The sequence below is a fragment of the Taudactylus pleione genome, unplaced genomic scaffold (assembly GCF_031769625.1).
Source record: "Taudactylus pleione unplaced genomic scaffold, aTauple2 ptg000354l, whole genome shotgun sequence".
Classification (NCBI taxonomy): domain Eukaryota; kingdom Metazoa; phylum Chordata; class Amphibia; order Anura; family Myobatrachidae; genus Taudactylus; species Taudactylus pleione.
In genome coordinates this window covers 290,772-351,660 of record NW_028284755.1, presented here as the reverse complement: position 1 = coordinate 351,660, position 60,889 = coordinate 290,772, and the positions used below count along the sequence as shown (strand labels likewise).

The 60,889-nt window shown below is 45.1% G+C and overlaps 1 protein-coding gene across 2 annotated transcripts; it reads right to left on the bottom strand.

Annotated features, from left to right (window-relative positions):
• Window positions 1-1,660: 1,660 nt before the first annotated feature.
• On the bottom strand, window positions 1,661-59,484 carry LOC148508575 (pantothenate kinase 1). Of its 2 annotated transcripts, none has more exons than XM_088444330.1 (7): window positions 59,089-59,484; window positions 33,590-33,942; window positions 27,399-27,652; window positions 24,595-24,771; window positions 23,517-23,640; window positions 15,202-15,327; window positions 1,661-5,054 (listed from the first exon to the last, which is right to left on the bottom strand). In XM_088444330.1, exons 1-7 carry the CDS (start codon window positions 59,309-59,311, stop codon window positions 4,998-5,000), a joined length of 1,314 nt encoding a protein of 437 aa, XP_088300456.1. In that variant the 5' UTR covers window positions 59,312-59,484; the 3' UTR covers window positions 1,661-4,997. The 2 variants fall into 2 exon arrangements, with proteins under 2 accessions (XP_088300456.1, XP_088300457.1); XM_088444331.1 differs by lacking the exon at window positions 59,089-59,484 and adding an exon at window positions 57,498-57,684.
• Between the last annotated feature and the right edge of the window lie 1,405 nt (window positions 59,485-60,889).

The window sequence follows — 60,889 nt, the reverse complement described above, 5'->3', positions numbered from 1 at the left end:
TTGGTTTTCACAAAGTTTGCTGCTTCAGTGTTTTTAGACCTTTTTGTTAGATGTTACTATGGTATACTGAAGTAAAATTACAAGCATTTCATAAGTGTCAAAGGCTTTTATTTACAATTACATCAAGTTTATGCAAAGAGTCAGGCCGTAACTAGGGTAGTGCTGCCGGTGCCATCGCACAGGGCACCACAGGTCACGGGGCACTGTTTGGGCCTGTCAAATTTGTTTATTATCATTCTTGCTTGTAGCTTCCTCTTATTTCATACCCAGCATCTCCTGGCCTCTCCTATCTCTTCCCTGGCCCTTCCCCCTGAAGCCCTGGCCCTTTTTTGATGCATTATGTCCCTTTGAAAAATGAGGGGGGCGTCAATGCTCTTTCTGGCACAGGACACCAAAAAGTCTAGTTACGGCTCTGCAAAGAGTCAATATTTGCCGTGTTGACCCTTCTTTTTCAAGACCTCTACAATTCGCCCTGGCATACTGTCACTCAACTTCTGGGCCACTTACTGAGTGATGGCTGCCCATTCCTGCCTAATCAATGCTTGGAGTTTGTCAGAATTTGTGGGTTTTTGACCACTCGCATCTTGAGGATTGACCACAAGTTCTCAATGGGATTAAGGTCTGGGGAGTTTCCTGGCCATTGACCCAACATTTAGATGTTTTGTTCCTCGAGCCACTTAGTTATCACTTTTGCCTTATGGCAAGGTGCTCCATCATGCTGGAAAAGGCATTGTTCGTCACCAAACTGTTCTTGGATAGTTGGGAGAAGTTGCTCTTGGAGGATATTTTGGTACCATTCTTTATTCATGCCTGTGTTCCTAGGCAAAATTGTGATTGATCCCACTCCCTTGGCTAAGAAGCAACCCCACACATGAATGCGACAGGATGCTTTACTGTTGGCATGACACAGGATGGCCTGGTGTCAAGAAGGGTAGCAAAGAAGCCACTTCTCTCCAGGAAAAACATCAGGGACAGACTGATATTCTTCAAATGGTACAGGGATTGGACTGCTGAGGACTGGGGTAAAGTTATTTTCTCTGATGTAAAGCATCCTGAGCCCATTCATGTGTGGGGTTGCTTCTCAGTCAATGGAGTGGGCTCATTCACAATTGTGCCTAAGAACACACTGATGAATAAAGAATGGAACCAAAACATCCTCCAAGAACAACTTCTCCCAACCATCCAAGAACAGTTTGGGTAAGAACAATGCCTTTTCCAGCATGATGGAGCACCTTGTCATAAGGCAAAAGTGATAACTAAGTGGTTTAAGGAACAAAACATCTACATTTTGGGTCCATGGCCAGGAAACTCCCCAGACCTTAATCCCATTGAGAACTTGTGGTCAATCCTCAAGAGGCGGGTGGACAAACAAAACCCCACAAATTCTGACAAACTCATTGATTATGCAAGAATGGGCGGCCATCAGTCAGTATGTGGCCCAGAAGTTGAGTGACAGCATGCCAGGGCGAATTGCAGAGGTCTTGAAAAAGAAGGATCAACACTGCAAATATTGACTCTTTGCATAAACTTGATGTCATTGTAAATAAAAGCCTTTGACACTTATGAAATACTTGTAATTTTACTTCAGTATATCATAGTAACATCTGACAAAAAGGTCTAAAAACACTGAAGCAGCAAAGTTTGTGGAAACCAATACTTGTGTCATTCTCAAAACTTTTGGCCTTGGCTGTACTAAGCCTTTGAGAGAAAAAAAGTGGAGATAAAGTACCAACCAATCAGCTCCTACTTTTTCAAATACAGCCTGTAAAATGGCGGTTAGGAGCTGATTGGTCAGTACTTTATTTCCATCCACTTTATCTCTCGCCAAGGCTTAGTACATCTCCCCCATAATCAGATGACATAATAATAAAGTGGAATACCACCATCAGATAACCCAGGTGCTAGGTGTTGCACACATTATGGTAACTGGAGATTTTTACGTTTTACTTTCTGGTGGATGTAACACATCAAGGAAGTAAATCCTACAGCTGTCATGTCCTCTGCTGGTGATACCAGGTTTATAAAGGAACCTCTGCCCTGCACGTACCACCTGGTGGGGACCAGATGCAGTAAATCTAAATACAGACAGTATTAAAACATTCATACAGGCGGGAGATGCCTCTATAAGAGCTTAATCATGCATGTTTGGAAATTAAAACGTAGATTATGTTTGTAGAGACATCCAAAAATCACACAAATAATTAACATAAGCACATATTTACAGGCATTTTACATGGATACTTTTATGTAAATCCAGTAGATATTTAAATACCGTTAAATTTCATTTAATGGATTGCTCTCATGTGACTGACAGAATGAACAAACCTGCCCATGATCGCTAGCTAATATTTCACATACTGTAGGAACCATGCAGTTTGGCTGTTAAATATACTGAGCGTTGTTATTGCTATAAAGCCTAAAGGATTACATATATATGAATTAGTAGGATACATGTCACATGTCGTAGGACAACAAATGTACTTAGCCAGTAACAAAAGAGAACAATTCTAAAAGTTATTCAAAAGATCTGCAAATTCCAAGTTTCATTGTACCATTGAACTTATCTGTTAACCAAGATGAAAAATACACACAATATCCGACAATAAGGTGCAGTGGATTAAAGCAGCAACGGTATTATGCTTTTTCCTATGGCTACCCAGCAGAAGTCCCTACTATAAATAAGCCTAAGGCATGCTCCCCGTAAAAGAGACTTGCACCAAAATACTTGGCTGAGAAAAGGAGGTTCCTAAAAAACAGAAGGTGTAGAAACCCTTATGGTATTTAGGTGTCCGTTACAACAAATGCATTCTAATACAGTACCCCTGTACCTTTTTACGTGTGTTCCAGTATTCAGCACAATATGTGATTTGTCAGCAATGTCAAAAATGTGAAATAATCTAGAATGAATTCATGCGGGAATGAACAGTTTCAAAAAAACAAAAACATTTATAATATATATTATATATATATATATATATATATATATATATAAAAAGCACCACATTTTCCCTGCACAGAACAGAAAATTAAGACTGCAGAGTAGCTGACAACGTGTAAATGTAGCATGGCGCAGTGCACAAGCATCTTCTGTGTGCGGGGAATTCCTGGTAGGGCAGGTTGAATGCAGGATAAAGTCATTATCATTTGCATGGTCTGAACCTAGAGCAGTGAATATTGAAGCCAGCTCTGTAAGTAGTGTATTTCCATGAGCTACAGGGGTTTTCATTGGCCAAATGTGCGCCCTCTGTTTGCCATTAACTGCACAGCTTTCCTAGAGTGGAGACAGGCCAGACACTTATGACTGCTCATTCGATGTATTAACTCAGATTTTTACTCAGGGAAATGGTAACTTATCAAAATGTGATCATGGGAAAACTACATAAATAATAGCTTAGATCTTGCAGATCGGGCAAACATAGAACATACAGCCCCTTTAACCCATGCTCCCTTAAGTTGCCCGAGTCATAAGGGGTTTGCACCATTAAAACATAAGTAGTCATTGCTTAGTAGTACCTGTTGTGCATTTGTCGCGTGCAAGTAACAATAGGGCTCGAAATCCCCAAACTTTAAAAGACAGCAATTTCTGGGCAGATTTAAGAATAACATTTAGTTTTGTGTGATATTCAGTATATTATAGTAATATACACAGTTCTACTTAACCGGGGGAATGAGTCCCTCCCAATCTGGGTGGAAGGCTTTAATGGTCCAGTTATTCTCTCCTCTGTGCCCCTAAGGCAGACTTCTTTCAAACACAGAGCAAAGTTGTCAAGGCCCCTCCCCCATGAGCTTCTCATTTGAAGAAGCAATAATCCATTTACTTTAGTGTTGAATACAATAATTAGTATGCAGGATATTGCGTATATATGTAGTGTTAGCTTCATAAAATAAATACAATTTGTTAGATCATTTGTTAGATCTGTTCATGGAGCCATGTCATCAGATTTTCAATGGTCTATCCACATTTATACTAGTACATAGATTGCGTTTTGCTTGGTTTGTTTTTAGGTTTTAAAAATGCTCCACAAGAGAAGTCCGTTATCAGCTAAAATGCCCAACGTAAATAAAATGCTCTTGTGTTATTATTGTGTGTTATGTGTCATCTGTATTCATCAGCTTCTTCTTATGATATTTACTTATCGTGGTGGGAAGAAGCTGGGGGATTACTAGGCAGGAGAGCCTGCACAGTAGCTGGACACAATTTAATGGGCTGTTCCACTGTTCCTTTTGCAGCAATAGCAATCTGAAACGGAGATCAGCGTAATGCCAAGCCTACAGGTGATCTGTAATTATTGTTGCACTCCTATGTCAGGCTCCAATGCACATACTCCTGCAAAGAAACCCCAAAGTCCCTCCAACAAAACTGGCTGATTATAGAATAGCCAGGTGCCTGAATTGTAAGCGTGGTGGGTGTATAAACACTAACTCAAAATGATCTGGGGAGGAAATCGATGATTAAGTGACTTTCATTAGATATTGATAATTAACTTCCAGGTTATAGGACTTCATGGGACAATACCCATAAAACTTGTGGAACTGTATTTTCAAGCAAGATGGCATCTGAACTCTTCAACCCAAACCATGTCATTGAAGCTTACATTTACTGATTAACCCCTCTTCAAACTATTTTAAATGCTACTAAAGCATAAATCGAGATCTCTAGGTTTAAAACAGCAGCATCCCTGCACAAGGACAGGTTAAAAAGACTATATATATATAAAAAAAAGAAAAGAAAATAAATACAAATAATTACTGCATTAAATTAGTTCTAAAATCACTACAGTACGTTTGGCCATGTTGCACAGTTTGTTTTTACAATAAAATATACATAGGTATATGTACAGTAACTCAGCGTCTGTTCAAAGGAACAAGTTCTTTACAAGACACAACATACAGGTGTGAAATGGCTTTGTATGCATCTCTTGGAAGCTTAGGAAGGGTCCTCTCTGACAACAGATATGAGGAGTGCAAATATATAACGCTTCTTCTGTCAATGATCATCATTCATCATGCATCTTCAGCAGCTCCAGGAAGGCTCCAACCGCTCCAAAGTAGCCCTAAAATAGAACATTTTTATCTATTTTAAATTTATATCAACATATGGTTGCCGTGTCTCATCAAACATCAGCTTAAAAGTATCTGATCTGTAGTCTATAAATAACATAACATAACATATGGATAATTAGTTTATCCAGATATTCTTGAACAATGCAGATAAGTGGGGTTCAGGAGCTCTCCAAAGATTTCACATTTAGACTGGGTACACATTTGACTATATATTGACTGATATATCGTTTTGAGGCAGATCGGAACGATATATATTAGGGACATCATCATCTAATGTGTACCTGCGGGTCGTATAGGATATCGTGTGATTGGCCGGGCTGCACGGCCAATTACACAATATCGTATACGGGGCAGTGTAGTGTACTGAAGGACAGAACGAAGTATCGTTCCGTTGTTCATTACATCAGGTAATGTGTACCGACAATCTTGCATGGTGTGGGATGAAGGTAAATCGCCCGACCATTGGCAAGACTGCCTGTCATCTAATGTCTACCCAGCCTTAGGACCGGATTCAGAGGTGCACGCTACCTGCACGCAAAGCCGATATATACACACAGTTGGACGATGTTGGAAGTACGGAGCATGCGTCTAAGTCACACTGCAAATGTGTCCTGACGGTTTCCGCACAAGGACGCAAGAGCCGTGGATTTCTGTGGGAGTTCCTGGGATGTAACAGGGAGGTGGCTAGCCAGATGCGAGTGTGTTGCCGGCAGCGACTAAAGGCGCAGTAGACCTGGCACAGGATGCCATGTTCACATGTAGAAATTGCACCAACCATAGGACATGTGCAAGCTGCGATGGTGCCTCTAGAGATGCACTCAGTCGGCTTAACGTCACTACAAGAGGGCATCTCAGTATGATCTTAATCGGCCACGGTATTAGTATAAAGATGCAGGTGCGGAAAAAGATGCGGCTGCGTCCAACTCAGAATCAGCCCTTTCATTTTCGAGTGTGCCAGCACGGCAAACTGTGGCAGCTTTGTTTCAATAGATGTGTATAAAGGGAATACTAATATATTAGTGTGAATATTTACTTTTGTAATAAAGTATTACCTGCAGAAATCCTGTCACATGTCCAAATTAGAGCAAATTAAATAAAGGGTAACATTTGCACTATGACACTATATAGGGCAGATTCGATTAGCCACAGGATTTACCACGTGACTGCAGCTCAGTCCTGCCCGATTCAATTACTGTCCATTGCCCACATGGTAAACCCAGAGTTTTCCTTGCAGCCTCAGGAGCTGGGAAATGGACTAATAATTGAATAGCTCTGAGCGTTAACTGCGGGAGCCGCAACCGCATGGGAGGTCTTGTGGTTAATTGAATCTGCCCCTATGTTGCAATGCGAGGCAAATGTCCTTACGAATTAAAAATGAACTAGGACACCTTCAATTCCCCTCCTTCCCCATGAATGTGCCCCCCACCAAAAATAAATTGTCAAGTGAATCTCTAAAGGTGTGTACACAATGGGCGATATTTTGGACGACAGAACGATAACGGTATTGTTGTTGCATGTTTGGGAATGAGGGCGGGTGCCCGGCACTGAACAATATCGTTCATGAACTAGGACACCTTCAATTCCCCTCCTTCCCCATGAATAAATGTGTCCCCCACCAAAAATAAATTGTGAAGTGAATCTCTAAAGGTGTGTACACAATGGGCGATATTTTGGACGACAGAACGATAACGATATTGTTGTTGCATGTTTGGGAATGAGGGAGGGTGCCCGGCACTGAACAATATCGTTCATTATATCGTTCAGTGTTTGTGCTCAGTGTTGTTAACGGCACTGAGCACACCCCTGCCGGGGATACACTAGACAATGTCACTCATGGAGCAAATCGTCTAGTGTGTGTATGCACCTTAACTGTGACTAGCCTGGATGGAGATTCTGCTTTCCCCTGCTGCATTACAGTCACCTGGCTTGGCATGATTAGACTCCTCCCTCAGCCAATTGTCTGGGAGCTTTAGATCACATGATGTTGGCGATGTGTTTGTGCACACAAGTTGCTCAGCTCGGCCTTGCAAATCACTGCATTCCCCCCAATTTACCAATCTTCCTCATTCTCTTGCTCACAGCACTTTTCCAGAGAATCTTTAGTCTTCATTCTAGCACCTTTCACCTGTTAAGACTCGTGCAGTTCCTCTCTCTGCTCTGGTGATTCTAGCACACTCAGCTGATGCAACAAACTGCTGAGATTCACCAGAACAGAGAGTGACACCACAGGCAGGATAGAGGAACTGCATGGGTTTTAACAGGTACAGGGTGCTAGAATGAATACTACATCTTAAGGCCCCCATACATCAGTAATCTGAAAACCACAATTGAACAATTTGAAGATTTATTGCCCGATCTTAGGATTTCCAATCGAGCAATCTGCGCCCATACATTACAGATCTTTTTCAGTGATTTACAGATCGATTGCAGCAAACACAGATCTGGCAATCTTGAAAGCTCCATCATTTTACTAGTAACGGTCTACAAATCTGCTGATCATGTCCGTACACTAGCAATCTACAGCCCCAATCGATCTGTGAAATCCAACATGTTGGACAATCTGATTTAACAATTCCAATCACTTTTTGGTTGGAATCTGCGATCTGTGAAGCCCATACATTTCAGATTTTTATACACAATCGATTGCAAATTGCACGATTGCTGCAATCCATCTCTGATGTATGGGGGCCTTTACATTACATGCCCTGAACTCTGTGGTATTTTGGAGACTCCATAAGGGCATCTCAAGTAGAACTAGATTTTCTTCAGTCCTTAATGAGTATCACAACTCCACTGGTACTGTCTTCCAGACTCTACATAGCACTTTACCTTCCCTTTATGTTTTTCCTTTGTAGTTACAGCCAGAAAGGTCCTTACAATACAGTATAAATCTGTCAAGTCACAAGGTCACACTATGTGAAACATGATTTAAAACTGTATCATATGGTCACAGTGAGGGAGCTCAATAAACATTTGCTAGGACACACTAAATTGCTCTGTTATCAGGGCCAGGGTTACACTTCTGACAGTGAGCTCCAGCCAATCAGCTTTCACTCCATGGGAAAAACACCTTTCTTTTGTAGCACCTGTATTGGTGTTTAGTAGTGGGCTGGGTGTCTGAACACCAGCATGAGGATGTGCCAAGGGATTATTCTGACTGCCATGGGACTGTGGGCCTGATTCAGAGCCGCTCGTTCGCTTTGAGCGATGTTCGCACATCTGCGCATGCGTATGGGTCGTAATGCGCATGCGCCAACTAGGGGTGTGCACCGGACACTTTTCGTGTTTTGTGTTTTGGTTTTGGATCTGGATCTTTCTTCGTGTTTTGGATCTGGATTGGTTTTGCCAAAACCACCCTTCCGTGTTTTGGGTTCTGGGTTTTGTGTTTTGGATCTGGATTTTTTCTTAAAAAATAAAAAAAACCCGCTAAAATCACATAAATGGGCCTTTTTTTGTTCCTACGCTATTAATAACCCCAATAACATTAATTTCCACTCATTTCCACTCTATTCTGAACACCTCACACCTCACAATATTGTTTTTAGGCCAAAAGGTTGTACCGAGGAAGCTGGATGACTATGCTAAGCGACACAAGGGGGCGGCACAAACACGTGGCCCATCTAGGAGTGGCACTGCAGTGGCAGACAGGAAGCCAATCAGCGTTATGGTGCCCATTTGCATGTAGCACGAACCCGGGAGATCCGTGCTACATGCATCTGTGTGATTGGCACAGAGCAATGACAGGTCCGTGAGACCCGTCTGTGCTGCTGTGGTAAAAAAAAAAAAAAAAAACCTGTGTAAAAAAAGAAAAAAATGGCGTGCACCCCCCCAAAAAAGAGCAACCAGCCCCGGGCATTAGTAACCCAGTGCTGGGTGTGCTTAAATACAGGGGACAAACGACGTAGGGGTCCCCTGTACTTAAGCACAACCAGCACCGGGCTAGTCAGAACCAGCGCTGGTTGCCAAAATACGGGGGACAAACGACGTAGGGGTCCCCTGTATTCTGCGCAACCAGCTCTGGGCTCTGATCCGGTCCTGGTTCTGGAAATATAGGGGACAAAAAATGAGTAGGGTTCCCCTGTATGTTCCAGAACCAGCACTGGACTTTTTCTAGCGGGGGGCTGATGCCACAGCCAGGGGAGCCCTTTCACCGGGCCCCCCAGCCGCAGCATCAACCCTGACCGCTAGTCAGCCCAGGCCGGGGATCCCTGGAGAGCTGGGGACCCCCCCAATAAAGGGGTCACCCTCTCCAGGGCACCCCAGGCCCAGGCTGATAGCCCGGGGCTATCCCCGCCACCCCTGGTGGCGGTGGGTGGCGGGTTGATTGTGTGGTGTGGTGTAAATAAAGAATATCAAACATTGTCTTTACAAGTAGAACTGCAAGTCCCAGCTAGCCTGCCCCGCATGCTGGTACTTGGAGAACCACAAGTACCAGCATGCAGGGCATTAAGGGCCCACTAGTACCTGTAGTTCACCTGTAAAAAAAATGTTTAAAAAAACACAGGACACACACACCGTGACAGTATAAGTTTATTAAACATACATACACACACACACACACACATGTACACATACTCACCTATGTAACCTGTAGCATCGGTCCACTTGTCCGGTAAAGTATCCCTAGGGGACCTGTGAAAAAAAACATACTCACCATCTCCTATGCGAGGTTCTGTCCTCTTCGTTCCAAAGTAGGCATCCCCGGACTTGGCAAAAAAAAAAAAACGAAAACGCGATCCACGAACTTAGTACCGTTCTATAGAACGGTACTTCCCGAATGAGAGCTTAGCGGCGGGGTATCACCATGGAAACCCCGCTGCTAAGCGTTCATTGGCTGAGAGAGGTCATCTCCCGTCTCTCAGCCAATGAACGGCTCCCTCCATTGTAGTCAATGGTGGGAACCGCAGGGTAAACTTTAATAACCTTGCGGCTCCCAGCATTGACTACAATGGAGGGAGCCGTTCATTGGCTGAGAGAGACGGGAGATGGCCTCTCTCAGCCAATGAACGCATAGCAGCGGGGTTTCCATGGTGATACCCCGCCGCTAAGCTCTCATTCGGGAAGTACTGTTCTATAGAACGGTACTAAGTTCGTGGATCGCGTTTTCGTTTTTTTTTTTTTGCCAAGTCCGGGGATGCCTACTTTGGAACGAAGAGGACAGAACCTCGCATAGGAGATGGTGAGTATGTTTTTTTTCACAGGTCCCCTATGGATACTTTACCGGACAAGTGGACCGATGCTACAGGGTTACATAGGTGAGTATGTGTACATGTGTGTGTGTGTGTGTGTGTGTATGTATGTTTAATAAACTTATACTGTCACGGTGTGTGTGTCCTGTGTTTTTTTTAAACATTTTTTTACAGGTGAACTAAAGGTACTAGTGGGCCCTTAATGCCCTGCATGCTGGTACTTGTGGTTCTCCAAGTACCAGCATGCGGGGCAGGCTTGCTGGGACTTGCAGTTCTACTTGTAAAGACAATGTTTGATATTCTTTATTTACACCACACCACACAATCAACCCGCCACCCACCGCCACCAGGGGTGGCGGGGATAGCCCCGGGCTATCAGCATGGGCCTGGGGAGCCCTGGAGAGGGTGACCCCTTTATTGGGGGGGTCCCCAGCTCTCCAGGGATCCCCGGCCTGGGCTGACTAGCGGTCAGGGCTGATGCTGCGGCTGGGGGGCCCGGTGAAAGGGCTCCCCTGGCTGTGGCATCAGCCCCCCGCTAGAAAAAGTCCAGTGCTGGTTCTGGAACATACAGGGGAACCCTACTCATTTTTTTCCCCTGTATTTCCAGAACCAGGACCGGATCAGAGCCCAGAGCTGGTTGCGCAGAATACGGGGGACCCCTACGTCGTTTGTCCCCCGTATTTTGGCAACCAGCTCTGGTTCTGACTAGCCCGGTGCTGGTTGTGTTTAAGTACAGGGGACCCCTATGTCGTTTGTCCCCTGTATTTAAGCACACCCAGCACTGGGTCACTAATGCCCGGGGCTGGTTGCTCTTTTTTTGGGGGGGGGGGCACGCCATTTTTTTCTCTTTTTACACAGGTTTTTTTTTTTTTTTTTACCACAGCAGCACAGACGGGTCTCACGGACCCGTTAGTGCTCTGTGTCAATGACACAGATGCAAGTAGCACGGATCTCCTGGTCCGTGCGTGCATCTGTGTCATTGAAATACACAGCAGCACAGACGGGTCTCACTGACCCATCTGTGCTCTGTGTCACTGTCAATCACACAGATGCATGTAGCACGGATCTCACGAGTCCGTGCTACATGCAAATGAGCACCATAATGCTGATTGGCTGAGAGCCGTGACAGACGGCTCTGTCAGCCAATCAGCACTTTGCCCATTAAAGGCAAAGGCATTTTTTTTAAAATGGCCGCTCGAGGCAAAACCTCGAGATCCGACAGCAGATCTCGAGGTTTTGCCTCGGGAGAGGGATCCGGGGCAGACAGGGAGATCCGAGCTTGGGCTCGGATCGCCCCGGATCCCCGAAGTTCGGGTGGGTTAGGTTCTCAGGGAACCGAACCCGCTCATCCCTAGCGCCAACCAGTCATTGCGGTCGGAAATCGAGCGCTCGCAAAATAGCGAGTGCCTGCTAATTTGAGTGACAGGATGAGGCGTTTGTGGGTGGTAACAGGGGAAGGTGCTTGAAAACGGGGAGTGGTGATCCGAACGCAGGCGTGCCAAAAGGTCAAAACGGGCGTTTTAAGGGTGTGCATAATTAACATAGCAGCGTCATCGACCACGTCACTTGGTTGTTTCTTAGCCTGAACTGTTCGCATGATTACGGTAGGAAAATCCTACCACAAGCACTGCGAGCAGTTCAGATGCCTTTCGATGTACTCGATTAATCAAATAAATAGCGGAGAAGACGTAGGATGCGAGCGGCCAGGGGGCGTCTTTACAAAATAGCTCGCTCAGACATAGAGGCGTCAACAGACCGCAAAGAGCGAGCGCTCAATTTAAATAGCCGGCCCCTTTTACTGAACAAGCGAGCGCAAATAGCGTCCGGCTCTGAATCAGGCCCTGTACTTCGTGTGTATGAGGATGTTAAGCTGTCAGGAGGCAGTATATGGTGGGCACTGGATAATATGATGGACAATTGTGTGCAGTATTTAAGCATTTACAGATGGCTCGTACACCTAGCCTTGATATGCCATGTGGCACAAGTGAGCCACTTAAGCCATGCCACACATGCTTTTTAATGCATTAAACATTAATTTCACCATACCCCTCACTACAGATTTTATGTTTCACCATTTCATTAGCACAAGGCTCATATTTTGATCTATTTTTTATTTTTGAAACTTGTAGTTTTGTAGAAGTACAGCTATTTATACCAACAGATCTGCAACAGAGAACAGTGTTGGAAACACTGACAGGGTGGTCCTTATTTTCATATGAAAGTTTGAGGTTTTACAGTGACCCAGAGATCACAAATATGGGTCAGGACCCCAGGGTGGTAAAATATGCAATATAATTATAGCCGGTTCCCTCCTGTGTGATAAATCTAGGCTTCATCAATCAGAAATATCAAAGGGGACATTCACTGGGTCCTGAAACATTGATCAGTGATTGATTGCTAGGACACTGCCTATCAGCCCTGCCTCTAGAGAGAATAGTAAGGGACATATAAACACCCATGCTCGGTGACATGTTTGCTCTTTTGGACCAGGAACGAGACTGCTAGGACAGCTTACCATACATCTTATCACAGCCCAGTCACCACAGACCGCATCAAAGCGAGAGCACCACAGTGGGAGCGAATAAGGATTTTCAGTACTTATGATGGGTCACACGATACAAGGTACACCCATTTAGAGAGACATGAAAGAAAATGGACTATAATATCCTGGGGCCTCTCATTGGAGCATTCATTTACAGTGTAGCCCACCCTGTATCTGAGATGAGCTTATCAGTGTAACCTAACGTGTGTGATGAGATCCACAACCAGTATAGATTACTCTGTGATGATTGACAAAAAGATTAAGTGGCCGACGACTGCCCACCTTGGCCTGAAGGAGGCCTGTGTAGAATGTGTAGAAACTACATTTTAACTCGCATCATCCACACCATTGTTCATTTTGTTTATTTTTGGTTGGGTATATTTAGTCAACATTCATCATGTTGACATTCATAATGCTTTGCATTTCGACATTCACCATGTCAACATGATTAGAATGTCAACAAAACATTCCTATTGATCCAGCTGTGACTTCCATAGTTTGGTGGCTCTAGAGGTGTCTTCCGGCGGTGACGTGACAATGACTTCTGTCTGTGATGGAGAGGTTGTGGTGGTGAGTAATGCTCCTAACCCTGACCCTCCCCACCCGCAGTCTAGCTCTAACCCTCCCCCTAATGCCTAGCCCTTCCATCCCCCAGCCTAACTCTAATACCCCGGTCCCACAGCACAACCCTGACCCTCAGTCCAGCAGCCTAATCCTCTGCTCCTGTAGCACAACCCTGACCTTCAGTCCTGCAGCCTAACTCTCTGCTCCCGAAGCACAACCCTGACCCTCAGTCCAGCAGCCTAACCCCCCTCGCCCACAGCACAACCCTGACCCTAAGTCCTGAAGACTAACCCCCTGCTCCCGCAGCACAACCCTGACCCTCAGTCCTGCAGCCTAACCCCCCACTCCCGCAGCACAACCGTGACCCTCAGTCCTGCAGCCTAACCCCCCTCTCCCGCAGCACAACCCTGACCCTAAATCCTGCAGATTAACCCCCTGCTCCCGCAGCACAACCCTGACCCTAAGTCCTGCAGATTAACCCCCTGCTCCCGCAGCCCAACCCTGACCCTAAGTCCTGCAGACTAACCCCCCTCTTCCGCAGCACAACCCTGACCCTCAGTCCTGCAGACTAACCCCCTGCTCCCGCAGCACAACCCTGACCCTCAGTCCTGCAGACTAACCCCCTGCTCCCGCAGCACAACCCTGACCCTCAGTCCTGCAGATTAACCCCCTGCTCCCGCAGCACAACCCTGACCCTAAGTCCTGCAGACTAACCCCCCTCTTCCGCAGCACAACCCTGACCCTCAGTCCTGCAGACTAACCCCCTGCTCCCGCAGCACAACCCTGACCCTCAGTCCTGCAGACTAACCCCCCTCTCCCGCAGCACAACCCTGACCCTCAGTCCTGCAGACTAACCCCCCTCTCCCGCAGCACAACCCTGACCTTAAGTCCTGCAGACTAACCCCCTGCTCCCGCAGCACAACCCTGACCCTCAGTCCCGCAGACTAACCCCCCTCTCCCGCAGCACAACCCTGACCCTCAGTCCTGCAGCCTAACCCCCCACTCCCGCAGCACAACCCTGACCCTCAGTCCTGCAGCCTAACTCCCCTCTCCCGCAGCACAACCCTGACCCTCAGTCCTGCAGCCTAACCCCCTGCTCCTGCAGCACAACCCTGACCCTTAGTCCTGCAGCCTAACCCCCCTCTCCCGCAGCACAACCCTGACCCTCAGTCCAGCAGCCTAACCCCCCTATCCCATAGCACAACCCTGACCCTCAGTCCAGCAGCCTAACCCCCCCCTCCCGCAGCAGAACCCTGACCCTCAGTCCTGCAGCCTAACCCCCCCTATCCCGCAGCACAACCCTGACCCTCAGTCCTGCAGCCTAGCCCCCCTCTCCCGCAGCACAACCCAGACCCTCAGTCCCGCAGCCTAGCCCCCCACTCCCGCAGCACAACCCTGACCCTCAGTCCTGCAGCCTAACTCTCTGCTCCCTGCAGAATGTCAACATTTCACAGGTTGACATTGTGCAGATGACAACATCAAGACTCTCGACATTGTGATGTTGCCATGTTTGTCGACATGGTGACTGCAACCTTTATTTTTTTTAACTGTCATTGCTTTACATGCATATTGCTTTTCCCATGTACCAGCTCCCAGCCTCTCTATCCAATTTAACACAAATAAACACAAGCGAGACTTCTTTTAGGGTCAACCCCTAACGAATAAAGAACACATCTATCTCTTACGCTAGGAACACATTTAACAATTTGTACCCAGCATGATTTCGTTAGCACTGAGACCAGCGGGAGTCCCGGCATCGGCAAGTGCATACACAGTTACCGATGTTGGGAGCGTCATCGCCATGCATGCCTTTCAGACATTACCCATTTACACTTCCTTTACCTCATGTTCCAAAAAAAGGGCTTTTAGTTGTCCTTTTGACCAGTAATCCATGGCATAAGATAGCAGCTTCATTGAAACCATGTTGATTCGTAGAAAGTTCCCCACAAACAACACTCTGTCGATGTTCTACAGGAAAAGTGACATAAAAATAATGATTTACAGTACAGTGGTATTGCTACACTATTGTTAAAAAAGTCCAAAGAAAATAAAAATAGAGAGAAAGAGAGAGAGAGAGAGAGAGAGAGAGAGAGAGAGAGAGAGAGAGAGAGAGAGAGAGAAACTGTATTGGAACAATGCTTAAGGATAAGTTAACATTCTGTTACATGCTATAACAATAACATTTGACAATAAACCATGATGGAGCTGGGGGCCAAAGTTGAAGGATCCACATCCTTGCTCCTCTAGCCTCAATACGCTGTGCTGATTAATGTGATATGTGACACTTGTATATCTATGTGCGACTGAGACTGTAAGCGGAACTTTGCGTGGAAAAAAGCTGTGGCCGCTGCACCGTGGCACTTCATATGCTGATTGTGAGCCTCAGTCGCACACAGATATACAAGTGTCACCTATCAAAGTAATCAGCACAGTCTCCTGGTGCGTCCTAGTCACACCCCATTGCGGCGAAGATGCATTTTTGGCAAAAAGACGCAATATAGACGCTCGGCGCTAGCAAAGTCTCATAGGTCCAGGCGCAGCAAGAGGGGCTTTTTGACGCAACTGCAGCAAAGACTAGAGGACAGGTCTATGGGAGCCACATGCAGCCCTAGGGCCATCGGATGCTCCTCAGTGCCAGACAAGTTCTGTGACATACAGACATGAAAACAAACACATTGTTTTCAATTCAAAAATGTATGACATTCAGTACTGAATATGAATGAATATAAATCATAAGTAATATTGCCAACATAGAAATTTAGAGAATATAAAAAAATAATATTGCATATTGTGCTAGCAAGCCGGCATACATACACAGCTTTGTATTCACGCGTAGGAAGGCCTCCCTTCATGTATACAGTTTATAAATCAAGGATAAGGGCATAGGAAACATTTCAGGAAAATGAATCTATTCATCTAGAGTATATCACTTGGCGCATCAGGATACACTTATAACATTTGTAACAGAAAAACTCTAAAAATAAGCTCAAGGTGCCCATGGGTATTATATGTGAACTACATTTTATTTGTAAACACACAAATTTGCTGTAGTTTGTTTTTAAATATATTGTTATTTTTTCCCAATTTCAGTGTTACAGTGGGTAAGTCACAATACAAAACCAGTTGGGAACCACTGCAGTACATGCACATTAAATGCAGGGGATTCTTAATGATTTGGTAAACAACAACAACAAAACCCATAGTAGTCTCATTGTTATTGTTCAAAAATAACCAGCTATTATGAGACGGCATGCATTGCAGAAAGTGGCATAGAGGAGACGGGAGCTTTATTGCTCTTTGTAAGATTCTGCTGAAGTTCTCAATGCTTTGATAGCCCTGTACAATGCTGCTTGAACTCCATGCCACAAGGCAACACTGTAAAGAAGCTGAAAGCAGAAAGAGGAGGACGCCACGGTGCTCGCCTTCACAGTTACTGGACTAGTACATTATTCACCAGGACAGCATTATAATGCAAACTGAAACTTGCATATACAGCAGTATTTATCCCATATGGAGACTTATATATATATATATATATATATACATACATACATACACACAGTATATATACACATACATACACCGGGCAAAGTAAGTATTGAACACAACCCACATTTTTCTCAGTAAATATATTTGTAATGGGGCTATTGTAATGACATTTTCAACAAATGTCACCAACAACCCATGCAATCCACACATGCAAAGAAATCAAGCTATAGATGTCCATAAATTAAGTTATTTGTAATAATGTGAAATGACACAGGGAAAGAGTATTGAACACATGAAGAAAGGGAAGAGCAAAAAGGCATGGAAAGCCAAGACACCAGCTGAAATCTATCAGTAGTTAGAAAGCAATCCTGCCCCTTGTCAGTGCAAATTAATATGAGCTTATAAAAAGGTGGCCTATAAAAAGGGGTCTCATTACCAAGGTGTCACACAAGAAACATCTCATTATGGGTAAAGGCTCTCTCAAGGCCTTCACAACCTTATTGTTGCAAAACATACTGATGGCATTGGTTACAGAAGGATTTCTAAACGAATGTTCCAGTGAGCACTGTTGGGGCCATAATCTGGAAGTGGAAAGAACATCATTTCACAATAAACCAGCCATGACCAGGTGCTCCTCGCAATTTTTCTGACAGAGGAGTGAAAAGAATTATCAGAAGAGTTGTCCAAGAGCCAAAGACCACTTGTGGAGAGCTTCAGAAAGACCTGGAATTAGCAGGTACAATTGTTTCAAAGAAAACAATAAGTAATGCACTCAGCCACCATGGCCTGTATGCACGCTCACCATGCAAGACTCCATTGCTGAAGAAAAAGCATGTAGAAGCTCGTTTAAAGTTTGCTGCACAACATTTGGAGGACAAGCCTGTGAAATACTGGGAGAATATAGTCTGGTCAGATGAGAAAAAAATTGAACTCTTTGATGCCATAATACACACCATGTTTGGAGGAGAAATGGGACTGCACATCACCCCAAAAACACCATACCATAACAGTGAAGTTTGGAGGTGGGAACATCATGGTGTGGGGCTGTTTTTCAGCGTACAATACTGGCATACCATATTTCATATAATTGAAGGAAGGATGAATGGAAAAATGTACAGATACATTCTTGATAAAATTCTGCTGCCATCTACCAGGATGCTGAAGATGAAACAAGGGTGGACATGTCAGCAAGACAATGATCCCTAACACACAGCCAAGGACACTCTCAATTGATTTCAGAGAAAGAAAATAAAGCTGCTAGAATGGCCCAGCCAATCACCTGACTTGAATCCAATTGAAAATCTACGGAAAGAACTAAAGATCAGAGTTAATAGAAGAGGCCCACGGAACCTTCAAGATTTGAAGACTGTTCGTGTGAAGAATGGGCCAAAATCACACCTGAGCAATGCATGCGACTAGTTTCTCCATACAGTAGGTGTCTTGAAGCTGTCACTACCAACAAAGGCTTTTGCACGAAGTGTTAAATAAATTTCAGTAAACGTATTCAATACTTTCTCCGTGTCATTTCCATTATTACACATAACTTAATTTATGGATATCTATGGTTTGATGTCTTTGAATGTGTCAATTGCATGGGTTGTTGCTGACATTTGCTGAAAGCTTCATTACAATAGCCCCAGTACATATATATGTACTGAGAAAAATGTTGATGTGTTCAGTACTTATTTTACCCGTTGTATGTATATTATATACACACACACACACACACACACACACACACACACACACACACACACACACACACACACACACACACACACACACACACACACACACACACACACACACACACACACACACACACACTGTACAGCCATGGCCAAAAGTTTTAAGAATGACACAAGTATTGGTATTCACAAAGTTTGCTGCTTCAGTGTTTTTAGACCTTTTTGTTAGATGTTACTATGGTATACTGAAGTAAAATTACAAGCATTTCATAAGTATCAAAGGCTTTTATTGACAATTACATTAAGTTTATTCAAAGATTCAATATTTGCAGTGTTGACACTTCTTTTTCAAGACCTCTACAATTCGCCCTGGCATGCTGTCAATCAACTTCTGGGCCACATACTGACTGATTGCCGCCCATTCTTGCCTAATCAACGCTTGGAGTTTGTCAAAATTTGTGGGTTGTTGTTTGTCCACCCGCCTCTAATGGATTGACCACAAGTTCTCAATGGGATTAAGGTCTGGGGAGTTTCCTGGCCATGGACCCACAATTTCGATGTTTTGTTCCCCAAGCCACTTTGTTATTACTTTTGCCTTATGGCAAGGTGCTCCATCATGCTGGAAAAGGCATTGTTCCTCACCAAACTGTTCTTGGATGGTTGGGAGAAGTTGCTCTTGGAAGATGTTTTGGTACCATTATTTATTCATGGCTGTGTTCTTAGGCAAAATTGTGAGTGATCTCACTCCCTTGGCTGAGAAGCAACCCCACACATGAATGGTCTCAGGATGCTTTACTGTTGGCATGACACAGGACTGATGGTAGCACTCACCTTTCCTTCTTCTCATTATTTAGATATAAACATAGAGGCTCCACACGATATGGGCATGTTGACATCATGGAGCCTCTATTGTTGGTTATGATAAGTACTGATGTCCCTTTCTGTAACTGATTATATGGATGGCTTGTTTCCCCTGTTATATCATGGACATTAAATTAACTTTTTGTACTTGAGTGTGCTGGTCTATATTCCACATTGAGTTGGATATTTTTCTTTATTATATATATTGTGTACATATATATATATATATATATATATATATATACACACACACACACACACACACACACATATATATAAATGCAAATGGTGCAAAAATTATAAGGATGTATGGATTTTTAGAAGTAAAGAGAGACATGATTTGTGGTAAATCAAACTGGTTATTGAAGGTATCTTACAGTCTCTCTCTCTCTTTCTCATTTTGGTTTCTCTTGCTGTCCATTCTCCCAGACTTTACTCTTTCAGCCTGTGCTTGTGAGGAAATCGTGTACCATTTAGGTAGGAATAGGAACCGATGTGCGCTCCCGCCGCTCTTCTATCGTATCTTATGATCAGATGTCCTAATCGTATGCAGATCGTGCCGGGTATCCGACCATCGTCATTTAAATCTATTATGATCGCATGTTTTTGGTGAGGCACATGATCGATCATATCAGGACCAGTCGTATAGGGGCGAGTGATCGTACGTCAGATCGTATGTACATCGTTCCAAATTGTACGGCCGGGACTGCCAGGCTGTCATACTAGTGGTATGACAGCCCAGCATTAGGCACCGCTGGGTCTGTCATGCAGTGCGTGCCTGACAGTGACATGATGAGACTGACTGCTCAGTTACCAATAGCTACAGCAGCCAGACACCCCAGCAGCCAACCAGTGTTCACTGAGAGTAGCACCAGTGACAGAGAGCCAGGGGACGGACTGTCCTATGTGCTGCTGCTAATTGGCTGACCAGAGTGTCTGTCACTGTCAGCCACCACCCCCAGCAACAGCATGCACGCAGCAGTAGCCCAGTCAGTGTTTTGTACTCTCTTCTTAAGTTGTCATTTAATATAAAACAAGGAGAGAGTAAGCCCGCAGCCCAAAGCAGTGAAAGCACCACACAGTGTCACAGACACAAAAAAAACCATTGGAAAAGTAGGGAAAAACATCGGGGGAGGAATCTTGCATTGCAGGATCCAAAACATTGCAGGGTCGAACATCGAAACCATCTGACCGATGTTTCCGATGAAACATCAAATGATTTCCATCCCTACCCTGGAGACAAACACACAGCCTGGCTAGTAATGGTCAGTGTTGTTTGTGCTGTTTTCCCAGTCCTCCCCAGAGTCCAGCGTTCCCTGTTATGTGGCCCCCCTAGTCCAGCATTCCCTGCCCTGTGCCCTCCCAGGTCCAGCCTTCCCTGCCCTCTGCCTGCCACCAACTTCCAGCCTATTTATAGTAGCAATGAATAATATAAATTATTTGTGACAAATTCAATGTTGACTGCTAAGATTCTGCATTAATTAAAGTTACAGTTCAGAAAAAGTTGTAGTCAATGAATGAAAGCTTATTATAGTCAACGATATAACAAATCAAGGAAGCAGAAGACCATTACCTAAACTACTACCTTCTTTAGCCCATGGCTGGATCCACACCCAATTATTCACTGTTATAAGAAGAAACTCTAATGCAACAGACAAGGTTCCAGGGAAGAAAGCCCAACCTGACTGCTTTATGGAAACTGGGGTACTAATTGCGATTATGGGATTCAGATGTGTCCTTATACGTCCAAATTGCATCGCACTGCGCCTTAGACGCATTTTTGACAAAAAATGATGCCAGATGCTAGCAGAGTAGCATGGGACCTGGTGGCTCATTCACACCAGGCAAATCGCGCTGCGTGATGTATGAGGACATATCAGTGCGTGATGTATGAGGACATATCAGTATGTGATGTATGAGGACATATCAGTATGTGATGTATGAGGACATATCAGCATGTGATGTATGAGGACATATCAGTGCATGATGTATGAGGACATATCAGTATGTGATGTATGAGGACATATCAGTATGTGATGTATGAGGACATATCAGTGCATGATGTATGAGGACATATCAGTATGTGATGTATGAGGACATATCAGTATGTGATGTATGAGGACATATCAGTGCATGATGTATGAGGACATATCAGTATGTGATGTATGAGGACATATCAGTATGTGATGTATGAGGACATATCAGTGCATGATGTATGAGGACATATCAGTATGTGATGTATGAGGACATATCAGTATGTGATGTATGAGGACATATCAGCATGTGATGTATGAGGACATATCAGTGCATGATGTATGAGGACATATCAGTATGTGATGTATGAGGACATATCAGTATGTGAAGATTCCTTTCTATGAAAAGCAAAACAGTTCCATCAAGCACATCCGAATTCATTCATGCACAAGTCACATTAGTATTAGTGATGTTTATAATATTATTTTGACTTCAGAAATGTAATTAGTTCACAAAATGCAGCAGTTTAATGAATTAAAAATTATTTTCTGACAAGTGCAGTTTAAATTCTATTTTCTTCTTAATCTGATGTTTATTAGATTCCCTACATTGCTTGTATCTGGCTCCTCAATACAGGATGTAGTTTATATTCAGAATCCCAGCGCCAGCATCCCAACCGTAAGTACTTTAGGGTTAGGCTGCGGTGAGGGGGGGGTGAGTTTTAGGGGTAGGGTTAGGATACAGGTGTCCTAGCCCTGTCGGGATGCCGGCGTAGAAATTCTGACCGCCAGCATCCCGTGCCCAACCCCACAATACTAAATGGGAACAACAAACATTCTGTATTGCATGGTGAAACCATAGTTGCACGCAAAAGAAATATGGGTATAATTATTTTCAGCCCAGTACTCAGAGTACATACCCTTCCTAGAGTCCGTTTGCAGGTCTTAAAATGTCTGTGCCAAAATTAACCCATAAGGAATCATCTGTGATACGACTGCACAATAAGGACACGAAAGGTAGTATCAGGTGGTATAGAGACTCATGGCAGGCACTTTAACCTTATGCATAATGGCCCTGACTCAGAGCTGCTCGCTGCTGGCGGCCGCTTGCAGGGAATGTGGGCGTATGTTGTTTTTTTTTCTCCGGCCGCTTGCAAAGCTGTGGGAGACCACCCACAGCTTGTGCGAGCAGCCAGGAGACCGTCACGATAATCGTGACCATCGGCCTTGCGACAAGACCCTGGGGTAGGGTCTAGCTACCGCAAGGCCGAGTGGACTTCCTGCTCTAATAGAGCAGGAAGTCCACTACAGACATTAGTAGTGATGTCAGTTAGTCTGCCCTACAAATGGCAGGCGTTCCTAAGGGAACGCCTGCGTTTGTGCAGCCACCCCCCCTACCCGCCCACAAGACGGGGAGAGCTGTCAATCAACATCGACAGCCGCCCCATCTTGTTGCGAGCCCCGTAGCGACTGAACGCCGGACGCTGTGCATGCGCAGTTCATTAACATCGAGCCGCTTGCGAGCGGCTCTGAATCGGGCCCAATGTGTCATGCTACACAGATAAGAAATGGAATGTTACTTTAAGATCCAGGAATGGAATCCACAGAATGATTCCTTGGAATTCTGTGTGTATGACTACGCTACTGGATAATATACGTGTTCCATGGACGTTTAATTGTAACCGAAGACACGGCTATGCAACCATACTGCAGCCAATCATACTGCTGCCTCAAACATGTGATGGAGGACTGGAGATAAGTGGGGAGAGGCTCTAGCCTTGGAGAGAGATAAAGTGGAGAGTGATAAAGTACCAACCAATCAGCTACTAGCTGTCAGTTTACAGACCGTTTAAAAATGGCAGTTAGGAGCTGATTAGTTTGTACTTTATCAGTCTCCACTTAATCGCTCTCCAAGGCTTAGTTCATCTCCCCCATGACCTGAAAATGCATGAGTCCAGGGGAACAAAGAGCAGGAAATGCTCTGACAGAAACTTGTTTAAAAAAAAAAGAAAAAATTTTTTGGTGGCAGAACATGTTTAATACGGAAGGGAAATCTCATTAATCCAGCTCCCTGTTTTCTGCTAGATCAGTCTCTAAATGGCATTGGAACTGATGACGTATGAATGAATGAGAAGGCAATTATTACCTCATTAACGGCGCACATACGAGCAATTGATCCTATATTATTTGTGATGGTAACCAGCGTAGCTCTTGCCAAGTCCTCCTTACTAATGGTATCTCTTTTCTCCTTGCTCATCATGTGGCCAAAGCTTTAAAAAAAAAAAAATTATCAAGAAGTTAATTTAGACAGGTAAATATATACAGTACATTCTAATATAGTCACTCTCTACATCTGCATTGTGTGAAGATATACTACCGGCAACACCTATTCTTTGTCTGTTTTTGTGCCTGCAATTAGTCTCATCAGGAAGCACCTCCCATTATATATATATTCAGGGTGTGCAGTCCAGGAATCTTTCCCATAAACACCTATTCTTTATTAAGCTCCGGGGCAGGGTGTAGGAAGTATACGAGCATACTGTATTTTGCCTGCCTAGGGAATAGAGCATGGCAACAGCTCAGCAGGTCAGTCCATGTTTTGGTCCACACGAGTGTTCACTTAAGTTGTCTTAGAGACAGAGCTCACGAAACCAGCAAGGGGAATAGCACAGTATAGAGATCCATTGATCTTTATGCTGTTCATACAGACATAAGTGACAACATTTTGGCATGAGAAAAAAAAATTCCCCATAATTTTCTTGCGGTCCCACCTGACCCGTGTTTATCCCCTTTGTATGTATGGACAGCATAGATGGCTTGTCATAAAGGTCAGCGGTGTAAGATTGTTGCATCCTTTTTGGAAAACACAAATATACTGGCTTGATAGTGCAAGAACAGTAAAAGCATGTTCACATACTTTCTATGCATTTGGGCACGGAGACGGCCGCAGATACGCCTGTCCAGGTGTATCTGCTGCATGTACTCCACCACTGGAGCAAGATCCTTGTGGATGATAAGAATGGACTTTGCTGGTGCAAACAAAAGGTATTAAGTATTATTTTATTTATATAAACGCCTTGCCTCACATTCCCAAAAGGGTTATCAGCACAAGAGCCAGTAGCGCCAATTTCTGGGGTTGGGGACAACAGCTCCTCGAACATTTAGGCACTTCATAAGAGTCCCACAGTCTAAATAAAAATAGAAAATAACATACACAGAATTACCTAGAAGCAACAGCAGAGCCCTGAAGGCTGAAGCGCTCATAGTCCCCACCATAGATGTCTTTAACCAGTTTATCAACATTAGTGCTGTCCCCTTTGGCTGCCATTTCCAAAGCTTCCTCGAATGTTTCACAACCGGTCAGCAAACAACACAAACCAAGGAATGTTCCTCCTCCCAGGCTGTAAAGAGTACACAAATGTGTGTGAATAAAGGTCCTTGGAGACACCATATAACCCTGTCTACCGTAAATACAGTTCCACTCCATGAGTGGACAGAAATTAGAGACAGCCATTTTGTGTGCATCAACAGTATTAAAATCATTGCATCATATTAATTAATGACCAGCCCATCATGAACACTGCTCATCATTTCTTACTGATGTCCCTAGTTCATAGTGATCTGATACGGCACATTCTCTTTCATATTGGTTCAGCCTGGTAAATGGCAGGAGATGCAGTGAGGAAGTCGACACGCACTATGTCCATAGTGAGTCAATTTCACAACGCCGGCCCCGGGATCACAACACGGGTATAATGCTACTTACAGCATTCTAACTGTACTGCTGGTATAAAACATTCTACTTACTGGCATGCTTAAAGTTATAATACCTGCATGGGTACAACGCTCTAAGTTGTATTACATCCATGTCAGGATTCAGGTACCGGCAGTGTGAGGTTGACATACTCACTGTGGGGTCAATTCCATGCGAAATCATCACAGCTTCCAACCCAACCATGTCAGATTTCCATAAAATTTGGTAGGGCGATAGACGGCATAAAGTAACTTTCATATGTAAAATTTTAGCCCTCAGTGATACCCGGTGTTCATGCAACAGGCTTGCAAACATGACAAAATATTTAACTTTTAGGCTTCCAAGGTCAACTAAAACAAATCATAACTTTGTATCTAATTGTGGTAGAACTTTCATGTTGGGATTGTGTTGAAGCTTATGTTGCGTACAGACGGTACGACAGTCAGTGATAACGATATCGCTGAACGATCTCCCGGGTGTGCTGGATGATTAATATCGATCATCCAGCACACCACCAATGACGGCCAACGACCTGCGATCAACGAACGGGGGTCCCTATAGTAACTTGGTCGATATCGACCAGGTTGGTCTGCAACGATGGGCGATGGACGATATAGTTATCGTCCATTCGAGCCCACGCATTGCAGGTCGCTGGTGGGTTGGAGGCACCGAAAAATGCACGATAACGATATGATCGATATCGTTATCGTTCATATCATGCATTTTAATTGTACCATGTGTACGTACCTTAAGGGACTACAGTTTTCATAAAAACTAGCTTCATATATAAATATTGAATTCTACATTTCTAAAAAAAGTGACCCGATGGGTCACCACAGCCGGCCGATGGTACACAGATTAACCGATGCTGCGTTGATCAACGCAGCTCGGTTAAGTAATGCACAGGAGGCGTGATGCCTCCTGTGCATTATCATATCTGCAAGGGTTGCAATTACATAGCTGCCTGCGTGCATACATCATATCTATAGCCTGCGTGCAAGTTTGCAATTACGATCCTTACAGAATCAGGACCTTATTCAGAGGCGGCCGTACGGTCTACGACCACCTCGATGTTTTGCCAGTGCGCATGCGCACGAGGGAGCCGGCTCCCTCGTGCGCATGCGTGAGACCCGCTACGACCGGCGCTGTCGGGTCTCTTTCCAAAGGGGGCGTGCTGTCGATGTTGATTGACAGCTCGCCCCGTTTGGAAGGCGGGCCGGGGGGGTGGCAGCCCAAACTGAGGCGTTCCCATTTGGGGAGGCCCCACCGACATCACTAGTGCCAGAAGCTCTCCGGGGCTTACGACAAGTGAGACCCTACCCTAGGGTCTCGTCGTAAGCCCCAATGGTCGCGATGGTCTCTGACCATCGCGACCATCACCCGAGCGGTCGGTAGAGCTGTGGGTGTTAACCCACAGCCTAACGACCGCAACAGAGGCGGGCGGTCAGGATGCAAGTGGCCGCCCAGTTTCTGAGCGACCGCTTGCATCCTCCGACCGCCTCTGAATGAGGCCCTCAGGCCCTAAGTTTATCTAATACAGTTTATCAGTGAATAGTGGAAGTTTGATTAAGAGCATGAACACAGTGTATCACTGAGGGCTAAACTTTTACATATGAAAGTTACTTTATGTCATCTACCATCCTACCAAATTTCATGAAAATCTGAGACAGCCGGGTTGAAAAGTTACTTTTTTTGTGATGATTTGGCATGGAACGACCCTGTAGACATATTGAGTGTTTACCTTCCTGTACCGAACCCAAATGGCAGCCGCTTATCTGTTTAAAGTCAGTATGCGAATGTCATCGTCATTCAAAAACCCAATGACAATTAAAATACTGCTCCTGAGGTGAAAATCAGTCTAAAATTACTTGTTTAAATTACCTGATGATTTATGCGATTGTGATCCACACATTATACATTAGGAACATAATCCTCAAACTAAATCTCATAACAAATGTAAGAAACGGACATACTGCTTCTTTCCACCAAACGAAGTAGTATTATTCCACAGGGGAGCAATTGGCCTGGGCTCTATATTGTGTGATGTGGAGCAAACACTTTTCGTACTTAAGGTAAAATCACCAATGTGACAAGCAAGATATATCAGTTACCAGCTGACCAGTGGCGCGGAGAGGGTGGTGGAGAGTGCATTGGAGTACATCCATATCTGTCAAATGACATGCACAGAGCAAATAGCTGTGCAGTAAGCAGAAGATGTGATTAGCACTTAAGATAGTGATTATATGATGTTACACAATGCCAACAGCAAGTTACCTGGTCCCAGTTACTCTTTTATAGTTGTCTTTAGAATACACTGCAAGGATGCTGACCCCTGAACCTATATTAACCAGCAACATAGGATAAGGGTTATCAAGGCAGTATGGCTTCTTCTGACATTGCTCCGGGTCTGTTGGGTTTTCAAAATAGTAACACTCTGGACAGCCATTAAACCCCACGGAATCCACATAGAGCAGGCCCTGGATCAAACAGTCCAGTTCATCCAGTTTATGGAGCTGGAGGTCAGCTATCTAAAAAGTGAAAAACAATAGGTTAATGAATAAGCAGGTGAAAGTAGAGCAGAGGATACAATTATTCCAAATACAAGGGCAAAGAGCTATCAGACAGCACTTTGCTCTCCTGTACAGACTAGATATGACAGAACAAAAAAACACATAAACAAAGTACATACTGTACGTCACATTTACATACACAGCACTTTGCTCTCCTGTACAGGCTAGATATGACAGAACAAAAAGACACATAAACAAAGTACATAATGTAAGTCATATTTACATACACTGCACTTTGACTTGGCCAATGCTACTCACAGACAGTTTAATTGGGGCTCTTAAAGCATACTTGCCTACTCTCCAGGAACTGCCGGGAGCCTTCTGAAAATCGGGTGCAGCTCCCGGGCCCCCCGCAAGTGTAGGCAAGTCCCCCAGAAAGGCTGCCGCCCCCCCCTCACATACGAAAGTGGGCAGTCCAGCGGTGCAATGACGCCATTCGCGCTGAATCCAGTCAACGTAGCCCCGCCAAAGCCGGTAATATTGGCATTATAAAGCGGGGGCAGGGCCAGGATGAAGTGATCGCGTCGGCACGCCCCGGCACCGCCCATTTCAGTCGCCCCCCACACTTCTGCACTGACCTTGCAGTCCCCTCCAGGAGGGGGCTGCCAGAATGTCGGCAACTATGTCTAAAAGGAAATCTGTCATCTGTGTGAAAGACCCTCTTTTTTTTTTTTTTTCCTTTGAGTACAAGCCTTTCAGAGGCCTACAAAATTTTAAATTTACTCTATTTTCCCCACCCTCGCTTTACTGGTAGAGGAACAGGGGAAAGCATGTTAATACACCGACTGCATAATTATGGAGGAGTGTTATGTCCCAGCTGCCCTACTCTACGACATTGCTTCCTACTGGTGTAGAGCTGGAAGGTGGCAGAGGCCGTGATTAGCATACTGGCTGGGCTGTTTAACATCCTTGTCAAGTTGATTAGCATGCTAAACTGCCGGATTACAATGCTAATTGTCTGAGCCACAGAGCCTTTCCCATAGAGGGGATTTATTTCATAGCAACCAATCAGTAAAAGCTTTCATTCACACAGTGCAAGCGAAACAATGAAAACAAATGCCTGCAGATTAGCGGTCAATGCGGGACAGGAAACTCTATAAAATATGCTCAGAAAATGATATTTATGAACTGTAATCGGAAAGCTGTATGCTCAATCTTCCAGGGAAACGCATGGCTCTAGATAGTGGCATTTGCAAAAACACAGAAGATTCATCAGCCATTGGGCAGTTTGAGGGTGATGACTTCCAGAAACTTAATTCTGAAGAGATCTTAAGGTGAGCACCATAAAGGCATGTACCCCCAAGTGTAGCACACGCCCTGGAGATGCAGCTTAATTAGACTTGGTTGCATATCCAGTTACTCATCTTAGAACACATTCCTTTTGCGGTACTAAAGGTCTGCTGTATGTGTAATAGATGATTACAGCTGCAGCAAGATTTATCCGCTTCTGATTGGCTGTTGTACTGACCCCGGCAGCTAATCAATGGTCATGGTTATAGTATGACAAGCTGTGGCTCTATATTTAGATTTCTTTTTTATTGTCAATTTTGTTTTGACTAATGCAAGAAAAAATAACTTCCCATCGGATTTTTCAAAGAGATTTAATTACATTTTATATTACAAATGGAATTTTCACATTTATTAATGAGACTATTGTCTCTTATGTACAGATGTGTCCTCATACAAAAAGACCTTCTCGGCAAGCCAGGCCCTGCGCGACTTGGCTTGCCCAGTGTGTCTATTTAGCCCGAAAGAACGTCTTAGTAGCAATCAGATGCGACAAACCGCTTCACAGAGTGCATTGATTAATTTGGTATGCAACACTTGTATATCTTGTGTGCGACTGAGTCTCGAACTGTATACATAGTGCTACGATGCAGCAGCTTTTTATCCCTTAAGGTTCTGTTGTGCTTTGTATACAGACTCAGTCTTGCGTCGCATGGCATATGGGATGCAATCGGGAAGCCGGCTGACATTATACCAACAGCCGGCTTCCCGACTGTCATGTTCCGGCGAGGGTGTAGACGCCGCTCATTTCACCGACGCCGGGAAACCGATCAAAGGGATGCCAGGCGCCGCGAGCGGATAGCCGCAGGGGGGGGAGGAGGGTTAGGGCTCCCGGGGGGACTTAGGGCTAGGCACCCCCCCGGGAGGGTTAGGCTAGGGGGAGGGAGGGTTAATGTTAGGCACCCCCGGGGTGAGGTTAGGGTTAGGCACCCTCCCGAGGGACTTAGGTTTAGGTAGCGGGGAAGGGGGGGTTAGGTTTAGGCACCTAGAGGGGGGATTAGGGTTAGGCACTTGGGGGGGGAGGTTAGGGTTAGGCACCCCTAAGGGAGGATTAGGGTAAGGGGGGTAGGTTAGGTTAGTTAATATTTACCTAGGGACGATCAGGATTTCCAGCGCTGTCGGACTGCCGCTGCCGGGATCTGTTACAGTGTCGGGCTGCTGCTGCCGGGAATCGAACCGCCGACCATGCGGCCGGCGGTATTTCATACAGATTCCTGGCATATTGAGGCCAGGTGTATGCGTACACAACTCTATACCACACTACACTACATTGTATATGAACTGGGTAATGTCATCATCACATTTATATCCAACACTGTGCACTCGCATCTCTACTCTCTAGTTGTACATAAATATACACAATTGTACTCCCGATATAGACCTATTGCTGTATGTTTTGAGTTGGATGTATCTGAAAACATGGGCGACTCAAAACATCCCCTCAAGTCTTTAATTTCCGCAAATAATTTTTTGTCTGGAACGTTTGGGACGCAAAATGCGGCAAATTCTATATCAGTCCCATTGTTAACCTCTATTAGCTGATAATGTGATTCTTGTGTTTTAATAGATTGTCTATTTGATGAGGGCTGCTCCAAAACATTTCTTTGTAAGGTTTGGTAATTATACAATCAGCCAGATAGGCGGTTTTACTGCCTCTTCATGATTATTTTGTTGCTATGCAACACGCTGCAATGAGATGGCTGATCTGCTGCTTTAAATAAAGACCAAATGATTATTCTAATGAATATACACTGAAAAGGCTTCAATATTATGCATATGTTCTCTGCCCCTTAATATTAATAAAAATAAACAAAATTGAACACTGTATACCTCCTGTTACTGGATGGAAATGGATTCTTGCAATATATGTACAATATCACGTGGCAAAAATAACAAATAATTTCTTTATACATAAATACATTTATAGCTCCCAACATCCTGATTTCAGCAGGACATTACAAATTTGAGGGGACTGTCCATTCAGCCTGATAAGCTGGCAGGTATTCTCATGATGCAGGCAATAAAATGTAATTTTAATTTTTTTTGCAAGAAAAAAAAAAGAAGAGGATGAGGCCCTTCCGACTAGACATTTGCCCTCTGCCAGTGTACTGCGGACACGCCTCCCCCATGTTGGTTCCAAACTCCCAAATATTGGGAGGTATGTACATGTCATAGTTTACAACTATCCCAAAGACAGTCTATATTTTTATATTTTAAACTTTGGACCTCATTCAGACCCGGTCACAAGCGCTGCGCGCTCGCAACCGAGTCAATGTTTTGGTCCTGCGCATGCGCAGCGACCACACTGCGTGTGCGCAATCCCCGGAGCGGGAGAGAAACTTTCTCCCTCCAGAGCTCACTACAAAAGGGCCGGCTGTCGATGCTGATCAGAGCAGGAAGCTCCTTGGGGCTTGAGGCTGCAGAGACCCAACCTTAGGGTCTCGTCACAAGCCCCGATGGTCTCGATGGTCTTGACCATCGCGACCATCACTCTGGTCGGTCGCTAAGTTGTGGGTGGTAACAGCTTAGCTAGCAACCTGGCACTAAAAAAAAGAAGCGGCCGCCCTCACTCAGAGAGAGCGATCGCACTAAAAAAAAAAAAAGAAACGGCCGCCCTCATTCAGAGAGAGCGATCGCACTAAAAAAAAAAAAAGAAACGGCCGCCCTCATTCAGAGAGAGCGATCGCACTAAAAAAAAAAAAGAAACGGCCGCCCTCATTCAGAGAGAGCGATCGCACTAAAAAAAAAAAAGAAGCGGCCGCCCTCATTCAGAGAGAGCGATCGCTTCTTGCGACCGCCTCTGAATGAGGGCCTTTGTCCCTAAAAATCTTCATTCCAGTACAGATCTTTGCACAGTAAGGCGGCTCTGTTTCTGCATTCATTTTTCTTTAATTCTTCTTTTTATCTTAATCAAGAGATGTCCAGTCTCGGAACAGAGTTGAATGCAAAATGTACATGGATATCGCTGCTCTAACAACACTTATTTGATCTAAGGCGTATTTACTAGATTCTCTCCTAGGGGAAATACTTATTACAAATTTTGATGTGTCCTCGAAAATTACACATTCTTTAGTCGCTTATTGCTGCAATATTTTTTGAGGGGTATGTATCGCTAACACGGGAACACACATGCTAATACAGGAACACACATGCCAACACAGGAATCAGTATGATGTGGGGTCCTGAGGACGGAGTTTGAGAGCCACTGCACTAGGGGGCTGATTATCGGGATTCTGCATGTACGCAGGACCCATTCTGCGCATGTGCAGAACGGGTCTTGCGTGCTCACACACAGCCCCTGCTATGCCTCAGCCCGATTGACAAACAGAGACATTTTCGGTACAGTGCAGGGATGGCCGACGCTCCAGGGGTGTGTTGCCCCCCCTTTTCCGGGAGTGGTATGGCCAGGATCTGCATCTACAGATGCAGATTCCTAATCTCGCAAGCTGGCCTGCCTACATAAGCTGAGGCTTATTCAGCTGACCGGCGCCGTTAACCATCGTGACCATCTCCAAGCCTGCGATCTCGGTCGCAGTGCTGAGATCGCAAATGCAGCATTGGCTGTCAGACACCTCTTGCTGCATTTACATGTTTGCAAGGACGGAATTGCAAAGCTGCTTGTGTGCGGCTTTGCAATTCCGTCCTGTGCTGAATCAGCCCCTAGGTGCAGCAGGGGCTAAAAAGCACCACTTTCTTTAGAGTGGTGGAGACGAAAAAATGATAAATTACCTAGGTGAGGAATGTGTACCCAAAAGAACATATAACTTAGGAAGATTCCACAAAATGTTTTGTGTAAAGGAGGGATGGCATGTGGATGAAGGGAAGCCAAGGTTGCCAAATGTTATGTTGGGCCTAGTTCTCATTATATAGATCTTTCCGGGTAATAATGTAGTTCATGATATGGTCATGACTGCATTAAAGCCCTTTTATTCCTGCACCAGACAGTATTATCCGTATTTTGTTTCCACATCTCATTGGCGTGTTATCCTAACAAGAGGTGCTAGAACAACATCAGCCTACATCCCATTTACACAGACATGCACTGCATAAATAGGGATCAATGATCACTGTGTAAATAAAATAAGCTGTTATATTCTGAGCATGTTCATACAAGAATTGATTATATGTACAGTTACAACATTTTGGTGAAATTATTCTCAATGTGTAGTACTAGTGTTAGAGCAGAATGCACACATATGGTAATTAGGTACTTAGAAATGTTGAAATCTCTCCTTTCCTTATGAAGAGTCTGCTTGCTATAATGTGTGTGTCCTGTCTGGTATGTACTGTACTTTACATAAACTGTGACTTGCAGCATTTTGGATGAGTTGTGTGCTAATTTTTTACATTTATTTACTTGATGGAAAATGTCCTTGGCATTGCCAGACACTATTTTTTCTGTCTGGAAGGACAGCTATGACATGTTATTTGTTCAAATAACTGTATTCTATTGTAATGCTTTTTTTACCATATTTTTGGCTACTGTACTTTGACATTTATATGTTTTTTTTTTAATAAAAATGTTTATTTGGGAAGTTTTCTTTGTATTGGACTCTGAGACTTTGTTAAACAGACCACTTGTGAAACGGTGCCCTTTATCCTACATACCGTCCTGAAGTCCTCTTCAAACTTGTAGGCCCCACCTCCTGTGGCACATAGTGTCGTGTGCAAGCTGGAAAAGTTCTTCTCACTCCCCATCTCAATGAACCTATGCATAGCACATGTGGGGAAGCGAATGAAGTGTAAATTGCCTTTGCGGCCGCAGATGGTCAAGTTTTTCAGTTCCAGGTGGACATCTCGGATTCCAGTTTTACCATAGGCTGTATTTGACGTCAAGTATTTTCTTATGCTCTTCAAGTTTTCAACTTCTTCTTGTTCTTCTTCTGCTGTGATGTCTTTGGGTTCAAAGTAGACCAATTTCACCAGCGTTCCACCAATATCCATACCAAACCATGGGAATGCTGTAAGAGAATATCCATAAATTTACAAGTGCATTCTATATAGGATATTATTTAATCTCATTAAACACAGGGACGAATACAGTTTCCTATTTTCAGTTTGATGTCAAACACTTTTGCACCTTGGTAAAACCATGCTGCACTGCAGGTGGGGCAGATTTAAAATATGAAGAGAGATTGAATTTGGGAGGGGGGTGTCCAAACTGAAATCTAAATTGCAGAGTAAAAATAAAACTGTCCAGCATTTATTGGCTACATGCAAAAGCAGCCAGTATTTACCCTGCATGCAAAAAATAAATAAATGTATTTGCACCCTCTGCATTGTACCATGGTCTGTTCCAGAAACAAAGTTACTTGCTTTTTTGCTTTGCTCTCAACTCAGAATAAGCCTCTTGGGAGCCACTGATATGGGCCCCTCTACAACCATTGGCAAAAGTTTGGAGAATGACAAGTATTGGTTTTCAAAAAGTCTGCTGATTCAGTTTCTATGATGGCAATTTGCATATACTCCAGAATGTCATGAAGAGTGATCAGTTGAATTGTAATTAATTGCAAAGTCCCTCTTTGCCATGATAATGAACTTAGGTCCTGATTCGCTTTGAATCAGGGCGGATTTAAAAAGAAAAATCCGCCTCCAGGCCGCTCGCATAGCTGTGGGTGACCACCCACAGCTTGTGCGGGCGGCCTGGCGATGGTCGCGATTATTGCCAGGCTTGCAACGAGACCCTTGTGGTAGGGTCTCATCCATCGCAAGCCCCAGTGAACTTCCTGCTCTAATAGAGAAGGAAGTTTACTACTGACTTCACGTGTGAGGTCAGTAGGGCCGCCCACAAACGGCAGGCATTCCTTCGGGAATGCCTCCGTTTGTGCAGCCACCCCCCGACCTGCCTACAAAACGGGGCGAGCTGTCGATCAACATCGACAGCCGCCCCGTGTTGCTGCGAGCCCCGAGCGAATTAAGTTATCACTTACTCCGGGCTCGCGCATGCTCACTGCCAGACCATCGACCTGCTTGCGAACACTATGCGCTCGCGAACGGGTCTGAATCAGGCCCCTAATCCCAAAAATATCATGTCAGTGATTCTCTCGTTATCACAGGTGAGAGTGTTGACAAGGACAAGGCTGGAGATCACTCTGTCATGCTGATTGAGTTAGAATAACAGACTGGAAGCTTTAAAAGGAGGGTGGAGCTTGAAATCATTGTTCTTCCTCTGTTAGCCATGGTTACCTGCAAGGAAACATGTGCAGTAATCATTGCTACACAAAAATGGCTTCACAAGCAAGGATATTGGGGGTCATTCAGACCCACTCGCGAGCGGCAGTACGCTCGCAAGTGGGTCGATGTTCCCCACTGCGCATGCGCGAGACTCGACAAGCGAAGGACTTTCCTTCGCTCGGAGTGTCTCATCAAAGGGGGCGTGCTGTTGATGGTGACTGACAGCACGCCCCCTTTGGTAGGCGTGCCGGGGGCGTGTCTGCCAGACGGAGGCGTTCCCAACGGAACGCCTACCGTCTGAAGCCGGCCCCACTGACATCACTAGTGATGTCAGTGGGAGTGATTTTGGCTCTGATAGAGCCAAAATCACTCCTGGCCTTGTGGTTGAGAAACTCAACCGCAGGCTTTTACTCGCAGTTCCGATGGTCGCGATGGTCAAGACCATCGCGACCATCATTTTGCACGCTCGTATATGCTGTGGGTGGTGACCCACAGCTATACGAGCGTCCAGGAGGACGCTCCATATTAATGGAGGTGGGCCCTGATTCAGAGCGAGCGCTCTGGTCAGAGCGTCCGGCTCTGAATCAGGGCCATTGCTTCTAGTAAGATTGCACCTAAATCAACCATTTATCAGATCATCAAGGACTTCAAGGAGAGAGGTTCAATAGTTGTGAAGAAGGCTTCAGGGCACCCAAGAACATGGCTGTGTTCTTAGGCAAAATTGTGATTGATCCCACTCCCTTGGCTGAGAAGCAACCCCACACATGAATAGTCACAGGATGCTTTACTGTTGGCATGACACAGGACAAAGACTTTTGGAGGATGGCCTGGTGTCAAGAAGTATAGCAAAGAAGCTACTTCTATCCAGGAAAAACATCAGGGACAGACTGAAATTCTGCAAAAAGGTAAATGGATTTGACTGCTAAGGACCGGTGTAAAGTTATTTTCCCTGATGAATCCCCTTTCAGATTGTTTGGAGGCATCTGGAAAAACGCTTGTCCGTAAGAAGGAAAGGTGTCATGTCATTTGTCATGCCAACAGTAAAGCATCCGGAGACCATTTATGTGAGGGGTTGGTTCTTCGCCAAGGGAGTGGGCTCGCTCACAATTTTGCCTAAGAGCCATGAATAAAGAATGGTACCAAAACATCCTCCAAGAGCAATTTCTCCCAACCATCCAAGAACAGTTTGGTGAGGAACAATGCCTTTTCCAGCATGATGGAGCACCTTGCCATAAGGCAAAAGTGATAACTAAGTGGCTCGGGGAACAAAACACCAAAATTGTGGGTCCATGGCCAGGAAACTCCAAAGACCTTAATCCCATTGAGAACTTGTGGTCAATCCTCAAGAGGCGGGTGGACAAACAAAAACCCACAAATTCTGACAAACTCCAAGCATTGATTAGGAAAGAATGGGTGGCCATCAGTCAGTATGTGGCCCAGAAGTTGATTGACAGCATGCCAGGGTGAACTGCAGAGGTCTTGAAAAAGAAGGGTCAACACTGCAGATATTGACTATTTGCATAAACGTAATGTAATGGTCAATAAAAGCCTTTGACACTTCTGAAATGTTTGTAATTTTAGTTCAGTATACCATAGTAACATCTGACAAAAAGGGCTAAAAACACTGAAGCAGCAAACTTTGTGAAAACCAATACTTGTGTCATTCTCAAAACTTTTGGCCATGGCTGTAGTGAGTATTTGTACTGTATATAAATTTGCCATCACAGTTTCACTTAAAGCAGCATTTCCTGGTAGAGTAAAAACTAAACACCCTAACCAGGGCTTCGCTCAACAGAGTCCCATTGGTTACTCCATGCCGCTGTTTTTCTGGGACTTCATGGTTCTGCTCACAACCCCACACCAAAAGATAGTACGAAGCCTTGGAGAGCGATAAAGTACGAACCAATCAGCTCTTGACAGATAGGAGCTGATTGGTTGCTACTTTATCTCTCCCCAGGAGCTTTGTGAAGCTGCAGAGGAGCAGACCCTCCAACATGACCCCTTCCATCAGGTACAAAACGCTCTGCTCCTGGACTTCCCTCTTAATTCAGGATTGCCGTCACTGTGTTTAACCACAATTCTCGTCAATTAACTAGTTTAACACAGGTGTATGCAATAATAATTTCAGTGGGAAGTTCAGGAGCAGAGCATTGTGTACCTGATGAAAGGGGTCATGATGGAGGAGCATGCGACAGCAGAAAACCTGTATTACCCACAAGTTAGGCCTCCCTCTACACCCAATTACCCTAATCCATTTTATTGTTACAGTAAAATTAAACCCTCCCTTAGTGTAAGCAGGGCTCAGATTCTGTGATACAGGAAGGGAACGGAGTCTCTGGAATCTACCACCAATGCCTGAGGCTTAATGTTACATAGGAGTAGTAGAGAGGGTAAATAATGTTGGGGGCATGTATAAGGTAAGTAATGTATGTAAAGCGGTATGCTGGAAAGGTGTCGGGGAATGCCATCGAAAATATATTTTGGTATGGACAGTTCATTGGCTGGGACCCAATCCAGTAACTTGCCTAGGCCCTGTGGTCTCTAAATCTGGCTTTGGAATGTGTGGACTAATAACTGTGTGATTACCACTCCTTTGCAACTTCCTACTGGTTCACACCCATTATAAAGCTGTAAACTGAAAAAAAAAATGTACATATGGTATCATGACCAAAATGGCAGGACGTGGGGTAAAACATTCCAGCATACAGTTTTGGGCATCCACTAAGGAAAAGAACAGGGTTGCTGAAAACATGAAAAAGTGAGAAATATGCTTTAAGTGGAATAAGAGAAGGTCACACAGGGTGGCTGGGTAATAAAACGACATGTTCCTCTCTCCTTTAGAGCAGAATTAAAATGTAAAAATGAAAATATTTGCTACCTCCATGTACCTTCATATTTTAGGTTCTGAGCCACTTACGAAAATTCTATCCACCCTCTTCAGCACAGAGCGGGAGACCCTGCCCCTCGCCATAAGGGAATGGTGCCAACCGGTTTAACTTTGCAGTTTAAAACCTGATCAGCTGCACAGTATGGCTTAGCTTGTTTTGCTAAGGTCAGCATTATTCATATTATCTATTGTAAAGATAAAATAAAACTGTGTTCAGATCACGTCCTGTGGTCATGTTACACTGCTTGGCGTATGGCCAATATCTGCTTACAGTATTCATAGATACACAAGTCCAGTAGTGTTGTTATACAATTTCACCGTATTAGAAAAACAGGGAAACAAACTGAATATGCCATAACAACAATACTGTAACATACAATGACACAAAAGGTAGGACGTGGCTCCTATGCAATACGTATTCACTGCATGTGTTGGAAACGGTTATTCTGCACTTTTGGGTTATATGGGAAAATACAGTAGCTAACATTTCCTTGCTATCCATGTTTGGCATAGTGAACATTAAGGGATTGAAGAGATATAACACCCTCTTGTAAGAAAACACTAAATCACAAAAATGAAAATATTTCCCCAAAAATGTATAACTTAATACTCCAAGTGGCAGAGGGTAATTCTGTGTTTGGAAAGGCGAAAACGAAATGCTAATTACGGCTTCCTAGCTTGTACGAGAGCCAGCCAGGACAAAGAGATGCTGGACAAGCCCACCCTGCTTTTCAATACTCTGTTAACTTGGCAACTAAAACACAACAGCCAAGTGATGTGTTCTAAATATAGTGGTGACAGCATAATGAACGCATGTAACTTTTCTTTTCTCTAATCACAGGGTGACATCATGGACAAATTATCAGAGTAATGCGTTTAATTTAAAGGCACAGCTTAGCTGTTACAAAGCCTACTTCAGATATTACCACAACCATATTATTAATTTATTATTATTATCCTTTATTTATATGGCGCCACAAGTGTTCTGCAGCGCCGTACATAGAACTAATAAGTAAACAAGTACATTACAGTGCAGGACAAGGACACGATTTATATACATTGCTGCAATAGCGATTAAAGCACTCACAATAAGCAGCCGGGAGTTGGCAGAGACGTGTTAGGTGCCCTTATGGGGAGTAAAGAGTCGAAGAAAATGTAAAAAGAGAAGCACATGAGGGAAGAGGTCCCTGCTCGTGAGAGCTTACATTCTAAAGGGGAGGGCAGACAGACAGGCGTGACACAGAAGGGGAAGATACCCGTTTGCTCTCAGCACACGGTACATATATACAGTAATAGAGCATACCTAAGCTTTATTTCACTGGGTCCATCAAAGTTGCAGTAGATGTAGAGCTTTATTAATACCCCATGGGGCCAAAGACAACATACTGGTTTGGAGCCCCCTATGCTCCTCTGTTTTTCAAAAAAGTGCCTACTGGGCCATATATAGAATCCTAAGGGCCTGATTTAATAAAGAGGGTTATGCTTGTTATCACTCATTACTAATCTTAAACAGTGCTCCAACCACTCAGCTCCTAATTGTCATTTTTAAAAAGCCTGTAAAGTGACAGTTAGGAGCTGATTGGTTGGAGCACCATTTAAGATTAGTAATGAGTGATAACAAGCATATCACTCGTTATTAAAATCAGGCCCTAAGTTGCGATCAGGGTTAATATGGATTGACCGACCAACTGCATGAACAACATTCAACACATCCAGGGTGGTACAAAAGTCTCCAGGCTTATATGCCTGGAAAAGCAACACCATCACTGACTCTGAACTGCAAGGGTGTCAAGGCCCCCATACATCAGCAATCGATTGTGTAAAAAAATCTGCAATGTATGGGCTTCACAGATTCAACCAAAAAGTGATAGGAATTGGTAAATCAGGTTGTCCAACATGTTGGATTTCGCAGATCAATTGGGGCTGCAGATTGCTAGTGTATGGAGATGATCAGCAGATTTGCACACCGTTACTAGTAAAATGATGGGCCTTTCAAGATAGGTAGATCTGTGTTTGCTGAAAACGATCTGCAAATCACTGAAAAAGATCTGTAATGTATGGGCGCAGATTGCTAGATTGGGAAATCCTAAAATCGCCCAACAAATCTTCAAATTGTTCAATTGTGGTTTTCAGATTGTTGATGTATGGGGGCCTTTAGGTATTAAACCAATGGGGTTGTAGTAGCAAGGGGAAAGAGGGATTTATTGACAAAATGTTTACCCTGGAGTTGTTCCTGCTACTGATTACTATCGGGATGTAGTCAGGAAGCCAACACTCTAAATCCCAACCGCCGGCTTCCCGACTTTCTAATCCCGGCAAGGTACTAAAGACAGGCGTCGAAATACCAACGCCTGTCATTAGACCTACGCCGGGAGCCCGGTAAGCCGGTTGCAGACAGCCGCGTGGGAGGAGGGTAAGGTTAGGGGCTCCCGGGGAGCACTTAGGGTTAGGCACCCCTCCCGGGAGGTTAGGGTTAGGCGAGGGGAAGGGGGGGTTAGGGATCCCCAGGGGAAAGTTAGGGTTAGGTACCCACCGGGAGACTTAGGGTTAGGCAGCAGGGAAGGGGGGGTTAGTTTAGGCACTTAGAGGGGGGTTAGGGTTAGGCACTTGGGGGGTGAGGTTAGGGTTAGGCAGCCCTAAAGGAGGGTTAGGGTTCGGGGTTGAATAGGGTTAGTTAATACTTACCTTTTGACGTTCAGGATCTTCAACTCTGCTGGGCTTCTGCTGTCGGGATGCCGGCTGGCGGTAATACCTACTACACCCATTACTATTACAGCTACATGAAACAAGTATAGTATGTAACGTTAAATTAATAAACGATCACATTGTCACAAAATATACTTGGAAAAGTTGTCTTTCAGTTACAAAGTAAATTATATGGAGAAATATACTGTATATATTGAAGAAGGTAAAAGGAGAAACAACTGCAAACATGTGCACAGAGATTAATTTTGTTCTGTGCACCTTACAGTTTATTATCAATCACGTGGCCGGCCAAGCAGGTGGCTCCTGAAAGGATGAAATCTGATCTAGGCTTCAGTTGATAGCTATCTGGGGGAAAGGTCTAACATGTATAATACAACACTGGGAACATGAAACCAAAAACAACATAACACATTAAACCGTTAACAGGGCTCGTATACTATACTATGTATAGATGCGTTTAATAAAAGTGCACAAATTTACATGGTTTTTTTGTGCATTTCTTATGTTTTATACTTTAATGAAAAGAAAAAAAAAACACATCAAAACCAATGGGTCTATTAATTAAAGTTCCTCCAAGAAATTATTTTTTGAGAATTAAACAAGGAAAATAAATTGGAGCAGTTGAGCAGTGGTAAGAGAAATATTATCACATGTCAGGCTAGTTAAGAGAATAAATATGGTAATAATTTTCTAATAGCATCAGTACCAAGGACAGAGTGGAATCAAAATGATTTACCGCCCTACTGCTAATTCAGGTAAGTACCGCTAACCTAATTCCCTACCCTAACCCTTCTTTAGGAGTGCCTAACCTAACCCCCCTTTCCCCGCATCCTACACCTAAGTCTCCCGGGAGGGGGGTGACTAACCCTAACCTCCCCCTGTGGTGCCTAACCCTAACCCCCCTTCCCCTAGCCTAACCCCCCCGGGGGGCTGCCTAACCCTAAGTCCCCCCCGGGTGTCCCTAACCTAACACCCCCCCCGGCGGCTGTCCTCGCCCGGCTTACCTTCGATCGGTATGCCGGGTGTCGGGCTCCCAGCGTAGGTCTAATGACAGGCGTTGGGATTTCAACGCCTGTCATTAGTGCCTTGCTGGGATTTGACAGTCGGGAAGCCTGCGGTCGTCATTGCGACCGTCGGCTCCCTGACTGCATCCCGACAGGGTGTTTGCTTATTCCATACAGTGTACATGTTAAGAGTCTGTGTTTGTTGTGGACCCAGAGTGGTAACAGGAGTAGATACCGGAACAGGTTTAAACTGAAAGGTGGGTTGTTTTATGTAAATGTTGGTACATATGAACAATAAGACAAACTAAAGTCCAGTAATAAACAAACTAATATACATGGCAGGAGGGAACTGTAGTGAGTGAGAATAAATGAATGTCCAGAAAAGTGACAGAGATGAATGAGGTGAATCCAGATAGACTGTAAAGGTGCCTATCGATTGAACGATAACGATATAGTTCGATAATCGTTTGCAGATTGTTTAAAAAAGGTCTAAAACGACCAGCGATGTGCGCTCCCTCTGGTCGTTTAGACATCTATCATTGGTCAAACATGCTCGTCAACCTAACAATAACATCAGGTTCAGCATGTTCGGAGATGATTGATTGTGCCTACACTGAACGACTGCTCGCTCAGTGTAGGCACATCACAGACTGACAAACGACTGCACGATTACAATGTCATAATCGTGCAGTCTTTTGCCTGTCTTCTAGTGGATAGGCACCTTAAGAGTGAAGTGGATATCCTGGTATGCTAAATAGTAGCTGAGAGGAATATATGGTAATCCTGTGATGATGGCTGAAAGGAGAATTCGGTAATGCTGTGATGATGGCTGAAAGGAGAATCCGGTAATGCTGTGATGATGGCTGAAAGGAATGGGTTAACTGAGGAGACAGGTTCAGGTAGGAGTGGGTCTGGTGGAAGGTGCAGGGTTGATCACCAGCGGAGTGCAAGGCAAGGCAGAGCGGTGCAGGCTGCAGGGAGCTGAAGGCAGACAGGGAGCTAGGGCAAGCACCGACGCACAGGTCTCAGGGTCAGGAGCGCAGAGAACTCTCTCTCTCACAACTGACGCTGTGAACACGTTGCACTGGCAAATACAGGGCGCTTCGAACACCCTTAAGTACCCAGCAACAGAATGTGATCGGCCAGAGAGAGCAGGTGAATCACAGACGATTGGCCTGCTATGTCACATGGCCAAAGACAACATGGTGGCGCCCAGACAGTCGTGACGCGGAGACGCCACTAGCCTTACCCTTGCCAGGATGGCTCAACACTGGCAGACCTCTGCGTATACGCAATGCCAGCCTCCATAAGCCAGCTCCCCCACCAGAAGGACCGCGCCCTCACCGGTAAGGACCGCAAACCTCCACACCGCGAAACCCGGGTCGTGACAGTACAGCTATATGAATTAATGCCACCATCTAATGCAAGGCATTAGTGTATTCTATAGAATGTTACATGCATTTTTAATAAAACTTCAATAAAAAAAATTACACTTACTCAATTGTTTTTTTTAATTTCTCTTACCTTTCCTCCACTATATTGTAACCCACTTAACACTGGGCACGATGAGCCTGCTGCACCTCTAGCCCCAGGCCAGCCCTGCCCAGTTTCCCAAATAGTCGCTGCACATGCACAATAGGATGGGGTCAGGGGTTAGTTCAATGCACCATTATGTATTATTGTGCACATCTAACATCACTAAGGCAATTTTCACCTAGTATAATGGAAATATTCTAACAGGACCTAAACGAACATGTAATATGTGACCACTGAAAGCAGATGAACATTGTTTTGTAAGCATAAAAAATAGTTGTATTATTTATTGCTGCTATATAAAAGATTTAAACCACAGAAGTTTAAATTAGAGATGAGTGGCTTAAATCTTCCCACTTAGGCCCGTATTCAATTAGCCGCGAAAAGCCGAGATCGCGAAAAAGTATTGCCGATTGTGACTTTTCGCCTGTCGGAAAAGTAACGCCGTATTCAATTCCATCCGCTGAATGTACCCTTGGGACAGCCCCCAATGGACAACTGCATCAAACAATTCAGAAAAAAAACCTTAAGAACACCCCAAAAAAGTACTTTGAATTTGGGGGCGAAAAAGTGCAAAGTGGGGGGATAAATTCACAAACTAGCGAAATAAGGTTCTGGGGGTGCACTAAGAAGGGGTCAAGTGTTTTGTGGATTGCAGGTGCATTTTTGGGGGTGAAGTTTCACTTTATTTAAAAGATCACTTTAGAGACATTTAAAAATGCTTGCACCCATTTTCAGGTACCCCAAATTTGACAGGACTACTTATTTTCACCGAAAAATACTGCTTTATGCCATTCTTCACCACTTGAACAAATACGCTAATTAGTGGCTATTGTGCGAACTTAATTACCGCAAACAGTTTTAGGACTGCTAATCGGGCACTGCTACATTGTTCCCCAATGTTTCTGCATCTATTTGTGGGGTTCAGGCTAAATTCCCAGATCCTGACACCACTTTTCTCCTGTTCTGACTTTGCGTGTCTCCGTTTTCGCGTCTTTTGGAATTGAATACGGTGATTAGCGGGGGCGTGCACGATAAGTTTCCGCTGCTAAAATACGCGATGTAGGCGAAAAGTCCGGCAGGCGAAACTTTATCGCGGATGGAAAACCAATTGTGTACGGGCCTTAGTTTGGATCTAAGAACGAGAGCACACCTCCTCTTTCCAGAAATCTCAGCTCTCACATATTTTGCATATAATTTATATGCCATCCAAAACACGCGAGAGCTCTAAGGTTTCTGGAAAGATCAGGTTTGTCATCGTTATCAGATCCGCACTTGGAGGGAAAATCCAAGTCTCTTATCTCTACAGTTTGTGAAGCTAAAGCAGGGGTGGGGAACCTTTTTTCTGCCGAGGGCCATTTGGATTGTTAGAAAATCAGTCGGGGGCCATACAAAATTATTAACTTAAAAATTTGCCTCCTATATTTGGTTAAAAACTTTATTAACTCACCCTTAATGTGATGGCTGGAAGTGCTTCTCTTTGGTATGTTGCCAGGCAGAGTCTGGAGGGGCAGTCCCTATGGATGTGTGACAGGCAGATTGATAAGGCAGCCCTGGGGTCCTCTCAGTCCTAACCAGCCTGATGACAGCACTGACTGTACACACCCCCTGCTGTGCCACCACTGCCTGCTTGCCCGTGCCGTTAGGGTGAGACCCTGCACTAACCAGCTCAATGGCGGCCAGATGACAGCCATGATTCCCCCCCCCTTGTGCCCTGCCTGTCTGTCGCCGCTGATGGGGAGAGAGCCCCTGCTCTAATCTACCTGATGACAGCCTTGACACCCCCCACCGCTGCACTACCTCCCACTGCTGATAGCCAATGACAGCCCTGACACACACCCTCCCCCCGCTGTGCTACCTGCTGCCGCTGATAGAGCAGCGGGGGGAAAGGGTGTGTCAGGGCTGTCATCAGCTACCAGCCGCCGATGACAATCCTGACATCCCCTCTCCCCCCGCTGCGCTACCTGCCACCGCTGACAGCCGCTACACTACGCTGATTCTGCTGCTGCCACTGACAGCCGGCCGGGCCGGATGATTTCATCTTGCGGGCCGTATACGGCCCACGGGCCGGAGGTTCCCCACCCGAGCTAAAGTAAAAAAAAAAAAAAAAATGTATCCGCCAAAACTAAAGGGGCCTATCCATTAGCAGATTTATCGTTCAGTCGTTCAATTTATCTGCTAATGTATAGGCTCTGAACGATACAAATGCGCACTCCCGCGGCCGACAAATTGGTCTTTTGTCTCTCCAACATGTTGGTCAATTATCGTTTATCGCTGACAGATATTAGAAATATCTGTCGCGACGAACAATTTTTTTATGTAAATGAATAGAAACATAAAAAAAAATCCACTCCCAGAATGATGTCATGCAATATCGTTCGTCGTTCGCAAAAAATCTGTCATGTACATGACAGATATCTGTCACAGCAGCCCCAGGCATTTTCAAAAGATAAATCTTTTGTCCTTTGTCTATCAAAAAGATCTGCTAATGGATAGGCCCCTTAATACATATTTAAAAATTGTGATAAAAAAAGATCATAGCACTGATCTGCCTGAACCATGCCCCTTTTCAGATGAAGAAGCAATACTTTTGAAATTCACAATCTGGGAGTATCCCGAATATTTGCAAATATATAAAAATAAACACCAACATACAAAACAATAGCACTTCAAACAATGCATCCATCATCCATTAATTCACAAAAATGGTAATATATAAGGACTTTTTGACACCACAGTAATGACTAATTTGAAAAAGCCTGTTAAACAATATATTAGTGACTCCCAACTGGGTGTATCACAAGAATTTATAGGCCAGCATAGGAATCCTCTAAAAATAAAATGAGGAAATGCAATAGTGATTATAATCTAGCTGCAAGTCGATTTGTTTTTCAGATAGGCTACTTTTTATTCATGACTCTGGATTTAACTTGTGCAGAATTTTCGGAATAAAAACCACTGCAATATCACCAGGAAGTAGAGCCACTACTGAAATAATGTGTGAATGAATAGGGTGCAATTTCATGAATATTGCTTCATAGAACAAAATGGCTGCCACCAGTGGGTGCTGGCAAAATATGCAATAGCCATAACTGTGTGCAGACAACAGTCATGTATGTTCATACCAGCGCCATTGGACCTCTATCACAAAAGCATGGCATCATACCTCCCTAATTGATGTTAAAACCATCAACCTTTGGCGACAAATAAAAATGGTTGGAAACTATTGATGATCGATGGCCATCTGTAGGACACAATGTCTGTGAGCCTAATTCAGAGGTGGATGCAGTGTTTATTTCGGTCACAAGCGGTCGATGTTTTCAGTCTGCGTATGCGTCCGAGTCGCACTGTGCATGTGCTGTGAACGTCTTGCAACGGCAGTTGTAGTGTGAATTGGGATGCAGAGTAATTGACAGACAGTTACCGTTTGAATGAGGTAACAGGAGAGTGGTGACTAAATCGCAGGCCCGTTGCAATCGTTTTCGGCACTTCAGACGTAGTGGTTCTGTCCCCGGAGGCATACTTGCATTGTGTCAGGGTTCTAGGTGTGTTTGAACTTGGTAAAGACTCAGGAGTGTGCTGGGCTGAGCTTGAATGCAAGAAGCGAGGTGGACCAGAGCACTCGCTCTGAATCAGGGCCCTCCTACCTAAAATTGGAGCGGCCTCCTGGCCGCTCACATAGCTGTGGATGACCACCCACAGCTTATGCAAGCGGCCAAAAAGATGGTCGCGATGGTCAAGACCATCGCGACCATCGGGCTTGCGACGAGACCCTGCGGTAGGGTTTCGTTGCCGCAAGCCCAGGAGTGCTTTTGGCTCTATCAGAGCCAAAAGCACTCCCACTGACATCACTAGTGATGTCAGTGGGGCTGGCCCCAGACAGTAGGTGTTCCCATGGGAACGCCTCCGTCTGGGCAGCAACGCCCCCGGCACGCCCACCAAAGGTGGCGTGCTGTCACTCAACATTGACAGCACGCCCCCTTTGGTGCGAGACTTGGCCATCGCTATGCGGGTCTCGCGCATGCACACAACGGAGCTCCCTCCGTCGTGCACATGCGCACTAGAGCACCATCGACCCGCTTGCGGGCGCTCAGCGCTCGCGAGCGGATCTGAATCAGGCCCTTAGTTCTTACTCATAGGCTGTGTGGGAGTGAGCAGGTCGATGGTAAATAAGCGGAAAGTCTAAAATTACTGGCTGAAGCTGCAGAATTCCTAGATACTTGGTAGACTCAGGCTGGAGGAATAGGCTGGGCCGGCTTCTGCTTCGTATACCAGACTAGGACCGGATATTGCTCAAGATACTGGACTAGGGCCCTCATTCAGAGCCACTCGCTAGCGGCAGTACGCTCGTTCCGAGCGATGTTCGCACATCTGCGCATGCGTACGGTTTTTAGTACGCATGCGCGAACCAGTCAGTGCGGCCGAAAATCGTTGGTACGCAATATAGCGAGGGCCTGCTATTTTGAGTGACAGAATGAGGCATATGTGGGTGGTAACAGGGGAAGGTGCTTGAAAACGGGGAGTGGAGATCCGAACGCAGGCGTGCTTAAAGGTCAAAACGGGCGTTTTAAGGGAGTGCATAATTAATACAGCAGCGTCATTGACCACGTCACTTGGTTTTTTTTAACTCAGAACTGCTCGCAAAATAGCGGTTGAAAACACCAACCACAGAATAGCGAGCAGTTCATACACTGTACGATGTACTCGATTAATCTAATAAATAGCGGACATGACGTATGGTGCGTGCGGCCAGGGGGCGTTTTTATCAAATAAACGAGCGTATGTTTTGCTCGCTTGTTCAGACTTAGAGGTGGGAACAGACTGCAATTTGCGAACGGATCATTTGAATAGCCACCCCTTGTTTTTGAACGAATGACCACAAATAGCGAACGGCTCTGAATCAGGCCCTAGGACCGGTTATAGCTCAGGATGGTGCCGCTGAAGTATAATGGTCTCCACTGTAACCACTGGAGGGCAGATTAGAACTGAGACCGGGATGACTGAAGGAAGGTAACAGAATCAGCGCACACACAGTGAAACAAAAGCGGGAGACTAGAATTCACAGGAACAAGGTGAAAGGCTAATGAAACAGGATAGACCGACGTTGTTCTGGCAGCTTGCTGGGTCTACTGCGGGAACCTTTATACCCCTGGCCAGTCGTGATTGGTGGATGCCGCTCTGAGGTTAGGAGTTTTTTTCCCACTAGTTGTCAGTGATCAGTTGGCTTCCTCCAATATGGAAGCAATCAGGAAATAGGCCCTCATTCAGAGGCGCTCACAAAATGCGAGCGCTCGTTCTGAATGTGGGCGGATGCTTCTCTTTTGAAGTGCAGCCTCCTGGTCGCTAGCTAAGCTGTGGGTTACCACCCACAGCTTTAGCGACCGACCAGGTTGATGGTCACGATAGTCAAGACCATCGGGGCTTGCGATGAGACCTTGAGGTTGGGTCTTGGCAACCGCAAGCCCCAGGGAGCTTCCTGCTCTGATCGAGCAGGAAGCTCCCCACTGACATCACTGCTGATGTCAGTGAGGCCGTCCCCAAAACGGCATGCGTTCCTTTAGGAACGCCTCCGTTTGTGAAACCACTCCCCCGCCACGCCTACAAAACGGGGCAAGCTGTCGATCATCATCGACAGCCACCCCTTTTGTAGTGAGCTCCGGAGCGAGAGAATTTCTCTCTCGCTCCGGGGCTTGCGCACGCGCAGTGCAGCCGCTGCGCGTGCGCAGGGCCTGAACATCAGCGGGTCTGAACATCAGCGGGTCTGAATGAGGGCCATAGAGCCAGTGGGAAAGCCGGAGAGGGGACGACAGGCCCACATGCTGGACCACCACAGGGTGAATGCGGAAACCGGAGACCTCCAGAGAGTCCACGCTGCCACAATGACAGAGACTGCAACCCTTGCCAAGAACACACAGATGCGCGGATAGGCAAGTGCGTTGACTGAGGAGCCAGGGACCTGACACGTTGGACATTCTGAGCAACCATAAAAGGTACACAAGTGGTGGATCTGAATTGGCTTATCATGACAACATTTTCATCATTGTCTAATCATAACAACATTTCATCAGTCTTATCATGTAGAACTCGGCGCTTCTGATCGGGTTTATGACCGAAATTTAAAAGGGCAATGATTTTACTAGCAAAATCATTGCCCTTTTACATTTCGTGCATAAACACGATCAAAAGCACTAGGTTTTACAACCCAACTCTCAGGTGACATGTACTATGTCGCTGCCTGTTAATTATGCACGCTTCTGAAATGGCGTTGAAACACTCAGGCACGCCTGCGTTCGTACCTCCACTCTCCCGTTTCTAGTGGCCTGCCCCTGTTACCATCCTCAAACGGCCTCTCTTGTCACTCATTCAACTGGGCTGTCTATGCTGGGTGAGCGAGCGCATCCAGATATTTCGTAGTGGTTCGCGCACGCGCATTGTGATGCAAACGCATTCGCAGATTGCAAAAATAAGCCAGCTACGAGCAATCACATCCTAGCGAGCGGGTATGAATCTGCTCCTAAGTCCAAAACTCTGGACGTGCATAAAGGACAACAGAGAGACAGACATGCTTTCTTGCTTATTATATAGATATAATGCTAACGCTCCTAATTAAACAGAATGTAAGTGTAATAGGTAGAATATTTGAGGAGCTATATCCCTAAAATGGTGAGAAGCACATGTCTAGGGGCCGTATACTGCCTTACTTGAAAACTGTAAAAACTGAAATGTGGTGTACTGCAAGTTGGTTTATCTCTTGTCCCTTGAAAACATACTAGGTATATTTACAGTTCATATGATACAGCTTTACAAAAATACACTAGCACTGCTGGCAAAGCACAATACAATTTATACAGAAATGATCAGGTGACTCAGGTCACCTAGTACTTCCTTAAGCAAAAAAAGAGAGGTCACGCCCCATGTTACACAGACACTTGGAAACTTTAATATTGTGAACTGTGTTCTGTGTAGTATCTACAACAGAAGTCAGCACCTGAAATTAGTAATACCCTTGTAGTGAAGAACAATACTACAATTATTTTATAATAATATAAAAGCACTTTGGATTGAAAAGTATTGCATTAAACTACACCCCTAGCAGAGAGAAGTTTGTACAACTATAAAAATGTCTGTGCAGTAGCACTAAACAAACTGACATACACATAACAACTTTGCTTGCCTCATACAAGCACAAAATGGCCACCCTACAGGCACTATTAAACTACCTCGGGGACCAAAATGGAGCCATTTTGAGTGTTTAGACAATGCGATCTACTAATTCACAACTGAATGATCATTTTGCAGCACTTTGTAATCCAATCTATCCCTACAAGTCCTGTTTCACACCACCACACATTTGCAAGCATAAAAACTATACTTTAACACAAATGATGCCTATTTGTGTTAGTCTATTCAACATATGTGTTCTTTTATTATTGCAGAATTAGAGCACAATGCTAGTGAGAACAGTTACATAATTATTCACAGTTACTTATATAGGGTTGGGTACGGGATCCTGACGGTCTTAGGGTCTGATTCAGAGCCGAACGCTCTGACCAGAGCGCTCGCTCTGAATCAGGGCCCTCCTCCATGAAAATGGAGCGTCCTCCTGGACGCTCGCATAGCTGTGGGTGACCACCCACAGCTTATGCGAGCGTCCATGATGATGGTCGCGATGGTCAAGACCATCGCGACTATCGAGCTTGCGACGGAGACCCTGCGGTAGGGTCTCGCTGCCGCAAGCCCTGGAGTGATTTTGGCTCTATCAGAGCCAAAATCACTCCCACTGACATCACTAGTGATGTCAGTGGGGCCGGCTTCAGACAGTAGGCATTCCCAAGGGAACGCCTCCGTCTGGCAGCCACGCCCCCGGGACGCCCACCAAAGGGGGCATGCTGTCAATCAACATCGACAGCACGCCCCCTTTGGTGCGAGACCCGGAGCGACGGAGAGCCCATCGCTATCCGGGTCTCGCGCATGCGCACGACGGAGCTCCCTCCGTCGTGCGCATGCGCAGTGGGGCAACATCGACCCGCTTGTGAGCGTCCTGCGCTCGCGAGCGGGTCTGAATGACCCCCTTAGTGCTGACAGTCAGAATCCCGACAGATTTATGTAAGTATTATAACTAGAGATGTGCGCCGACCCCCGTGTTTTGGTTTTGGATCTGGATCTACCCTGGCTTTGGATCTGGATTGGTTTTGCCAAAACCTCACCTCCGTGTTTTGTTTTCGTGTTTTGGCTCTGGATTTTTTCTTAAAAAATCATAAAAACAGCTAAAAATCACATAATTTGGGCCTGTTTTTGTTCCTACAGTATAATTAACCTCAATAACATTTATTTCCAGTAATTTTGACCACCTCACAATATTATTTGCTTCATCTAGTTAAGGCCAAAAGGTTGCATCCAGCTAGCTGGCTGACTAAGCTAAGTGACACAGTGGGCGGCACCAACATGTGGCAGTTCAGCTTCTAATTTCCAACACGGATACAGGGTGTTATACAGTGTGGGTTGGATACACCAATAGTGCACTTACTGTGACAGCAGTGTCGGCAGAGCAGTGTCCTCAGTACATGGAATGGCAGTGCTGTGGAGCTGACAGTGCCCTCAGTGAAGGATACCGGTGATGTCGGCAGTGCGGGGGTGCCAGCTGTGTCTTTAGTGCAGGTTTGCTGGCTGTGTTGGCAGTGCGGGGTTGCCAGCGGTGTCTTTAGTGCAGGTTTACTGGCTGTGTTGGCAGTGCTGGGGTGCCAGCGGTGTCTTAATGCAGGCTTGCTGGTTGTATCGGCAGTGCGGGGGTGCCAGCAGTGTCCTCATTGCAGGTTTGCTGATTGTCGGCAGTGCGGGGGTTGCTGGCGGTGTCCTCAGTACATGGAATGGCAGTGCTGGCAGTGTTCTCAGTGAAGGGTACCGGCGGTTTCGGCAGAGCGGGGGTGCCAGCGGTGTCCTCATTGCAGGTTTGCTGACTGTGTCGACAGTGCAAGGGTGTTCTCAATGCAGGGTGCCGGCGGTGTCGGCAGAGCGGGGGTGTCCAGCGGTGTCCTCAGTGCAGGTTTGCTGCCTGTGTCGGCAGTGCAGGGGTGCTGGTGGTGTCCTCAGTGTGGGAGTGTCCTCAGTACGTTGGGCAGCAGTACAGGAGTGTCGGCAGCGGTGGTTTCGGCAGCAGGGGATGCTGCCAGTGGGGGTGTCGACAGCGGGGGGTGCCGGCGGCAGGTGATGGCGGGCGCCATCTTCTTTTCCTCTTTTGTGCTGTTTTCAATGGGCTTAACGCTGATTGGCTGAGAGCCGCAACAGACGGCTCTCTCAGCCACTCAGCGTTAAGCCCGCTCAAAACAAAACCTTTCGACTCGACAGAGGGGTCGCGAGGTTTTGCCTCAGGTCAGGGATCCGGTGCAGGCAGGGAGATCCGAGCTGCGCTCGGATCATCCCGGATCCCAAAAATTCGGGTGGGTTCGGATCTCTGAGATCCGAACCCGCTCATCTCTAATTATAACCCTACCCTCCTGCAGCCTAACCCTACCGCTCCCCTCCCACAGCCTAACCCTAACCATCACGTCCTGCAGCCTAACCTTGACCCTGCTCTCCCGCAGCCTAACCCTACCCCTAGTGCCTAACCCTAACCCTCCTCCTAACCCTAATACTCACCTCCGCAATCTGTTGGGATTCTGACAGTCGGAATGCCGCCGTCGATATTGTGACCGTTGGCATCCTGACTGTCGGGATGCTGACTACATCTCTATATAGCACAGCATATTCTGTTGCGCCTTACAATTGGGAACAAATAAATACAGCACAAGACTGGGTAATAACAGACAGACATAGGAGGGCTCTGCTTGCAAGCTTACAACCCTAAACTAAGATCACAAGGGAATATTTGCAATTATTTTTTAAAATCTAATAGCAAAAATGAACCAAATCATGCCAGCTACAGTCTCCACATCTTGAAAAGCAAGGTTTAAAGGTGACTTGGTAATAAAAATAGCTATCATTAAATAAATCCACTGCGTTCTCTTACTGTAGATCAGAGTTCAATAATACGGAGTACATAGTTCATTCTCCACAGTGACATTTAAAGGCACATACTGTGCAACTAGGCAGTTTATTTTCACAAGAATTGTGAAACATATGGTAGCATTTTTCCCCTCTGGCAGTAGTTAGGGTGGCCAGTCCCAGGATCGCCATTATCATTAGTGGGATCCCGGGATTTTGGACTAAAATCATCGGGATTTGAATCCCGAGATTGGAGCTTGCAATCTGGGGATTTCAGAATTAATCAGTGCATGCGTTTTTTGTAATGCCAGGCAGCGCTGAGAACCTGCAGCACATGGCGGAGATGCTGCCCAGCTGTGCACAGCATGACGTGATGTCGGAGGTCACGCTACGCAGCCCAATGCCAGCCGCGCCTGCCCATACCACACTTAAGCCTAAGCAGAGGAGGACAGTCTGCTGCTTGGCGGGCAGCCGCGGGTATCGTCACAGAGGTAGCCAGCTGCGGAGAGAGGAGCCCGCAAGCGGAGGCTGGTACTTGGGGGAATGGGGAAGGGGGCGAGAGAGATATAAGGACCGGGAGCGGAGAGAGAGATGAAGACTGAGGAACAGAGGGAGGGGAGACAAATAAGGACTGAGGGACATGGGGGGGAAGAGATAATGACTGAGGAATGGGAGGAGAATGGAGTGCAGCCACTGAGTCCTGCAGCTGCTGCCTGCCAGTGCCACCACCAACTCAATCCTGGGATTGAAAAATGGCCTGGGATGGGCCTCCCTAGCAGTAGTACTGTACCAATGCTTAGACTTTTTTTTTCGGTATGCTGGTTCTATAAGAAGGAAAGGTTGAGTCTCCCATATCCAAATATTCCGAATACGGAGTATCCAGAAATACAGAATTTTTTTTACCATGACAGATAGTGAAACCTTTGATTTTTGATGGTTTATTGTACACAAACTTTGTTTAAGGCACAAAATTAGTAAAAAGAAAGTATAAAATTACCTTCAGGCTTTGTGTATAAGGTGTATATGAAACATAAATGAATTTCATGTATGTACACAAACTTTGTTTGACCCACAAAATTATTGAAAATATTGTATTTAAGTATCTGCAGGCTGTGTGTATAAGGTGCATATAACACACAAATGCATTCTGCACCCTTCTGCCTGTTCAACGCTGACCACTAGTATGATGGGTGTAAAAGGTTAGGTCAGTGCATGTGCATCCATGATGCATTATTGTGCCCAAATCATTGCAGCATAAATTATGCCTGTTTGTTGTGGGCTTTGAGCAGGATAAGACTGGCTGCTTTTGTTAACAGTACAATAAGATATTGAGTACCATGTTCTTAAATCAGCCTATGATCAACCAAAGTGACAAGTTACATTTGGAGCAGACTTTATGGCACCATCTAAGGTGCATTGTGGTGCAAATCACAAAATGTCAAAGTGCCACCTCAGGAACTCTAATGCTGAGTCTACACTATGCGATTGTTCGCCAGACAGGGCTATCTGTCAGATAGGGCTGATAATTGTGTAGTGTGTACACGGCACCAAGGCCCGACGGCTGGTCTTACTCTGGGTACACACTATATGATCTATCATCCAACATATAGTTCCCACACCGATCAGAACCATATATTGTACACATCGTATGGTGTGTATGCATCGTGCAGATGGGAGGATGCAATGAACAATGTGGTGCACGTCGTGTAGTGCGTATACACGCCCGCAAAATTTACCGGGAGAGAGTTCCTCCGGGACCCTCGCGGGCAATGGCTGGCACACGTACGTGGTCTGTAGACCGCAGGAGTCCCGACAGAGGTGTGAAGAGACCGCTTATCCGATCACTTCACTCTGAGCACATTGCAGGGATGGGCTCCTATCAGACCCCCTGTCCTTGCATGTGCTAATTAATACATTTGGGCGCTCTAATCACATAATGCGATCTGAGCACGAAATTAGATTCCGTGATTACATTGCAGTGAGTACTGTATGTGATTGTTGATAAATGGGCCCCTGACTTTACTCTTCCTCATCCTTACCTCATAAGGAAATTCTATTCCACCCCACATCATTTTTGTTCAAAGTTGGAGGTTTTAAGGGATTGGAAAATGTTTTGTTTGGTTTATTGGTTGTATTAAGGTGCATACACACGGTCAGATTTTCTGTCAGATCTGAACGACAACGATTTTAAAAATCGTTCAATTGTTCATATGTGAAAGAAAATCTGGCATGTGAGCCTGCAATGATGAACGATGCGCGTTCCCGCTGGTCAGATAACGATATCTGACATCTGATGCGTTTGCAGTCAGATTTGGACGATTCCATTCATTTTAATACTGTCTGAAATCGTTCAATCGTTCATCTGACAGATCTGACCGTGTGTGTGCACCATTAATCGAAAACACAGTCATTCCCTATTTTGTCAACAAACGTTAAGTGCTGTTGTGCATAATGAAAACAAATGAATGGACAAATGTTTAGTTACATTTTCTTAAACAACACAAGGCCTTCCATTACCAGTCATAGCAGATTTTACCACCACATCTAATATATATCACACTATTAGCAACACATATAGGGTATATAAGGCATCAAGCATCCCATTTTGAATGCAATGCGTCCCACCACTGATCGCATGCATAGCGGCGTTTAGTAACGCTGTATGCATGTACATTTCTGTAAAAGACAGCTCCCCGGATAAGAGCTGTCCTTTGAGGAGTGGGGACTTTTGACCTGGGAGTCCTTCTGTGCATGCGCAAGCCCCAGGTACCCTATTGGATCTCTCTCGGGGAAGCATTAGACAATGCCATCAATAGCTGGTGTTGTCAGTCGGGTCCAAGCTCCGGAAAGTTTTGCTTTCCGAAGCTCGGTGCATATGGTGATTGAGGTCAAACCGCTGGAAAAAACAGCATTTGGCTGCATTTTTCAGTATAGTGCATCCCGCCCATAGTACTAATAGCCACACACAGAAGTTGATAAAAACCATGCTGAGCACCTTAACTTATTGGAGGAAATTGAGAACTAGTTTTTAGGTATAAGAATAACTTACAGCAATAACTAAAATATACCACTAACACTAATCTATACTGTAACTATTTGTACATTTCATATCTAATTCCTAAGTTATAGTTTAAACAAGAAATATATCATGTATATAAGTAATTATTATGTTTACATTAACCAAATAAATAAAAAATGTTAAAAAACAGAACAAAACTTCAATGTAGTAATAATGCACAAGCGCATTAATGGGGCATATGTGATTACACGCTTTTAGCCTTCTGGGAAAAATAAGTGAGAAACTGGATAAACAGGTATTACTTAGTGAGCATATCATTTAATGTAAATTGTCCCATCTATAAAGCCATTCTATGTAGAGGTGCTCTGATTGTTTGTAGTCGTTAGTGCAACCAAGAATGCAAAACACTTTAGCAACTTAACAAACAAATGAATTTCTTTGACATATTTTTTTAAATGAACAACTACTATAAATGACAGAACAACCCACAGGTATAATCATCACTGAAATACCACAGCAAACCTGAAGAACATGATTTAATAGATAGTTGTCTCTTTTAGGTTATTAACAATCACTTCTCCTTTGGGACTTCTATAATCAAATGCATTATGTATATATATATATATATATATATATATACACATACATATACATATATATATATATATATATATATATATATATAATGCAGTTTGATTACCTGCAGTACCATTCAATAAAATCTGTTCAGTAAGAATATGACTATGTAGGTAACAATAAATTATCACTATTTTAATTAACGTTGGCATTAACTTTAAAATAAAAATGTATAATTATGCAACATTTAACAATAATGCATTATGATGTTAATAGAAAGTAATATAACAAAAATAAATTTAGAATTTAAAAAAACAATATTAATACAATACAAATAATAAAAAAAATGACAGGAAAAGATTTACATATGAGGGGTAGATAGAGATTTTGGCTGCAGGCCATCATAATATTTCACCCAAATGAATGTGTTGAATGGAATGTTGACGTGTATGCTGCAATGTCTCCTGCAGTATACACTCCTAACATACACAATCACTACTTATACTGGAATGGCATTACTGGACATGGTTATAGACAAACCTTAATACACTGCAACGCAAGGCACGGCTCAGGCTAATAATTCTACAAATCAGCATAGAAGAGCAATGCTGTGATTGCATTCTGAATGTTACTCACAGTGTTTCTTTCCGTCAATAATCTTCATTGTAATGTACAGCGGTGAGATCTCAGTGAGAAACAGCCACTTCCACTAAACAATACGTGGAGGGTGATCAAAGATGATGTGGCCTGCACCTCTGCATTTCAGGACTGCCCTGTCTGAAACAACTTAAGAACAAGGTCACATTTTTTTTTTCCCTGCATATAAATTGCGAAATGCCCGGTGAACTTCGCTTTCTGCACACGGTATTTACCATACAGCCACAAAGCCATGCTTTCGGGCTCCTTATTGGCTGTTCAGCAGCCCGGCCCCCCATGGTGTCAGTGGGTGTGTTCCCTCATCCGCTCATTCCATTGGCTGAGCAGAGCTGGCATTTAACTCAGCATTGATTTTAAGCAGTCTACTGACTGTATCGTCACCAGGCTGTACTACAGTGTCAGGAGGCTGCAACTCTTCATACACAGAGGGAGGGAGGGAGGGAGGCATGGCTGCCCAACCTCTGTCTTCCTATCATCCACCAAAATGTGTCCTTCCTGTTCCCAGGAGCTGCCAGGACACTTCCACTGGGGACAGCATGTTGGCTGTCACGACATTTAGTAAAATGGAGTGTGTTGATTCGAATGGAAAATCAGGTGACTGCTCATACATAGGAAAGAACAGGTCGCAGGTGTGAGTTACAAGGCGCCAGCTCAGCTTGGAGGAACAGGTTCAGATTAAAGGAGCAGAACGATGTCGCTGTAGGTCAGCTTTTAAATGGAACGTGGTGAATCAGTGATGCATTCTAGACCTGTGATTCTCAACTCCTGTCCTGAAATAACTACAACCGGTCATGTTTTCTGGATTAGTTTTAGCATGGACGGGTGAATGGATCTAATTAGCTGGGTCAGTAATTATTCCACCTGCTTCCAGACGGAAATCCTGAAAACATGACCTGTTTGGGGGAGTGGAGGTAAAAACCACTGCTATAGAACGTAAGGACCGGGATCACTTTTCTAATTGTGTCTCCCTCCTTGTACCTATTTATATTATGGAACATAGCAGTGAGTACTCAGGAAGCCCCTCTCTACTTTACCTCTGCAGTGAAGTGGATGGAGAGAAGGCTGCATAGTATGCATCCACATTGGGGACTACCTAAGCACCGAACTACCCCAGATCACCTCCCATACAACCATTGGGTGCAAGCGCAAATGAACACCATTTTCTTATCAGGAGCAATAACATGAACACGATGCAGAGTTGTTCTGCAATGTCTTTATTTGGAGAAGCCTATGCCATTAGAGTCTGTTGTCAGATACCTTAATCATTGCAGGAAAAGGCAACACATGATGAAATTGACATTTGCTGCCCACTATATAAGATTGCTAATTGGTTTGTATCGGGCTAGAATCACCTATAGAAGCCTATGCAGCTGAGAAGCTCAGCTTGTGCACTGCACAGAATAATGTGACATTGTTGTGACTTGGGAGAGTCTGACCAGTGAGATGCTGATGAAGATGGGAAATAGGGATCCTGAATAAATTGTAGGATGGGGGGGGGGAGGGAGAGAGACACTGGAACAATGAACAGTACACATGTTGGATGCAGCCTGAAAACACAGGAGCCACTTACGGGGTCTGCTCCTCCTGCCCGAGTCTAGCCTTCTCCTGATCCTGCTCTTCTTGGCCGGGGAGCCATGATGCAGAGTGTCCGCGAGTGCTCGGTGGTGCACCGGCCCGTTATCGCCCAGGCCCCGGCTGCTCTCCCCGTTGCTGAGTAGTAGGGCACCTGGTGAAAGGAATCCATTCTGGAAGTGCGAAGCTGAGGCCGCCTCGGGCTGCGCATGATCCCCCATCACTGCAAGGAGAAGCTCGGGAGGGGGCGTCCCTCGTATCCGCTGACAGCTGCCGCCCTTCTTCTGCAGGGCTGCGCGTATTGCTCGGCGGACAGCGGCAGCAGCGCTAATGCCTGGCTGGGGGTCCTCTGCGTAGTGACAGCGGCGAGGTCATGTCCCCTAACTCCAGTAACCGAGTCTGACTGAGTGTGGTCGGTGGTGCTGCTGCACTCCGTGACGTCATGCACCGCCCACCGCCTGACAGGGGGAGGCAAGAGCGGGACTCTGACTCTGCCAGCCAGGGACTGTAGGGTAGCCCCGGGCCCCTACTATAATAATCATGATTCAACTGCTTCTTCTCACCTACCACTCGTGTGTTCATATACGTATTGGAAATCGTGTGAAGGAATTTAGAGGGAGATGTACTAAGCCTTGGAGAGATATAAAGTACCAACTAATCAGCTCTTGTCACCTTACAGACTGTGTTTGCAAAATGACTGATTGCTTGGGACTTCATCTGTCTTTTCTTTTTCTCTTGCCAAGGGGCCCAATTATGAATGATCGCATTTGCAATGCGATCTGGGCATGACATTACCGCCCATTATCGCATTGTAAAATGCGATCATAGCGACGGGATGTATCATCCAGCACACGCAGGAATAGGGGCCCTCGAAAGGTTGGGGGGCAGGGTTAGCCTGGAGTCGGTCAGGTTGCGGCAGCTGGTAGATTCTGCACTGTGCTGCTGCAGCGGCCACCTGACGGCCCTGGCACCCTTGTGCTGCCACACACTAAACGTGCCTCGAGCTGGCTCTGACCATCTCTGCAGCCACCACCACCACCTTAGTAAGCCAGTGCAGTCCCTTGTACATTGTGACTGGCAGTGGCTTCCCATAGGAAGCGCTGCCTGCAAGTCACACACAGGAGAGGCAGTCCCAAGGAGGAGGTGTTTTCTCGCCTTTCAGGTTTCCCTACCCGGCTTCTAGGGGTTTCAACAGATACAGTACCTAGAAGCCAGTGTTTTGTGCATATGCGCCGAGACCGCCACTTGTGCGCATTAGGTCCGGCTCCTGCCAGATCCATTGCGCAGATGTCGGACCCGGCCGGCCGGAACTGTCTTCTCTCCTTGGACAGCCCCTTCATCCAAGAGGGTAGGAGCCACAGCTGGTTATAATCATCCTGAAATACTCTCAAATACAAATATTTGTATTCGATTTTTGCATAGAAAAGTAAGATTAACACATTTTCAAAAACAGAAACAGGTCCGTCGTAAAAAGAACATCAGAAAATGCAGATACACTGGACTAGATATAAAACCTCTGGAGTAAACATCATCAGTGAGTTCACTGAAAAACAAAGAGACTTGCAAATATAATAGACTATAAATGAATGTAAAAATGAAAACAATGGCATCAAGACAATAGGGAAATGAGGGGGAGAGGGGAAGAAAAAAAGAATAGAGAATAGAAAGAGAACAAGAAAAGAGATTGAAGTCACTACAAATCAGATAAATATTAACGACGACCAGAACCAATATAATAAGGAATAGGATGAAAGCAGTGCTTTAATATAGACATAATAAACAACAACTGGGGGCCACAC

Bases quoted from the DNA above. Each gene is read 5' to 3' on its own strand.
- LOC148508575 (XM_088444330.1), bottom strand. From the start codon at position 59,311: ATGGGGGATCATGCGCAGCCCGAGGCGGCCTCAGCTTCGCACTTCCAG. The intron at 24,772-27,398 runs GTAACTTGCTGT...TACTCTTTACAG, and splicing joins AAAAGAGTAACTGGGACCAG to CCTGGGAGGAGGAACATTCC. The intron at 23,641-24,594 runs GTAATTCTGTGT...TTTTTTTTAAAG, and splicing joins GGCTCTGCTGTTGCTTCTAG to CTTTGGCCACATGATGAGCA.